Source organism: Myxine glutinosa, chromosome 1, assembly GCF_964187855.1.
Source record: "Myxine glutinosa chromosome 1, kmMyxGlut1.1, whole genome shotgun sequence".
Classification (NCBI taxonomy): domain Eukaryota; kingdom Metazoa; phylum Chordata; class Myxini; order Myxiniformes; family Myxinidae; genus Myxine; species Myxine glutinosa.
Window position 1 is genome coordinate 153,818,966 of NC_136261.1, and position 60,948 is coordinate 153,879,913.

Sequence of the window (60,948 nt, forward strand, 5' to 3'; positions counted from 1 at the left end):
CGCGGCAAAATTTGGTGCCGCTGTAACCACGTGCGCGAGGCGCCATTTTGTGCCTCTTCAACCACGTGCGCGAGAGCGCCATTTTGTGCGCCTGATACACCCTCAACCACCTCATTGCTCTCCTCCTCCCTTGCTTCCCCTAAGTCCTGGGTTACCCCTAACCCGTCTATCTCCCCCACCGACATCCGATCGCCTTGATTGTCCATGGCGCGATCTCAAAATTCGGGTTTTATAAAACAACAAAATTTCGACAGCTCGCAATTTTGACCAAATTTTTTTCTAGACGTTTTAAAAATTTGGTTCGGGCCTCGTATCCCACTCCTAGACACCAATTGTTACGGGTCGCGGACAAGATGTTACTTTGGGCCGAGCGGATGGTCAACCGCGACCGTTACAGGATCCCCGATTAGCCGACTCCCCCAACGTTGACCAAATCGCGCCACAGATATTCAATATGGAAACCTCTAAAGCGACCGAAAGAGAAGGAAGAGAGAAGAAGACAGAGTTCGGAGGAATAACAGCATTTATTATACACACAAGCAAAAAGAAGGAGCGATCAAGTTATTTACAATCAATGGATGGAAGAAGCAGTCACACAGTGAATCGTTAGCTTATCTATGCAGTTTACTTAACCCCAGGACAACGATTAAGACAGATGACGTTCACACTTACACGGGGGAAATTGCAGGCAGGAATGGCGGAGGTGGGTTGCTGGAGAGGGAGGCAGGGTCAGGTCCCTGCAACCGGCAGGGCTGGAGGTAGCAGCTCCCACTCTTCGCGTTTTTGGCGGGAAAACCCTCGGCCGCGTCGACGCTGCTGATGCTGTGGACATCACGCGCTGGCTCGGTCACACCTGCTCCTCTCCTTCTGGTGGAGCCGTCTCCCTCCTCTCAGCGCGTCTCTCCAAAGCTTGTTTCATCTCCAAGTACCTCTCCTTTTTGGAACGTCTCTCATCCCTCATCTCACAGCTCATCTCTCATCTCACCTCTCATCTCATCTCACCTCTCATCTCATCTCACCTCTCATCTCATCTGCCGAAGCAGTCCCTTCCAGTCGCTTTTATTACTCGGGTCGGAATCAAGCCGCCGGCTGCGAGGGCACGCCTACCGGGTCACTCATCGCGGTGCTGGTTGGCTGTTAGGGCTGTCCGATTCCCCCTTTGATCATGACGACGTGCCACGCCCATGAGTTGGCGGCTCCTACCCCCCTCTTCTCCGAGATTAGCACATGGGCAATGGCGGCTTGCGGGATTGAACACCACTCGCACCGCTTTTGAAAGGAACTTTGGAGAGCGGAGATGATTGGGGAAATTGAAAGGGCCTACGCTTATTTCGTTCGATGCAATGCAGAGTCAATCTAGTGGGAAACACATATTTAGCCTACATAGAATAAGGAAATAAGCTATTTAAAAAGATATATCGTGGCCTGTGTGTAAGTTTCATGGAATTAACTAGGGGGACGTCTTTCGATCTTATTTACTCTACGAGGGCCAGTTAAAACACAGCAAACCAGTTCTCACATTCTTTACACTTTCCAAATTCGTTACAATATATATATATATATATTATATATATATATATATATATATATATATATATATATATATATATATATATATATATATATATATATATATATATATATATGTTGTGTGTGGGTGAGTTTCTTGAAGGATGAAGTGGGCCAAATCGTTGTGGACCCAGATGGAAATAAAGGAAGATGGAAGAGATATATGGAAATGCTGTTGAATGCAGAGAGTGAATGCGACGGCAACATCGAGAGTAACCCAGTTTTAAGACCGGCAGAGAAGATAACTGAGAAGGAAGTTGAGGCAGTGATAAAAGCAATGAAGAGTGGAAAAGCAGGAGGGCTGACGGGAGTTCTGGGAGATATGTTGAAGGCAGCAGGAAGTTGGGGGTGTGAAGAGAATGACAGAGATCTGTAATATGGTGGTGAAAGAAGGCCGCATTCCAGTGGATTGGGAACTGAGTACCCTCGTCCCTCCATACAAGGGGAAAGGTGACCCTCTGGACTGTGGCTCGTATCGAGCGATAAGGTTATTGGAGCATGGAATGAAGGTATTGGAAAGGGTGTTGGAGAGGATGATAAGGAAGAAAGTGAAGATTGATGAAATGCAGTTTGGATTTATGCCAGGAAGAGGAACGACAGATGCGCTTTTTATTGCGAGGCAGTTGCAGAAGTACATGGAGAAGAGGAAGAAGTTGTTTCTTGGGTTTGTTGATCTGGAGAAACATTCGATGGGGTTCCACGCGAAGACGTGGCATGGGCATTGAGGAAGTTAGGAGTGGAGGAATGTTTGATCAGAGTAGTGATGGCAATGTACGAGAGAGAGCGCGCACAGCCGTAAGGACAAAGGACGGGAACAGTGGTGAGTTTGAGGTGAAGGTGGTCAGGCGTCGGTACTAAGTCCACTACTATTTGTAGCTGTGATGGAGGTGCTGGCTCGGAATGCAAAGGAGGGTTTACTGGGGGAGTTGTTGTATGCAGATGATCTAGTGTTGATTGCGGAAAGTATGGATGGACTGAAGGAGATGAACAAGTGGAAGGAATGTATGGAGACAAAAGGTCTGAAGGTGAATATCGGAAAAACGAAGGTGCTGGCAAGTGGTAAAGAATGTGGTGAGGTGCAAAGAACTGGGAAGTGGCCGTGTGCTGTATGCAGGAAGGGTGTCAGAGTGAACTGCATTCAATGTACAATGTGCGCTGAGTGGGTTCATCAAAAATGTAGTGGTCTGAGAGGGTCATTAACCAGTGTGGCAGCTACATTCAAGTGTAAGGTGTGCACAGCGGGAGCTGCAAATGGAGGAAATGTTGAGTTGGATCTTGGAGACGCCGTGAAGCTGGAAGGTGTGAAAACATTTTGCTACCTAGGAGACATCCTGAATGGAGAAGGTGGATCAGACTCTGCAACAGTTGTTCGAGTGAGATGTGCATGGAAGAAGTTTAGGGAACTGAGTGGCGTGCTGACGAGGAGGGGAGTGTCGTTGAAGCTGAAGGGAAAGGTGTATGCTGCATGTGTGACAAGTGTTATGATTTATGGGAGCGAGAGATGGGTAATGAACGTAGAGCAGCAACGAATGCTGGAAAGGGTGGAAATGTGAATGGTTTGATGGTTTGGTCATGTGTTGAGGAAGGATGAAAGTGACTGGTTGAGAAGAGTGATGAAAATGAATGTTGAAAGAAGTAGAGGACGGGGAAGACCGAGAAAGACTTGGCTAAAGGTGGTGGAAGAAGAAATGCGGGCAATGGGGTTAACAAGTGGAGATGCAGACAATAGGGCAAAATGGAGAAGATTGTCATGGGGACCGCAAGGCTAACCCCCGCTCTTGCAGGGAAAATGGCCTTAAAATGACTGTGTTGTTTGTTGTTGTGTGTGTGTGTGCATATATATGTTGGAACCCATCTGTGGATCGGTCCCATCGGCCGATGGGTCTGACCCGTTTGCGGATCCGCAAATGGGTCGCCCATCGGCCGATGGGCAACCCATCTGTGGATGCACGAGAATTGACAATGCAGACCCATCGGCCGATGGGTCTGCGCCATCTGCGGATGTGTTGTTCACCTTGAAGGAATGTGTATGCATCAATGGTGGATGAGTATGTTTATTTGAACCTAAAAATAAGCAATTGATGTCATAAATGTTTATAAAGCAGTCCGTGACATGTGGTTTGTTTAAGATAATGTCGCTCCATTTAAAAACGCTGGTCTACTTCGCTGTTGGCACTGGCAGACTCAGCTCTCCATTGTTTATATAGCAATTCCTGGCATGCCTTAATCACCCCAAAGCTAAAGATGAAGGTGTGGCTTCGTAATCGGGGCATTGTCAATTATATAAACACAATAACGCATTATGTGATTCTATGAGGCCCTCAGTGTTTATGTAAAACGTCTTGTGTCTGGCGTGTGAATAGACATGGTATAAATATGGCCTGGGTCACGTTTTCAATCATTCCCATCATTGCATTCAACATGGATACAATACGACAACGTCAAGTTTGTGATGAACTTGTTGCAAAAGTTATCGGCAGTAAACGCTCACCGGTTATTACGGACGAAAAGTACGACAAAATTGTTAGTCATCTAAGTAATCCTAGTGATCCAGTTGGCGCACACTTCAGACACTGGGTGAAATCTAAACAGTTTCAAGTCATGGATCTGCCGGTTCTTGGAGTAACAAACGCTCTTGTTCTCCCTGGTAAACCCGAAAAAGCTGGCGATAATATCAACAAATTCCGAAAGCTGTACCTGATTGAAGAGCACCATTCTGTCAACACATTCCTTCAAGGTGAACAACACATCCGCAGATGGCGCAGACCCATCGGCCGATGGGTCTGCATTGTCATTTCTCGTGCATCCACAGCCGATGGGCGACCCATCTGCAGATCCGCAAACGGGTCAGACCCATCGGCCGATGGGACCGATCCACAGATGGGTTCCAACATATATACTGTATATATATATATATATATGCTGTATATATATATATATATATATATATATATATATATATATATATATATATATATATATATATATATATATATATATATATATATATATATATACATGTATATATATATATATATATATATATATATATATATATATATATATATATATATATATATACAGTGAAACCTTGACTTACGAGTTTAATTCGTTCTGTGACCGAGCTCGTAACTCAATTTGCTCGTTTCTCAAATTAAATTTCCCCATTAAAATGAATTGAAATGCTATTAATCCGTTCCAGCCCGCCAAAAACCACACCAATTTTTTTTTTTAATATACAGTATATATACAAATATCTCGCGCTTTATATTTCACCTGTATGCAGCATACAAGTTGGCAGGATGGCCTGGACTGGAGGTACGCACACTTGACTCTAAACTGTCCAGCCTGGGTTTGAATCCCGACCCAGCTATAACCTGTCATGGGTGAATCACAGGCAGGGTGATTCATCAATGTGTGTACCGCTAAACTGGGCGCCCCGTTTGCGTCCCATTAGTTGTTGGATGTTAAGGATCTCACCGTGTTTTCCACAAAGAGAAGGCGAGCTATCGCCGGCACTCTGAACAAGTTGTGGCCTGGCATGCTCTTCTCCTCTGCCGTTATATACGTCCTCCTCGGCATCTTTTTCCAGAAGAGCCCTGTCTCGTCACAGTTGAAGATTTGCTGGGGGATGTATCGTTCGGCTTCTATCAGTTCGGCAAAAGTTATAATAAAATCTTCAGCTGCCTTCACATCCGAGCTTGCTGCCTCACCATGCCTGACGACAGAGTGAATGCCGGTCCTCTTCTTAAAATTATCAAACCATCCCCGACTGGCTTTGAATGACTCTTCCGATGCCTCGTCCGTTGATGTTCCCGCCGTCTGCTGCACCAAATCCCCGTAAATGTCTCGTGCCTTCTCACAGATGATGCTCTCGGTCACGGTATCTCCTGCGAGCTGCTTCTCCGTCAACCACACAAACAACAACTTCTCCATCTCTTCATGGACAGAGGTCCGGAGCTTTGAAATAATCTTAACGCCCTTGGTTGGCGTTATAGCCTTTATCGACTCCTTCTGCTTCAAAATCGTACATATCGTAGAAGTACTACGATCGTACTGCCTCGCCAAGTCGACAACACGCACACCTCGCTCATGTTTTTCGACGATTGCGTGTTTTATATCCAAGCACATCATCCTCTTCTTCTTCTCAGTACTGCCCTTGGCACTCAATTTCTTAGGACCCATGGTTAAAACTAAGAAATTTTCCAAAATAACCAAAATGCGAAAACAAAGCAGCAGCGATATACGGCAGAGATGCTTGCACGGCAAGATAACCACGTGACCAGAACCCACCTGGTGGCGGGTGGCGTAAGCTCGTAACTCAGATCTCGGCTCGCATCTCAAAGCAAAAAACCGCCCGAGCGACGGCTCGTATCTCGGAAAACTCGTAAGTTGGTGCACTCGTAAGTCAAGGTTTCACTGTATATATATATATATATATATATATATATATATATATATATATATATATATATATACATACAGACTTGGCATTTAATATGGAATATTTTTTTTGTGGGGTTGAACTTACTTTTCAAGATGTCTTAGAACCAAAAGTTCATTGGAATTATGTTGAAATTATTCTAGATTTTGTTAATGTGACCTTTAAAAGAAACAAAAACCACATTTGACATTTCGAAACAAATAAATTGATCCTTGAAAGTGATGTAAACTGATATCGAACTCAATTCATGGACAGTACTGTGTTAAACTTCTGTACGTTTTCCAGAAGTATCTCTTTATTTTGCACATTCGCCAAAAAAATTTTTAACAAAAACAAAAGTTAAATTACGACTGGGATTATGGACAGTAAAATTACAGTTCAGTACTTCGTGTAACCCCCACGAGCATTCGGGAGAGCACGTACACGTTGAGGCATGCTGTTCACGAGATTTGCCAAGGTTTGGACAGGAATCGCTTGCCATGCAGCGACAATAGCCTGCTGCAATTCACGCACAGAAGTCGGCTGCTAGTCCAAGTGGTCGATTTGACGCATTAATTCTGCCCACAAGTTCTCTATCGGATTCATATCCGGGGACATTGCAGGCCACTCCATATGCTCTCCACCATGGTCAGCAAGAAAGTGCTGGATCATGCGAGCACGATGAGGCCGTGCATTGTCATCTTGGAAGACAAAGTTTCCTCGAAAGGCTGCACGAGCAAATGGAAGCAATGTTTCTTCCAGAATGGCCCTGTACTTGAACTGGTTCAGGTTTCCATTCAGAACAACCAGGTCAGTTTTGCCCCCTGCATGAAAAGCAGCCCAAACGGTCACCCCACCACCTCCAGCTTGGACTCTTGGCACTATACAATCTTTGTTGCAGGCTTCATGCACTTGTCTGCACACTCGGACGCGGCCATCTTGACGATAGACCAGAAATCTAGACTCGTCACTGAAGATCACGTGATTCCAGTGTCCTGGCTGCCATTGACGGTGCTCTCTGCCCCACTGCAATCGGCGCTGGCAGTGTTGTCTGGTCAGGCGTGGCTTTCTCAGGGGACGCCTGGCATGATAGCCTGCTTGAACCTGTCATTGGTTGACTAGCCTTCTCGATACAGGCACATTTGTCAGTTGCTGCCACTCAGCCCTAAGCTGATTAGCTGAATTGGTACGGCCATTGCGGACTAACCGGTGCAGCTGGCGATCATCCCTCCTTGTGGTTCTGCGGGGACGTCCTGGCCTCGGTATTGGAGTCGGGACACCCCTCTGAGCATTTCATTTCAGGATCTTTGACACCTGACCTTGAGTGATGCCATACTGCCGAGCAATAGCAAGCTCTTTCATGCCGTAATTTCGTAAAGCCACCACTCCATGACAAACAGCATTGTCGAGTTGACGGACCATCTCCAGAGGAAACGGCAATAACTTTTGGAGACGTGCAGCAGTTGTTTTCCACTAATACAGAACGCAACAACCCTTGTATACCCGACTGTGAAGCCAATCGTCAAATGCACCTGTCCGTACATTTTGCCACGCCACCTGTGATATAATCCTGTTGTTGACTTCTTGCTGCGACAGACAATCAGTGACATGGTTCTTTTAATAAATAAATCACCAAAGTGTAAAAGAAACTCACCAGATTGATATACTGAGTTAAGAAAGTAAACCCAAGTCAAGGAAAAAAAAATATTCCATATTAAATGCCAAGTCTGTATCTATATATATATATATATATATATATATATATATATATATATATATATATATATATATATATATATATATATATATATATATATATATATATAAGCTCCATTGAATTAAGATCAGTTTATAGCACATCAGTGTTTTTTCAAGATTACTTAGATGATCTGAAAATCAATTATATTCTTCTTTGATTTGTCGCTTGAATTTTGAAAAAAACCAACGTTTAATGTTTTAATTAACTTGATGATTGGAACACGTTATTGGAGGTTTAAATTTCACCTACTGGCAGGGAACACAAAATAAAAAGGCACCATCAACTATAGTAAACGCCAAAGGGGTAGAACATACATAAGGAAATTTTGATAGTTGGTGGGTGCGACTTTCCTTATTCTTGAGTGTTATCTCAAGAATAAGCCCTGGGCTGGGCTGGCAGAATGGCCCAGATGTACGCACTACTCACCTGGAAGATGCCTAGCTTGGGTTCGAACCTCGCCCTGGTTACTTCCTCCACCGAAGGTGGATGGAGGTTATGTTTTCACCCCTGTGGGTCTGTCTGTCTGTTTGTGAACAAGAAATCTCAAAAAGTTGTTGACGGATTTAGACGAAATTTGGCAGAAAGTTAGCATAAGTGAAAAAGACGAGATTATTATATTTTGGTGAAGATCCGGATTCGGATCCACGTAGTAGAACTTTTTACGTGATTCTTAACCATTGGGAGATCGGGCCATAAACGATAGGTACATAGCAGGAGATCTCAAAAAGTTGTGGGCGGATTTGGACAAAACTTGGTGGACAGATTGTGTGTGTGACAAGACCGAATCGATTCGATTTTTTTGAAGATCTGAATGTGGATTCGGATACGAGAATTATTAAATTTTGTAAGTGATTCTTCACCATTGAGAGAGATTGGACGAAAAGCGAAATATATCGTATTTTAAAAAGTTGTGGACGAGTTATGACAAAACTTGGTGGACGAGCTGATTAGGTGAGAAGAACAAGCCGATTCGATTTTGGTTCAGGTCCGAATCCAGATTCGGCCTATCGGAGGGATATAAACCATAAACTCTTCAGCCTGGCAGAGGTTAGAGGTATGCACTCTACCGAGTGCTGCTCTAGTTATAAACTGTCATCCCGGTGTTTTACAGGCAGGACGAGTCATCAATGTGTGTGCCCTCCCTTGGTTGGACGTTAACAGGGCATCACCTCTGTCGGAATTAGTTGGTGGACCTTGGAGATCCCACGGTGTCCTTCAAGAAGAGTTATCGAGTGATATCATCTGCACTATTAACAAATTCCTGCTCTCCTGCTGGGAAGGCAAGTGTTTGTAGGATTGATTACACTTGCATTTTCTTTTCAGAGACAAAGAGAGATTACATAAAGTCGAGATATAAAATGTTTCAAGGACAAATGGTGGGGAATCTTTTTATCGCTGTGCTAACAGGAGTTGGCTGCCGCTATAAAGAGTTGGTGTCTCAAGGCCAATCAGACAAAGTGTTCAAGGATGATTTAAGTGTTTGTCTTCACATGTGTCTTCACAGGTCCTTACATGGCTGCTCGGTTACATTGGTTGCTCCTTCCCACTCTGCTGAGAATGGTCAACTCTCATGAAGATGGTGGGCTTAAATCTGTTTCGCTTTTACCTCCTCGCTTATCTTTCTCCTGTGTTGTGAAGAGGAATTTTGGTTTATAACAGTGCATGTTGTACAAGTTTGCGTGGGTTTATCGAGACGCGTGGAAAAGAAAGACGCAGGGGACTAAGGGTGTTATATAGTATACTGACCTCGAGACAAAAGAGAACAATGCTATATTGGACTGGCAGATGGATGAATGAACAATAAGCCTCCAGGTATTGTAATTGAGTATATGACTCGGTGTATATTTACCATTGGAATGGTAAATATCACAAGAAGATTTTTCAGGATGTTGGTAGGAGGCATTTGATGGTTGTGGACATCCATCTTGCAGCACTAGAGAGAGGAACAAGAGGAGAAGGAGTAGACTGACACCGTTGAGGCCATTGTGTAGAGGAACACAAAAGGAAGAGACAATACATTATTTATTTTTTCGAAAGATCTCTGTTGTCTTTGTCACAGATTATTTTACGAGTGATGTTGGACGGTGGAATGATTGTGTGTGAAAGTTGACACTTGTATACTTATGATTCGATATGGATGAATTGTTTATCCTATTTAATATATGTTGACCCTAATCCCTAATTCCAAGGTTGATGATTTGTGTCATAACCAATTAATTGCACGTATTGTTAAGGTTAATGATGCCAAATATTATTGGTGTACAGTGGTTGGTGGTGCCCGGAACTAAGGGTCAATTATACTTGTACTTCATAGTGCCCCCACAGGCACTGGCAGTCACGAATTTATATGGGGGCATATGAAGGAGTTTTAAGCTGCCCTAGCAGGCTCAGCAGCAGAGGTGATCTCCTCTACTCTTTCCAAAGAACACCGTGGGATGGATTGGCTTACATTATAAAAAGGGTTAAATTAAAACAACATTGATCTCTATACTAACTGGATTGGAGAGGATGCTCATTTTCGGAAGTCATTTCTCCACCATCTCTGCTCTCGTATGAGTAATGAATGGGATTGTTAGTACAATGAGTTCCCATGAGTTCAAAGTAACAAAGGTGAATGACACTGATGAAATGTGATTCCACTTCTCCTTTTAATCACGACCGTCCCGGTTTTTACAACCATAAGCAGCACGTGATGGCATTTCGTAAATACTGTAACGATAGTTTTTGACGCGGGAATGGAGTGAAGTGGGAAAGGAGAAAATCAAGTAGGAATGTGGAATTTTCGTAGGAAATATGCATCATGATTCATGAAGCAAGTATTTTTACTGACGCAAACGAGATTTGCTGTGTTGTGGGAGAAGCAATATGGCGGATTGTGCGCTTCCGGTGGCTTCAGGACCGCCTGACCAATTAACTTCGGCACCCTATCCAGTTCTTATAGAGATCAGTGGATTCCAATCCAAGTCGTCGAAAGGAAAATAGAGAGGGACAAGGAATATTGTTAAAGAACTATAGCTTGTCACGTGATCCTCGCCATCGCTAATTGGGCTGTACTGCACTAAACAACTGGATCTGATCGACACGTAATTACGTCATTACCACATATATGTCCAACAATTATAACCCTTCCTTTCCTTCGGCCTATCATGGGCGATCTCGGTATTACAGAATGCAAAACCTCGTCTGTTCAAAGATTCATGAAACAATTCGATAATACAAGAGATTTACACAGCCAGTAGACCCATAATTACTAACATGGATAATTATTTACTGTGTGCGGAGGTGATTAATAATTACAGAAATATTACACTGATGGAAGGACTTTGTAAACGTTGACATGATACATTAAAACGAAACACATCGTTTAAAATGTAAAGCGTGGTTCTTTGTTGTGCAGAGGTGCACCCCAGCTTTCTCTCGGGTGCTTTTCCAAGTATTTTCGGCTTCTTTTTGATGCTTGGTGAACCATTTTAGGTAACAATCGTTATCACACACACAATATAAATTCACATGCCCTGACGATCATTGTTTTTAGGAGTTTCTGTGCATGCGCACCTCGCATTTTGAGGCAGATTATGCCATTTTGAAAGTCACGTATTGCAAATGATTATGTTTGTTGTGAGCAATTTTGCCTGTTACTTTTCTCTCTCTAATCCTTTTGAAATGCCTTTTTACATTATCCCCAGCTCATTTTGGCTGTGTGCTTGGTGTGAGTAACCCTTGGGGGAGCATCGTGCCTGTTTGCCAAGATCATCCAGCAGAGGGTGCAAGTGGGAAACACTGGGCTGACCTCGTCTGCCACACACTGGGATATAACAGGTTCTGAAAGTAACAATATACTGAAAGTATAACTGTGTTATGCTGCTTGCTTTACACATACACAACATATATATATATATATATATATATATATATATATATATATATATATATATATATATATATATATATACACAAATACACAGACTTGGCATTTAATATGGAATAAAAATTTTTTTTCTTGACTTGGGTTTACTTTCTGAACTCGGTATATCAATCTGGTGAGTTTCTTTTACGCTTCGGTGATTTATTTGTTAAAAGAACCATGTCACTGATTGTCTGTCGCAGCAAGAAGTCAATAACAGGATTATATCACAGGTAGCGTGACAAAATGTACGGACAGGTACATTTGACGATTGGCTTCACAATCGGGTATATAAGGGTTGTTGCGTTCTCTATTAGTGGAAAACAACTGCTGCACATCTACAAAGGTTATTGCCACTTCCCCTGGAGATGGTCCGTCAACTCGACAATGCTGTTTGTCATTTAGTGGTGGCTTTACGAAATTCCGGCATGAAACAGCATGCTATTACCTGGCAGTATGGCATCACTCAAGGTCAGGTGTCAAAGATCCTGAAACGAAATGCTCAGCGGGGTGTCCCTACTCCAATACCGAGGCCAGGACGTCCCCACAGAATCACAAGGAGGGATGATCACCAGCTGCACCGGTTAGTCCGCAATGGCTGTACCAAGTCAGCTAATCGGCTTAGGGCTGAGTGGCAGCAACTGACAAATGTGCCTGTATCCAGAAGGCTAGTCAACCAACGACTGGTTCAAGCAGGCTATCGTGCCAGGCGTCCCCTGAGAAAGTCACGTCTGACCAGACAACACCGCCAGCGCCGATTGCAGTGGGCCAGAGAGCACCGTCAATGGCAGCCAGGACACTGGAATCATGTGATCTTCAGTGACGAGTCTAGATTTCTGGTCTATCGTTAAGATGGCCGCGTCCGAGTGCGCAGACAAGTGCATGAAGCCTACAACGAAGATTGTATAGTGCCAAGAGTCCAAGCTGGAGGTGGTGGGGTGACCGTTTGGGCTGCTTTTCATGCAGGGGACAAAACTGACCTGGTTGTTCTGAATGGAAACCTGAACCAGTTCAAGCGCAGGGCCATTCTGGAAGAAACATTGCTTCCATTTGTTCGTGCGGCCTTTTGAGGAAACTTTGTCTTCCAAGATGACAATGCACGGCCTCATCGTGCTCGCATGATCCAACACTTTCTTTCTGGCCGTGGTGTAGAGCATATGGAGTGGCCTGCTATGTCCCCGGATATGAATCCGATAGAGAGCTTGTGGGCAGAATTAACGTGTCAAATCGCCAACTTGGACCAGCAGCCTGCCTCTGTGCATGAATTGCAGCAGGCTATTGTAACTGCATGGCAAGCGATTCCTGTCCAAACCTGGGCAAATCTCGTGAACAGCATGCCTCGACGTGTACGTGCTCTCCTGAATGCTCGGTGGGGTTACACGAAGTACTAAACTGTAATTTTACTGTCCGTAATCCCAGTTATAATTTAGCTTTTGTTTTTGTTGAAATTTTTTTTGGCTAATGTGCAAAATAAAGAGAATGATACTTCTGGAAAACGTACAGAAGTTTAACACAGTACTGTCCGTGAATTGAGTTCGATATCAGTTTACATCACTTTCAAGGATCAATTTATTTGCTTCGAAATGTCAAATGTGGTTTTTGTTTCTTTTAAAGGTCACATTAACAAAATCGAGAATAATTTCAACATAATTCCAATGAACTTTTGGTTCGATGTCATCTTGAAAAGTAAGTTCACCCCGACAAAAAAAATATTCCATATTAAATGCCAAGTCTGTATGTATATATATATATATATATATATATATATATATATATATATATATATATATATATATATATATATATATCTAAACCAGACGAGACAGCTCAGATGCATGTGCGTATCTCTTGGCCATTCTACCAGCCCAAAAGGGAAATGACATTTTGGTAGCTTTCCATTATGTCCCTCTTTGCCACATACACTTATGAAGACCCGAAATTAACGTTGCAACAAAGAGAATGGGGAAGGGTGAAGTTTAGCTCTGAGTTTATCTGAAATTCATGCTCAACAAGAAGGAAGTTGTCATCCACAGGGCCTGGCCTACGCCCTACACACACATTCTCTACAGCTTCTCGGATTAAAGACCGTTCTCGGTAGCGTCCTCCCAGTGCCGCTCACTCACACTTCTTACTTTGGTAAGGAGGGATGGGGGTGTGAGGGCTACGTATCAAAGGTGTATGCTAGGGGAACCTCTTTGTACAATACTGCTGCACTCCTTTTATATATTCTAGTTCAGTTTGAGTCTCCTTTTATTCTGCGGTTCTTTTCGCCATTCTTTTCAATACCACATCTGGTACAGGCATCCTTGTCATTTATTCCATGTAAATGTGCTGAACCTTGACTGTTGTCCTGGCAACACAATGCTCTGTTGTGCAGCAAGCTTTTTGAATAGAGTGGTCTATTTTTGCTATATTAGTCACACTGCATTTGTTCCCATGAGATCTCAGTTCGAGAAAGCCATGATATACATGAAGTATTTTCAGATGAAAAGGGGATGAAAAATTGCACCAAAAGATAACATTGCACCAAAAGATCACAGAAAGCAATACTTACTTTCCTCCAAATCATACCTGAGATCCTCCAGTGGTGTGATTCACAAAGAACGAGTTTGTAAAGGATGATACATAAATATAGGTGTTGTTTGTCTTAGCCTGGTGTTGGCTTAGCGGTTAGGGTGCCGGCTTGGGATTCTAGGATCCTGGGTTGGAATCCCGGTCGATCGCTGAATTAACGCCAGGGGAGTTGACTCAGCCTGCTCATCCTTCCGAGGTCGGCAAATTGAGTAGCAGCTTGCTGGGATGAATGATCCCGGTGTGTACCCCGATTCAGAATAGGCACACCGTATCCCTGCGCATCGAAGAGCGTGACCAAGGGTTGGCGTCAGGAAGGGCATCCGGCCATAAAAACATTGCCTCAAACAGGGAACCATGATTGTCATGGGGCCCGCAAGGCTAACCCCCGCTCTAGCGGGGAAAATGCCCTTAAACCGATCATTCATTCATATATATTTTGTGCAGTGCCAGGTAAGGGTTTTTTAAAATATATTTTTCATACATGGGCTAAACCAACGATAAAGCTCGTAATAGAGCTGACACACACACACACACACACACACACACACACACACACAAACACAGACATGCTGATGAGACATACACTAATACAACCACTGAGCTCCTGGGAAGTGCTGTCACTAACGTCACTTCCCGGGATACTCTGGGTACCAGTGACGTCATAACAATGGCACCGCTTTTCTCACCGTATTTAGCGGGGCATTTCCTCAAAAGGAATTTCCTCCTCCTCATGGATGCCAACCAATGGGGAGTGTCTGTGCTCTACTTTTTCAAGCAAGGAAGCAGCAAGTACCATTTTAAAGTCTTTCGTATGACTTGAACCGGTCCAAACCAGATTGGTGTTTTTTTTAGGAGACACCATCTCCTTACTTTACTGGATGGCCTTTGGTTCCTGATGGGAGCTCATCCGCCCTTTGCCAGGTGTTCTTTTTGGTCCTGGCATGGTGTCACAGTCACCCTCCCCACTAGCAAAGCCAAGGAGAGGTGTCGGTTTAGTTGACGACAACCTGACCACGGGTTACATGTTACCAGTGGAAGTCCCAAAAGATTGACCTGACCAAAAGCCAGTTGCAGCAAAAGGGGCACAAATCAAGGTGTTTTTCCTTGATGGGCAAATGACCACCTATTACTTTATTCTGTCAAGCTAAGTCTCAGAAAATGACTGCACATAAGACCATACCCTCAGGAAAATATCACTTGGAAGCATTTTCCATCCCCCTTCCATTTAAGCTGGATATCTTACGTTCTTTCTTATTTGCCCACCTGTGTCTGCATTGTTTTACTGATGAGCAAGCAGGATGAGAGGTGGAGGGGCAGGTTGGAGATGGCTGTGCGTGATAAGTAGTTTTACAACTCGAAGTGATTACAAAGCCTCTTTGGACAGAAAGAATTCTTGAAAAGAGAAGTCACCTCTGCTTTTAACACGAGAGGCAGATGTTCAAATGATTGGGTGTGTGGTAAAAGATGCAAGCAACGTCTGTCAGATGAAAGAGTGCTTTTGTGACACAGAATGATGTCTCCTGACAAGGCATAGTACCTGGGGGTTGGTGAATGCCAGCTGTCTCACTCCCATACCAAGACGTTTTGCCCACCTGTCCAGAGAATGCCTTCACAAGGGTCTTCCTTTAAAATACTGCATCATCTTCAAGTGAGTTTCATTTTTGATTCTCTCATCAAATAAACATCAATCATCAATAAAATCACTTGATACACAAGAATTGTAACTTTCTAGATTCCATAATATGGTGTTGAGTGAAATTGTGAGTTTACGGATTTTTTCATGTCTTCTTGAACTGTATCTCATTCTCCATATCATTTGTACAAGATGATCCAAACATTCAGAGTAAACATTTGAAATGTTTATCCAATAAGTCAAATGTACAAAGCAAGCTTTTGGAATGTATATTTGGTGAGCCAAAGTACAGAGAAAACATAGGAAAGGTTTATTTTGTGCAGACTGAAGGAAAGGATGAGTGGAAGAGGTTGGAATATTTCCCTTCAATATTGACACATTCCTGGTATCTGTAGGGACAGTGCAAACATGAGTACAAAGGTCTTTGTTAGTGGAACAAAATTGTGTTTAATTTTGAAGGTTATAAATGTCATAGGATTTACTTTTTTATAAACTACAGATTTTACATAGCCATAATTATAATACTATTGTATATGTAAACTAAAACGACACTCGGTAGAGCGCATTCCTCTGCCAGGCTGAACAGTTTGTTTTGTATCCCACTGATAGGCCGGATCTTCACCAAAATCACATCGGCTTGTTCTTGTCACCTACCTAACCCATCCACAAAGTTTTGTCATAACTCATCCACAACGTTTTGAGATATCATGCTATATATCTTTGGCAATATCACAGTGTTTTTTTTGTTTTTTTGGGGTTTAAAAAAAAAAATACAGAATCGAGGCTCGTGTAAGAGCTAACACATTGAACATGAAAACATACATGGACACATAAAGCATAAGATAAAGGGAGGGGGAGACAAGAGACAAGAAGGGAGGGGGAGACAAGACTTTATACCGTGTACCAGGAGACAAGAGGGGGAGAGAGAGGGAAGCATACAAGCACAACAACAGTAGAGAACAGGGACGTCGGTAGATCTGTGGGAGGGAGAGGGCTGAGGGAGGAGGGAGGGGTACACGGTATAAAGCAAATTAACACCACTAGGAATTACAGGAAAGAAGTTGGAGATTGAAAGAGGCGGATTTGGGGTGTATTGAAGGGGCTAGGTGAAGGGGCCGCGTGAAGCCGAGCTAGGTGTGAGACAGGAGTACCAACCAAAAGGGGAGAGCAGTATTCCATTGTGAAGAATCACTTTTAAAATTCCAGTATCCAGATCCAGATCTTCACCAAAATCGAATCAAGGTTTTGGATGGAGAAGATAAGAGATGGTGGTGAACACCTGTTCAGTGGTTGAAGATGTGGGGGGAGGAGAGGGATTGAAGAGGGTGTGGGAGTTTGTTCCAGAGGTGGGAGAAAAGACGAATGAAGGCGTGAAGGTGAGCAGAGAGTCTTGATTTTGTCAATTTCACCAGAAGAGGGTTATAGGCAGAGCTTGTGCGACCTGTTGGAATATTTGGGGGACAGAGCACAGATAGAGCTGGGGGAGCAAGGCCGGAGAGGAGTCGAGGGAAGACAGAAAGACCACCTACCTATCTGCGGTGAGAGAGAGAAAGGCCCTCAGAATCAGCTTCATCGCGGGAGATTCCAATGATGCTGAATGCTTTGGTTTCAACCGCGTGAAGCCGAGCTAGGTGTGAGACAGGAGTACCAACCAAAAGGGGAGAGCAGTATTCCATTGTGAAGAATCACTTTTAAAATTCCAGTATCCAGATCCAGATCTTCACCAAAATCGAATCAATTCGTCCTTGTCCCACACCAAACCTGTCCACCAAGCTTCATCCAAATCCGTCTAACGTTTCGAGATATCCTGCTCACAGACAGACAGTTGTGAAAACATAACCTCTGTCCACCTCCGGTGGTGAAGGTAATCAATGAAATAAAAGGATATACAAGAAACTTTGCACAGGAGTAGACCAATCAGCCAATCATGCCTATACCAATCCCTGAAACCATTACCCATCCAAACTCAAGCTACTTACAGGTCCTAGCAATATTCCTGCACACTTCTATCTATCCGATGATTACAGGTCTATCTATCCGATTCAGCTTCTATCCGATGCATCAAATTCAAATTTAGGTGTCTACGTACCATCAGGCCATCCTGCCGCCCAGTAATTATTGTGCAAGTCTCGGTTGGCTCCTGTGCTTTATTTTTTTTTTCCCCCTTTTTAAGAATGGCCCCAACTGCCCTCACCAAAAGTATTGTTGCGGATATGAGATTGGCCTCCATCCATATCCGCTTGTAAATATTCCCCTATTTCCTCCATACTTCCCAACTATCCCCAATCCCCCATTCCCTAGTCCCATTTCCTGTAAACAACACTCTGTAGACCCGACCTTCCCCTATTTCCCCCATTAAATGTCGCATCCAGATCCACCGCATCTCACGTAGACAACTATAGGACATCTTGCTAGTTATTCTTAGTCTATGTCAGTTAAGGACTCGTTTCCATTAATTCTGACTCTTCGTTGCACCAGAATGTGATTGTATGGCACCGTTAGGAAGTTAGGACCTCCCAATACCTCCCCGCAGCTCTTCCTCACGGTTCAACAACAACAACAACAACAGCGGCGGCGGCGCGGGGAGTGGGCGTCCTCACTCCGGCTTGGTTGGTAGGGGGTGTTGAAAGGGCACCAAGCCTTTCCAACGAGCCGCCATCGAGCATGTGCTCGACGGGGTTACCACGTAGGGGCTCGCTGTCAGCTCCTCGTCAAGGGCGGAGCCCGGTAACCCCCCGCACCCAATAGAAGCGGCGGACCGATGCCATCTGGGGCGAAGCCAACGAGCCGAGGGCGTGTCACTCCCCGCTGAGCATGCGCAGGAAGAGGGAGGTGACGTCAGATGCGCCCTCAGCTTGGACAGAGAAGGACGCCACCTCCGAGCGCTGCAATACCTCCCCGCATCTCTGGACCGGACCGTGTTTGATTCTGCCCCTGAGCCAAGGTGCACCTTGTGCTATCGACTGCCTGTCCTTCCCTGCCATCAATCCCTGTGTAAGTCAGTCTTGTTCCGTTTGTCTGTGGTCTGTCGGGGATAAGATAAGATTGTGTCTAAGTGCCTATCTCTTCTGTGCTTTACCTCATACCTTGTAATCTACCCCTTTTCTCCCCCACCAATTATATCCTCCTCCGGAGGTCTTGAGAACTGTACCCCTTGCGTCGTTTCATTTATCCCAGTCGTTGTGTCCTTTCCATCATTGATTTAGCGTAGCGCGATTTGGCCAACGTTCGAGTGTAATCGGGTAAACTGTGCGAACACGGCGGCCATTCCGCTCGGCCCATCACAACATCTTAAGTCGTGTCCGTAACAATTGGTGTCGGGAAGTGGGATTGGACCCGAAGCGCGCTTCACGCGCTCGAAATTATTAACGGCGAAATTTGATTTTGTTTTACAAAAAAAAAACCCGAATTTTGAAAGTCGCGCTATGGCAGATCAAGACGGCTGGGTTCCGGTAGAGGAGAGTGAGGCAGGGTCGATCCAGGACCAAATTGAGGGACATGAGGAGAGCGAAGCAGTGAGGGCGGCAGGTTCGCAAAATGGCGTCCTCGCGCACGAGGTTGCGGGCGCGCAAAATGGCGCCTCGCACATGGCTACGGCGGCCGCACCCGCTGCACAAGTGGGAGGGATGGCCCAAATGCAGGCCCTCATGGAGCAATTTATGGTACAAATGCAGGCGTCCCTCAACCTGCAGAAGGACGATATGAGGGCTAATGGTGAGCAAATGAGGGCTGATAGTGAGCGATTGGGTGAGCGATTGGAGGGCCAAATGGGGGTAATGAGGGACGAATTGAGGGCTGATAGTGAGCGATTAGAGGGCCAAATGGGGGTAATGAGGGACGAAGCGAGGGGTACCGGTGAGGGGTTAGACAATGGGATAAAAGAGGTAAAGAATGGGTTAATGGGGGTAGAAAACAGAATGGCCGCTCAAGAGAATCAAATGGAAGGGATGCAAAAGGGGTTAGAGGGGTTAGAAAACAGTATGGAAGGCAAATTGAGGGACATGAGGGACCAAGCAGAAAGGGAAGTTTAAAAAATGGGGCAGCAGATAGAGGGGGTCAGAATGGGGGTAGAAACTAAATTGGATGCTCACAGGGAGGAAATGGAGCAGATGAGGGTGGCATCTGGGCAGGAGATGCAAGTGATGGGAGAGGAGATCAGAAGAGGTGTGAGTGAGGAGTGTCGGAGGAGTGCGCGAGGAGGTGAGGCACTGTAAGGAGCGCATGGAGAAGGAGGTGAGAAAGGGGACTGTAAAATTGCAAGGTGGTATAGAGGAGTTGACGCTGGGAGTAGAACAACTGACAGTGGGACAAAAGGAGTTGGGGGACCAGGTAAAGAAGAACACAGCGGTAATAGAGGGTTTAAAATCAACACAGAAGGAGATGAAAAAGGACGTAGGGGTAATTAAAAAAGAGTGTCAGACGGTACATGAGGACCTGACGAGGAAAATGAACAAGGTGGTAGAGGTGATGGAGGTTAAAGAGCGGGAGGTGCGGGAGCACATAGAAAAAAATAAGGTGGAGGTTCCCTCTGATAAAACTTCCTGGCTGGTGGTAGTCCCAAATAAATTTAAGACCGATATATTGCAACAGGTGCATGGTACCCGCCCCGGCGGCCATTTGGGCAGGACAAAGACGACATCGCAGGTACGCCGGAGGTTTTATTGGGTGAATATGGGGCGCGACATACAGGACTGGTGTCGGAGATGCGACGCCTGTACTGCCAAAAAGGGACCAGCACGGAGGATGAGGGCCCCCCTTCAATTACACCAGGTGGGGGCCCCCCTAGAGCGGGTGGCCATGGATATACTAGGCCCACTACCCCGCACCCGCCTAGGTAATAAGTACATCCTCGTTGTGATGGACTACTTCACCAAGTGGCCGGAGGCCTACGCCCTCCCCAACCAAGAAGCAGGGGTGGTAGCGCAGGCCTTCGTGGAAGGATTTGTGTGCCGGCATGGGATTCCACAGGAGTTGCACACCGACTAGGGACGAAATTTTGAGAGCAAATTGCTAAAAGATGTGTGCAGTCTCCTGTCAATTCGGAAAACAAGAACAACGCCTTTAAGACCTCAATCTGACGGGATGGTGGAGAGATTCAACCGAACTCTAATCCAACAACTGGCACTGTTCACCGCCACCCGTCAGGATGACTGGGACGAACATCTCCCTTATTTGCTCATGGCCTACCGAACCAGCCAGCACGGGGCCACCGCATGCAGTCCAGCGTTGCTTATGTATGGGCGGGAGTTACGGGCTCCCGCCGACTTGCTATGCGGTCCCGTGCCAGACACAGTGGTTAACCCGCCGAGGGAGGGGTACGCACGTCACCTAGAGGAAGGCATGGAGCTAGTCCATGCCTTTGCCCGCCGCCAACTCCATCTGGCGGGGGAAAAGATGAAGCGCAGGTAGGACCACCGGAGCCAGGGGAGTCAGTACACTCCGGGGATGAAGATTTGGTTCTTCAATCCCCGGAGGAGGAAGGGTAGGTGCCCGAAACTCACCTCTCCCTGGCAAGGCCCTGGGGTCGTCCTGTCGCAAGTCTGTGACGTGGTAGTAAAAATCAAAATGGGGCCACGAGCCCTCCCTCGGATCGTCCACGCCGACCGGATAAGGCCTTACACCGGCGAGCAGGCGCCCCCGTGGATTGCCTCGGCTTTAGATGCCAAGGCGGGACCCAGTACCTCTGAATAAGGGGGGCTTATTAGTGCCAGAGGACTGGGGGATTGATGAGCGATGGGCCCAGTGGGTAACGGTGGCATCCCTGCCACCCTTCCCATGATAGTGGGGCAAATGCGCACTAGATTATGGGGTTTATGGCAGTGAAAACTAGCCCGGGTGGGTTAGGTTATATTGTTAGGGATCTAGCGAAGATGACATTAGGTGACGTTAAGGTTAGTTAGTGACTGATACCTGTAGTGGGGACGCAGGTAGAGTAGTATGGATGATAATGACGAGGGAGCGCAATAGTTTAAAGGGACGACTGGGAAGCGCAAGTTTCAGAGGGGAGTAGTTAGATGAGATGATGCTGTGTGAGAACTGGACAGGTGTGTGGAGCAGTGAGGGAGTAGTGAGTGTTGTGGATCAGCGCGAATGCACTTGGGGGAGAGAAGGGTGCAGGCGGCACCAAGTATGAGAGCACAGGTGTGCAAGTACAGGTGTGTGGAATACATGGAGCAGGGAATGAGTGGTGTGGAGAGAGTTGGAGTAAGTGGTACGGAGTGGTGTGCATGGTGTGAAGGTGTGGATGGGGGAAGAGTGGACCCCTTTCACGAGTACCCGGGGCGGGTAGTGTAAGTGTTAGGTAGAGGGTATAGGTAAATTGTGGTTGGATATTGGCATTTGTGGTGCGGTTGCAGAATGGTATTGTGGATGGGTGCATTAGTGTTGTGGAAATGGCTGGGCGTGTAGCCTGTTAGTGTGTGTAGTTGGTTTGGGCATTCCACCACTGTGAGGATGTCGGCCAGGTGAGGCCGCAGGTGGGCTCTGGGAGCCGTTAGTGTCAGTGGGTGCCTGAGGATCCCGGGTGTGGATCGGGCAGCCCGTGCCAGAGAGGGCACTGAGGGGGTGAGAGTGCGAGAGGGCCTTCCCCAGTTAGTTAGGTTAGGGTGAGGAGCAGGTAAGCTCGGGTGGCAACTACAGTGGTGGAGGTGTGCAGGTGGGTAGACCTGCTGGGAGAGCTACACGTCACAGCCCAGAAATTGTGCGAGGGCACCGGGAGATGAATCGGGGGAGTGAGACCCCAAATTGAGAAGCACCACTGTTTGGTCAATGGGAATTGGTTTTTAGAACCCATAGTGTAAGTTGGCCAATGGATTGGCAGGGAAAGACCCCGGGTAATGTAAAGTTGTTAAAGTCATTTAGGAAATAGTTAGGATTGAGGAACCTGTCGCACCATACGCAGCCACTTACCTGTGGTGATGATGACTCCACACCTGTGTTCCTTTGTTCTGTGTTGCAGGAAATGAGAATTGCTGTGTGGATTTGTGAGACGCATCACGACGTGGATGAGACATTGGGGTGATTCCATCTCTCCCTCCTTAGGAGGGACTGATGATGAATTGGAGATGGCAAATTTTGATGTTGAGTTGGAGATGGCAAATTTTGATGAGAGTTGGAAATGGCAAATTTGATTGGTTAGGAGGGAGAGAAGACGAATTTGGTTTATGGGAGGAACGGGGAAGACAGTAGGGACGTTTGTTGATGTGTAAAGTAGATGTTTATGGGTAGTGTTGTGTTTTGTGGATACAGTAAGGGGTAAGGGAGGGGCAATGTAGGTTACCTGGTGGGGGGGGGGGGGGCGTACGGTAGGAACGTACCTGTCTCACCTGGTTCCCATGTGCCCCCAGTGTGCATTACCTTGTATTGCGTGCACTTTTGCGCCCTTACCACCTTACTCACTTGTCTTCTTTTTTGTCTCCCACCTCCGAGGATCTGGCTTTGGGGCAGAGAGAGAGGAGAGAGAGGTGCTGGCTCCGCAGTTGTGGGCCTGTACTTTCGCTGCTTGCTGCCTGGATCGATACACCATATGGACCGCAATTTTGGTGGCCGCCCACAATGGACCGCAGTTCTTTTGCGGGCAAGCACCACCCGTTGATGGACCTCTGGGTCAACGTGGCACCTATGCCATACAGGTGAACCACTTTTAGTTGGCCCCCCTGACGGCCACAATTTAGAAATGGACGCGGTTGGCGCCTTTCTTTATTTTTAAAGAAGCCAGAAGGCCAAGTGCACTCCAGGAAGGCAAGACCAGCGGCAGAACATCGGCCGGCTGCGACACCACCGGTGACTATGAACACTTTATTGGTGCACCGGATGGTGCTGACTGTGTGTATGGGGTGGTGCTTTTGGTGCTTGGACAGGGTGCTCTGCACATTATTAAAGGCCGTAGGGCCACAGGGCACTCGTGGGTTGGTGTATCGATGCTGGCATGCGTGCTCTCTCTATGCATAACATCTGCATGTGTTCCTCAAAGAACAGGTCCTGGATCGTAGTGTAAATATCAGTCTTGTGTAAATAATGCTCCCTACCGGCTGTATGTTTAGTTTGAGGATTCTTTCCGCGATTCGGTTATCCTGTGGGTGTGTTTCTGTGAGGAGAAGGGTGCAACGTCGTAGGGGGACATATTTACTCATTTGTGAACATCTGTAAAACTGTCGCACTCAGGGTTGAGTTAATAGTAGAGAGAACTACATCTGAGTGCCATACTAACGTAGGTAAAAATTTATCGGGTCGGGACGCCCCGAGGTAGAGAAGGGTGCAATGTTGCGGATATGAGATTGGCCTCCATCCATATCCGCTTGTAAATATTCCCCTATTTCCTCCATACTTCCCAACTATCCCCAATCCCCCATTCCCTAGTCCCATTTCCTGTAAACAACACTCTGTAGACCCGACCTTCCCCTATTTCCCCCATTAAATGTCGCATCCAGGTCCACCGCATCTCACGTAGACAACTATAGGACATCTTGCTAGTTATTCTTAGTCTATGTCAGTTAAGGACTCGTTTCCATTAATTCTGACTCTTCGTTGCACCAGAATGTGATTGTATGGCACCGTTAGGAAGTTAGGACCTCCCAATACCTCCCCGCAGCTCTTCCTCACGGTTCAACAACAACAACAACAACAGCGGCGGCGGCGCGGGGAGTGGGCGTCCTCACTCCGGCTTGGTTGGTAGGGGGTGTTGAAAGGGCACCAAGCCTTTCCAACGAGCCGCCATCGAGCATGTGCTCGACGGGGTTACCACGTAGGGGCTCGCTGTCAGCTCCTCATCAAGGGCGGAGCCCGGTAACCCCCCGCACCCAATAGAAGCGGCGGACCGATGCCATCTGGGGCGGAGCCAACGAGCCGAGGGCGTGTCACTCCCCGCTGAGCATGCGCAGGAAGAGGGAGGTGACGTCAGATGCGCCCTCAGCTTGGACAGAGAAGGACGCCACCTCCGAGCGCTGCAATACCTCCCCGCATCTCTGGACCGGACCGTGTTTGATTCTGCCCCTGAGCCAAGGTGCACCTTGTGCTATCGACTGCCTGTCCTTCCCTGCCATCAATCCCTGTGTAAGTCAGTCTTGTTCCGTTTGTCTGTGGTCTGTCGGGGATAAGATAAGATTGTGTCTAAGTGCCTATCTCTTCTGTGCTTTACCTCATACCTTGTAATCTACCCCTTTTCTCCCCCACCAATTATATCCTCCTCCGGAGGTCTTGAGAACTGTACCCCTTGCGTCGTTTCATTTATCCCAGTCGTTGTGTCCTTTCCATCATTGATTTAGCGTAGCGCGATTTGGCCAACGTTCGAGTGTAATCGGGTAAACTGTGCGAACACGGCGGCCATTCCGCTCGGCCCATCACAACATCTTAAGTCGTGTCCGTAACAGTATATAACATCCCCGTATGACATCCCCAACCGATTCTTCCCACTTTCTCGTTGGGTCGAACATTTTCGGCCCAAGTCTTCCATCCTGTGTCACACCAGCACTTACTGCAGGATGCGTAACTAACAGGGGAGGGGGAGCCTGCCCCACAACCACGCTGAATCAAATTCAGCCATAACAGCTCAATGATGAGAATGTTAACTTCTAAGTTGTCCCATCAGTCCAATCCTGAAATATAAAGTAAAAGTTTTTGCTATTATAATCATTGCTATTTGGTTCATAACATGTGCTTTTCCATCTGTTTTTCATGCAGTGACGAATGTGAAAGTGCGCAAATTCTCAAGTTGCAATGCCAGCGTAGGTACTGTATATATATACACATATATATCTACCATATAAAACACAATCTCAGTTTGTGTGTTTGTACAGATGTCTGTCCCACTTTATAAGAGTAGGTTTTAAAGGCCAATTTTTTAAAACACGAATGTGTGTTCACCACGGTCTATATTTGAGGATAAAACAAACTCGAAAAACATTTTCATTAAAAGAGTAATTATGTCTCTTCTATTGGAATTGTAGACGGTGGCTTGCAAACCGAGCCTCAAGGGTGGTGTACAGAAGCGTTTTAAAAAACAATAAATACAAGGTACAGGCAGGTGAAATTTGCTGCACGTGATGTGCGTGCAACGTATGCAGAGTAAACCGAGTGTTCATTTATGTCCATAGGATGTATAATAAATAAAGAAGATATAAGCAAACTAGGCCGAGGCTTCAGAATTTGGCATGCTCATGAGGCTGTACCGTCGATTAAGCTGTTCCAACCTGTCATATTTAACGGAGTTTTTTTTTTTACTAGTAAATATATAATAAACAATATTATTTTAAAATGTACAGATAATGCAACTTGGCAATGGAAAGATTCATCCATATGAACCGCCTGGTGATTACTGACATTATTTGGCACATTCATGTGGTGTTGCCCAGGAATACAAGCATTCACTGATGGGTGAACCCCATCATTTTCAAGGCGAATTTCAAATGCACCGACACCATGTCCTGTAGTTTTTATTCTGGTATTTAAAATTAATCTTGGTAGACAGAATCCACTTAAATAAATAATGGGTAAATCATATCATTTGAGGAGTGTGATGTCCATCTCAGCACCAATCATGGGGCAATATTGTCTCGAGCTGGAGTTCAGGCCCTGTACCAGAAGCCCAATTGACATTTATGAAGGAATGATGAGACGTATCCCTGAAGGTCCAAAATATCCTTTTTGCCATGAAGCAATCTCAAGAGGTAGTATAGACCTGGCAACCTTGACCATTAAATTACTTTATGTAAATTCAAACCACATGGCCGCTCGTCGTTGCTAAAACTCCGGCAGTTCGAGTTTAGGTCTTGTGGAAGAAATTGCGGTCGCAATCCTGCCGTGTTCATTTGGCCCCCGAATACATCCGGGGGCAACGGGGTCACCAGTTTAGCGGTTGCCGAAGACGACAAGAAGAGGCCATTTCGTTGGGTACAAAAGGTTGTTTATTGTACAGAAATCTCCAGCAACTGCTCTCGAACGGAAGTCGTAACGGCTTATATAAAACCAAGAACCCTCTTCGGAGGGCGTGGCTCCAACAGCCGAGCGTGCGTCACGACGACACAACCAAAAGCCCGTGTGCATGGGTTAGTCCAAACCCATCGTAATGGTAACCGTCACATGCGGATAAGTTAACCGCGACAAGTGAATAAGGTAACCGCGACATGTGAATAAGGTAACCACTACACGTTAACAATAAATAAATGAATGAATGAATGATCGTTTTAAGGCCATTTTTCCCCGCTAGAGCGGGGGTTAGCCTTGCGGGCCCCATGACAATCATGGTTCCCTGTTTGAGGCAATGTTCAATTGGAAGAAATTGGAAAATTTGTATTTTTAAAGATTTTAAATTGGAAGAAAGAGTCAGCACGTTTCTGGAAAAAAAAACGGATTTTAAAAAACTTTTGCAGACGTTTTATACAATCACTTATTCCCCCAAGGTTATAACATGTGAATGTGTGAATATGTAAATATTGACTGCTGCAAGTTGGTACAGATGATATGGTTGCAAAAGCATGTACAATTTATTTTATTTTATTATATTATTCTATTTTACAATTATTATTCCCTGCTCCTCCTCCCTAATGTTCCAATTACACATCCTTCCTTTAAATGTAATATAATAAATAAATCAAACAACAGAACTCGAAACCTGATTTAAAAAAAAAATCATTCATTGCCTAAAGCAAATACATAAAGCAAATTGTAGAAAATAAAAATCTCGCATCTCCATTATCCATATGTAATCAATATATCTAATCGCACGCACAATCTCTGCCCCCCAGCTCGTCACAGAATAGGGTATTCACGGGTGAGTCCCAATCGTCAGACACTAGTTTGTGAGGGGCCTCGAGATCCACACTCCAATGATCTTAGATGAATCGCCTTGCATTCACACAAGTGAATCACTCCAGTGTGCGACCGATTTAAAAGCCATTGCCACCAATTCATGTGTTTTGTTCTAAAAAGCTTACATGTATGACACCAAACATAACAAACAACATTCTTCACCTAATAGTTTTTCTGTTTGTTTAAGCATGTGGTTTGCCGTGGGGACCAGCATCACGTGTGGTTGGAGGATCTGAAGCTAGGCCTGGCCGCTGGCCTTGGCTCCTTAGCCTGCATTGGGCTGGCAGTCATCGTTGTGGTGGATCTCTTCTCACTGAAAATTGGATTCTTACTGCTGCTCACTGCTTCAAACGGTGACTATACACAGACATCACCATTTTATTACCGTACTGCTTGTTGTGGAAAACCATTCAGGTCCGCACAACTTTTAGTCCAACGGTTTGGTTTAATTGCATTTAGATCATCACATCATTCCTGTAAGTAGAAATACACAATAAGCATACGATGCGACATCTCATAAAGCCATTCATATCAGTCAATGCAAGCAAGCTAGATATTCTATAAAGGCGTACCATTAACGAGGCTACCGATGTAACATGTCACAAGGGAGAAGTCTCGGAGCACTGACACGGCAACGGGTCTTATAGTCACGCCCCTAGTGGGGACAACAATGACAGCGAGCAGCGAGCATCCCCACCCGGGTTCAGTACGGATACGATTTCACTACATTCACCCCCCCGTCAGAATTATACGGCCGCGTGGCTAAAAGCGAGTGAGCGTCAGCATGGGCGCGGAGTATTAGTCGGCCCAACCGTAGCGGGCCGGGCGGCGAATTTCTCTGCCAGCACGCGTTCGAAATTCCCCGGGTACGGCGTCTCGTAACCCTGTATCCCCGGTGTCAGAGGCGTCAACAGGGTCGGGTGATGAAGGGGGTAACGCCAAGTCGTCGGACCCGGGCAGTCTCGACGGGGGGAGGGTCGGTGGACTGTCGGCGATGGGAGCGTCGGGAGAGGTCATAGTCTCATAGACGGGTTCGACTGGTTCGTCCGATTCCCTACTAAGGTCGTCGACCCCGCAAGGGGCAAGATGACGAACGGAGACAGTAGTCTCACGACCATCAGACGTCATCACACGAGCATGCTCAGGATTAGCCTGGAGAATCTGCACTTTGTCCACAAGGGGGTCGTACTTGCTCGCGCGAACTGCCCGTTTAAGGTAGGCCGGCCCGGGCCCAGCGAGCCAACTGGGCAAAGACCGTATACACCCCGAGCTCCTGGGGTGGTGGAAAAGACGCTCGTGGGGAGTTTGGTTAGTTGCCGTACTCAGGAGTGCCCGGATTGAGTTCAACGCCGCAGGTAGCGACCAAGCCCATTTATCGAGGCCCCGGCCGTGGGTCCGGAGATGGAGCATGACGGCCCTCCAGATAATCCCGTTGAAGCGTTCGATCTGCCCATTAGCCTGGGGTCTATACGGCGTGGTGTAACTAGACGCAACGTTGTTTTGGAGCAGATAGCCGCGCACCTCCTGAGACAAGAAGACTGCACCCCGGTCGGTATGGACATAGGCCGGGTAACCGAACATTGAGAACAAGTTCTGTAAGCAACGCATCACCGTGGCAGCAGTCATGTCCGCGCACATATAAGCAAAGGGGAATCGTGAGTACTCATCAACGATAGTGAGCAGATAGCGAGAGCCGCTCGACACCGGCAAAGGGCCCTTGAAATCCATCGCCAAGCGTTCCCACGGGCGTGTAGCCTTCACCAGAGTCCCCATAGGGGGGTTATAGAAACGCGGTTTGATTTCCGCGCAGATAGCGCAGTCGCGACAGATACGGCGGATATCGTCAATCGAGTAAGGGAGATTCCCACTCCGCACGAAATGAGCGAAACGCGTTACGCCGGGATGGCCCGCAGTAGCATGCAGCACCCGTAGGCCCTCCAACGAGGTGATACCAGCACATGTAGTGGGGCGCGATAAGGCATCGGCGGCCTGGTTATCCTTCCCTGGGCGATATTTGATGGTGTAACAGAAGTCGGCGAGTTCGATACGCCAGCGAGTGATTTTCTCGTTCTTAATGCGCTGGGCGTGTAAGGTGTCGTACATGAACGCAACGCTTTGCTGGTCCGTGATGATTTGGAAGCTCCGCCCGAGTAGGTACGGGCGCCATCGCCGAATAGACTCGACGATCGCATACGCTTCCTTTTCAACGGACGAGTGCCGCCGCTCAGCGGAGGTAAGAGTCCGTGAAAAGAAAGCCACGGGACGTCCCCCTTGGGAGAGGGTCGCCGCGATGGCCTGATCCGAGGCGTCACTTTCGAGGACGAACGAGCCGCTCTCGTCAATGGTTGCTACGGCGGCTCGGGCGATGTCGGTCTTAAGTCCTTCAAAGGCCGTCAATGCGGCCGAACTCAGGGGAAAGGTGTCGCAGGCCACAAGGGGGCGAAGTTTCGCGGAGAAATTTTGCACCCATTTGGAGTAATGGGCGAACAGCCCAAGGGCGCGTTTCAGGGAAGCCCGATCGCAGGGAGGGGCCATGTCGAGCAAAGGTCGCAGACGTTCCTTATCCGGAGAGACAGAGCCATGGGTCACGGTGTACCCCAGAAGATCTATGGTGCGTAGGGAGTATCGGCACTTATCCTCGTTCATAGTTAAGTGATACCGTTGCGCGACCTCAAGGAAGCGCTTCAGATTAGCGTCATGGTGCCCTTGGTCATATCCACAAACCGTAAGGTTATCGAGGTAGACGAAAACATCGGTTAAGTGCTCCCGCGCAACGAGGTCATCCATGGCCCTCTGGAAACAAGCGACCCCGTTCGTCACCCCAAAGGGCAATCGTGTAAATTGGTACAACCGCTGCCCCGACTCGAAAGCGGTATAGATACGATCCGCCCTAGAGATAGGGATCTGGTGGTACGCACTACGGAGATCGAGAGTACTATAGACCGAATACTGGGACACCTGTTGCACTAGCGCGTCCATCCCCGGAAGGGGGTAGGCATCCAGCTGTGTAAAGCGGTTAATCGTTTGGGAATAGTCGATTACCATGCGTTTGCGGTGGGCCTCACTGCGCACCACTAAGACCTGAGCACGCCACGGTGACCTACTAGGTTCTATGATGCCGTCTTTCAAGAGCTGTGTCGTTTCGTCCGCAATGAATTGCATGTCCGCGCGGGAGTAGCGTCTCGATTTTACCGCGACAGGGGTACAGTCGGAGGTTAGATTGGGGAACAGCGAAAGCGGACGGACGTCCATTTGCGCTAGGGCGCACACCGTTAGCGCGTCGTCCGCCCCCACAACAAGAGTGTCAGGCCCACCGAACTCCATTACCAGACGTCCATGCAGCTTAAGAAAATCGTGTCCTAGCAGAATATCAGCACATAATGCGGGTAAAACCATAAGGTGTACATCAGGGAAAACCCGTCCCTTTAGCACTAGTTACAATCGGCATTCCCCTTTTGTGCTAAGCCGGAGTCCCTGGGATGCCATGAAGATCCGTCGTGTAGACCGCCCGATCCGCCATCCATGCCTGAGCACAAGTCGCTGGTCGATAAAACTATCCGTAGATCCGGTGTCCACCAAGGCCTGAACACAATGGCCCTCAACCATAAGGGGAATAAGGGCTTGAGCCAGGCCAGACGAGGCAGCTGGGAGCGGGACTGAGCCCCCCGAATGGGTCGGACCAGCCTCGCGGGTGGATCCTACACCAGCTGCAGTTTTGCGATCGTGGCCGGAGTCTGCGTTGACCATGGGGAATCCATTATCGTCATCAGAGGACTTTCCCCAGCATTCCGGTGTTTCGCGATTCAAAATCCGATGAGAAAAGGCCTCAGTAGTATTTGACATCGCCTTTTGACACTCCTGGCAGATAAAGGCTTCCGTTGTAGCCGAAATCGCCTTTTTCGTTTGGTCGCTTTGACAAAAGGCTTCCGTAGTATTCGAAATCGCCTTTTTCGTTTGGTCGCTTTGACAAAAGGCGTCCGTAGTAGTATTCGAAATCGCCTTTTTCGTTTGGTCGCTTTGACAAGAGGCTTCCGTAGTATTCGAAAGCTGTTTCTTCCCTTGCGTGGCTCGAGGTTTGGCCAAGGACGCGGCCTTTGTCCCCGATGGAGAATGAGACGGTGGTGGCTTTCCGGTGGCGCCAGTCAAGGTTGTCTGAGCGCCCAGCGGGCCGCAGCGAGGGGCCCTCCCCTTCGAAGACGGGTAAGGCGCTGGGCTCGTGGGTTCTGCGGCAATTCTGCGGCAACTTAATGCAATTAAGTGTTGTGGAAAACCATTCAGGTCCGCACAACTTTTAGTCCAACGGTTTGGTTTAATTGCATTTAGATCATCACATCATTCCTGTAAGTAGAAATACACAATAAGCATACGATGCGACATCTCATAAAGCCATTCATATCAGTCAATGCAAGCAAGCTAGATATTCTATAAAGGCGTACCATTAACGAGGCTACCGATGTAACATGTCACAAGGGAGAAGTCTCGGAGCACTGACACGGCAACGGGTCTTATAGTCACGCCCCTGGTGGGGACAACAATGACAGCGAGCAGCGAGCATCCCCACCCGGGTTCAGTACGGATACGATTTCACTACACTGCTATACTTCAAGTAAAAGGGAGATACACAGCAGGCAATGGTTGTAGAAGGCAAAGTGTATAGAACCACCTTTAGAGGCCATTTTTCCCCGCAGAGCAAGGGTTGGTCCTTTTTCGGGCACCTTGGTCCCCTTTTTGAAGCAATGTTTTATGGCCCAGATGCCCTTCCTGCCACCAACCCTCTTGCGACGCACAGGGAATTACCAGTGAACTGGTGCTCAATTTGCCGACCTCGGAAGGATGACAGGCTGAGTCAACCCCTGGCGTTAATTCAGCGATCGACTGGGATTCGAACCCATGATCCGAGGATCCCAAGCCGGCACCCTAACCGCTAAGCCCAAACAACTTGGCAATGGAATGGAATAAAAAGTGTATCTTTGCTGGATATAGCTAGCCTGCTGTGGAGTAAAGGAGCAATATGATTGCATCTGGAGGCCTGGTCTCACCTCTCGAGTTATAAATAGTGTTCCTCACAAAACAAAACGAAGCAAAAACCGTGTGAGAGAATCTATAATAATAATAAAAGACAATATATGTCAGTCAGTTAGTCAGTCAGTGTGGGTGTCTCCTCCATAACTACAAAACCATGAAATCTAGCAATCCCAAACTTTGCATGCATACTCATCAACCTCCAAAGGAGTGCTGGAATGAAAACTGTGTTTGGGTGCGTTTAAACACCCTTTTTGAAGATCATTTATGGGATGCACATCACAAAAAAACAAAAGCCTTACGAAAATGGCGGTGCGCCATCTTGGTCATCCCTCTGTCACATTGCTGAGTTCTTAAGCCGCCATTTTGTTTCGGCCTATTCAAACGTGCCTTGCCTTGGAAACCCGATCTACTATCACAGACTAATTAAAATATTTAATCAAAATCTGGGTTCGCGTTTGAGAATTGGATTTGCAGGACTAAATAATGCCGAAATCTGTAAATTTTAAGAAACCACCCGATTCCTATAACTAAGCTTTTGGGGGCCTACCCTTCCTCCTTCTCCATATTGTCAAAGCATTAAACTTAACTTTTCTACTGCTCCAACAAGTATATTGAATGATGAAAAGATTAAGGAATATGCCCAAAGTGTAACTTTGAGTGCAACGAAAATAATTAATCAGTGGGATCACTGTGAAGGCTTGCACAGCCGCACCTGGGTACTCTGTGGGGGAAATCTCTGGAGTTAGGAAGGCAACATAAATCAAATCAAAGGTCGAATTAAAAGAACGATTTAAATAATGGTAGGATTATAATAAGTAAAGCACTGAGATAAGTGAACTGCAAGCGCTAATCATCAAAGGCCTTATCTTCACAAGTAGGTATCGCTCTGCAAGCCAGCCGTTGCTTATCAACCATTTCATTGGAGTGTTTGTTTCAGTGCTTAAGCCACATGGCATGCACTCTACAAGCTTATGGTAATGGAACACCCCTTCTCCCTCCTCCTGCTCTGCCACTTCCTCCTCCCCCCTCTCACCATTCCTCCTGCTCCCCGCTCACCCTTCCTCCTGCTCCCTGCTCACCCTTCCTCCTGCTCCCCATTCGCCCTTCCTCCTGCTCCCCGCTCACCCTTCCTCCTGCTCCCCGCTCACCCTTCATCCTGCTCCCCGCTCACCCTTCCTCCAAATCCCCTCAAACTCTGTTCCTGATCTCCACTAACCCCTCTTCCTGCTACCCACTCACCCCTCCCCCTGATACCTGCTCACCCCTCCTCTTGCTACCTTCTCACCCCTCCTTCTGATCCCCGCTCACCCCTCCTACTGCTCCCCACTCACCCTTCCTCCTGCTCCCCGCTCACCCTTCCTCCTGCGCCCCGCTCACCCTTCCTCCTGCTCCCCGCTCACCCTTCCTCCTGCTCCCCGCTCACCCTTCCTCCTGCTCCCTGCTCACCCCTTCCTCCTGCTCCCCGCTCACCCTTCCTCCTGCTCCCCGCTCACCCTTCCTCCTGCTCCCCGCTCACCCTTCCTCCTGCGCCCTGCTCACCCTTCCTCCTGCTCCCCGCTCACCCTTCCTCCTGATCCTCGCTCACCCCTCATACTGCTCCCCACTCACCCATCCTCCTGCTCCTGATCCCTGCAACCCGTCCTCTTGCTCCTGATCCTCGCACACCCGTCCTCTTGCTCCTGATCCTCACACACCCCTCCTCCTGCTCCCTGCTCACCCCTCCTCATACTCCCCGCTTATGCCTCCTCCTGATCCCCTGCTCACCCTCCTCATTCCTTCTCACTCTCCTCCTGCTCCCCTCTCATCCTGATCGCTGCTCATCCCTTGTCCTATTTCCTACTCACTCCTCCATTGTCCTGCTCCATTATACTCTCCCCTCCCCCATCCCTCTGCTCCCCCCTCCCAATCTCCCTGCCACCCTCTTCTCCCCTCCTCTCCTCTCTCCCCACCCACTCCTTGTTATAATGTTTCCATCTGTAAGGGATGTTACATTCCCTATCTGAAGGAGAATGGTGGGTTATTAATGTAACCTAGATTCTCCAAGATAGGGTTAAAAAAGCTTTCCAAAGTATTGTCACTTTGAAGATCATATAAGGCTTCAATGATGTATCTGACGGCTGACTCGGAATGAAAAATAGTACACACAGCTCATGCCACATATTGCAAAGGGGTGGTCCTTCTAACGTTGTGGTCTATATCAGTGCATATAAGAGAGATCTTAATATTAAAAAAAAAAATCCTATTCAAAGGCATGTAACATGTTATATTCCCTTGTTAAAAGAATGCCAATTGTCTTTCGAGGACCAAGGTTACATTTTCACCAACTATTTTCTTTGTCTGTTATATTTTCAGGCATAATGATGTACGGCTGTGGTCTGTCATGGCAGGAACTTTGTCCAGGCGGTCTGGAAACCCTCGATTTAAGGTTTCGCGAATCCTATGCCACCCCTTATATCGCCCAAGTAGTAAAGATTTTGACTTGGCACTAGTTCAACTTGCACAACCACTCAATATGACTGGTGGGTTTTCTTCTCTTCTCCCTCCTACAAATACATTGTTAAGTCATAAAGGTTTTCAATTACTGCAAATTCACTAGTCACTAGAACCAATCAGAAAGAACCAAAACGACATTTACACTTCTTTCAGAAAGTATTCACACCCCTTGACCTTTTCACATTTTTTGGTGTTCCAGCTGAAATTTAATATGGCTCAAATTGAGATTTTATGCTCACTGACCTACACAAAATAACAAAAAAAAAAAAAATGAAATACAGAAATATTTAATTTACATAACATAAGTATTCAACCCCTCAATCAATACAGTACTTCGTAGAAGGGCATTCGGCAGCGATTCAAGCTGTGAGTCTTCTCCGGTATGTATCGGCTTTGCACATCTGGATTTGGGAAGTTCCTCCCATTTCTCCTTGCAGATTTGCTCAAGCTCTGTCAAGTTGGATGGGGAGTGTCGGTGAACAGCAATCTTCAAGTCTTTCCACAGATTCTCAATGGGATTCAAGTCTGGGTTTTGGGTGGGCCACTCAAGGACTTTCACATTCTTGTTCTCACGCCATTCAAGTGTTGCTTTGGCTGTATGCTTCAGGTCATTGCCCTGTTGGAACGCAAGTCTTTGCCACAGTCTCAGGTCTTTTACACTCTGAAGCAGTTTCTCCTCTAGGATATTCCTGTATTTGCCTCCATTTGTTGTTCCCTTTATGCTTGCAAGTCTCCCAGTCCCTGCCGCTGAAAAGCATCCCCATAGCATGATGCTGCCACCACCATGCTTCACGGCAGTGATGGTGTTAGATGGGTGATGAGCTGTGCTTGGTTTCTGCCAGACGTCGTGCTTTGCATTCAGGCCAAAGAGTTAAATTTTCATATCATCAGCCCACAGAATATTTAGCCTCATGCTCTCAGAGTCTTTCATGTGCCTTTTTGCAAACTCCAGGCGTGCCGTCATGTGCCTTTTTTTCAGAAGTGGCTTCCATCTGACCTCACTCCCATAAAGTCTATATTTGTGAAGTGCTGCAGAGAATGTTGGTCTTCTGGCAGGTTCTCCCATCCCAGCCAAGGACCTCTGTAATTCTGTCAGTGTGTTCATTGGGTTCTTGGTCACCTCCCTGACCAAGGTCCTTCTTGGCTGGTTGCTCAAGTCTGGGTGGTTCCATATTCTTTCCATTTCCTAATAATGGAGCTCATTGTGCTCTTGGGAACATTCAACACTCTAGAAATTGTGTTATACCCTTCCCAAGATCTACAGTATGCCTCCTCACAATTCTATTTCAGAGTTCTACACACATTTCCTTGGACTTCATAGTAGAGTTTCTGCTGTGAAGTGCACTGCCAACTGTTGGACCTTGCATAGAAAGGTGTGTTTCTCTCTAAATCATGTCCAATCAATTGAATTGGCCACAGGTAGACTCCCATCAAGTTGTCGAGATGTCCCAAGGATGATCAAAGGAAATTGGATGTACCTGAGCTCAATTTGGATTATCATAGCAAAGAGGCTGAATACTAATTGGCTGAAGACATTTCAGCTTTTCGTTTTTAACTATTTTGTAAAGATTTCTAAATAAAAATTCCACTTTGACATTATGGGGTATTATGTGTAGATCAGTGACCAAAAAAATCTCAATTTAATCCATTTTAAAATCAGGCTGTAACACAACAATATGTGAAAAAAGACAAGGGGTGTGAATACTTTCCGAAGGCATTGTATGCTGGTGGACTTGTACACAAATAAGTTAATCTCATCAACACGTTAGAGCAATTGGTGCTCTGCTGCTTTCATCACCCTGTCTACTTTCTGTCCAATAGTCTCTGTGTTAGACAAATCTCATATATATATATATATATATATATATATATATATATACATACATATATTGTTAAAGATGAGTTCATCTTCAATGCACTTTCACACACTTACAAACACTCACATTTGGGGTCTGCCTTGCAGGCACGTAAGACATCGGCCATTATAAAGCTTGCAGCGTTAGTGTGAGAAATCTCTGAGGATATCCCGGAGACGCAATAGCTCAGTGGGCTGTCACCGCGTAAGTGATGAGGTTCGTGGGTTTGAGTCCCGGGTTGAGTCAGAATTTTTTCACACTAGCCCCACGCAGGAATTTACTTCCTATTTATTAAATATATATTGCTTTGAGAGAGATCCAAAATAATTATTATGGAGTTATTTTCTTATTACTTGCAAAATCGAAGATTTTTCAAGTATATTGGTCGGTTGCGTTTGTGGTTCTGTCTGTCTGTTTGTCTGTTTGTCACCGGCCTACAGGTCACAATTCTAAACCGATCGTCACAAAACTTCACCAAGTTGTATGGGTCGTCCCAATTGAGAAGCCTATTGTTTTTGGGGTCAAAAGGTCAAAAGGTCAACATAGGCCAAAGGTCACCAACTTTGCCAAATTTCTAAAATCCTCAATTTTCATCCAATTGACTTGAAATTTGAAGATGACTTGCATATCTGGTCACTGAATTCAACCACAAATTATATTTTAGGTGAACATAGGCCAAAAGGTCAACATAGGCCAAAAGGTCAACATAGGCTGAATTTCTAAAATCACCAATTTGCATTTGATTGACTTGAAATTCTAAGAGGATTTACATATATGGTCACTGAATTCAACCACCAACTATTTTTGAGGTCAACATAGGCCAAAAGGTCAACATAGGCCAAGTGTTTAAAATCCTCAATTTTCATCAGATTGACTTGAAAATTGAACAGCATTTGCACACAGTCACTAAATAGGGAAACTAACTATTTTTGAGGTCAAAAGGTCAAAGGTCAACTCAAGGTCAACCTTCCAAAATCATCATTTTTAATCTGAAAAATCGTCACTTTTCTTCCTATTGACCCGAGCTTTGATCAAGATTGTCAATTTTTATCTTGATGAAATGGACAATTTGCTGTATCAATGGAATTTTTTTTATTGGGGGTGGAGGGCGGATTTTGCAAGTATCGTGCTCCGCATGACGTCTTCTTGTTTAGTTATTGGGAAGACACTTTAGAAATAATGCAAGCAAGGATTTGGAAATATATTTGGGCAGGAATACCGAATGCAAATTGATGAAAGAAATAGTGAAAGGAAGGATTTTAATTTATGCACAAATCTTTCTCGGAGGGCATCAAATGTTTTCCATTTAATTTGCATCAAATGCTCAAAACATCAAATGTTCTCAAATGGGAAATAAATGCATTTTAACACAAAATCTGCTGCATCCAGCAGACAGAAATTTTCAATGAAAACAAGCACACATGCGGATCAGGTACTTCTTTAAAAAAGAAAAAAAGAAAAAAAAACCATACAAATATATATTCTTCTTCCAACTTGTGCATAATAAAAACCTTGGGATTTTTACAAAACAATTCCCTACTTCAACCCATAATGATTATCAACATGACCAAATGATACAGCAAATCGATTTGCATTTACAACAAGAGAGAGCATTTAACTCTGTGAAGCCTTGTACACACACACACATACACACACACACACACCTCTAAAAGGAAACAAATTGTAAGAACAAAAATCTGGTTAGTTTTCAGGTTTACAGCATTTGCTCAGTGTATGCGAACACCATCAATGCTAGGAATCATCGTACAAGCTATGAAGCAAAAACAAAGCTCTTGCATTTTTCAGAATTGAAATACCTTTAAAAAAAAATCAAGAATAGGACCAATAAATATCAATATCTTCTGACCCATCACTTCTGCCCCAACAAAATTGTCACCCCAAATTTACAATTATTGTAATTGGTCTTATTGATCCAATGTGGGGCTGACAGGATGGCCTAAATGTACGCACACTCACCTTTAAGCTGTTTAGCCTGTGTTTGAATCTCGACTCAGGTAGTGCCTTCAGAAAGCATTCACACCCATTGACTTTTTCACATTTTGTTGTGTTACAGCCTGAATTTAAAATGGATTAAATTGAAAATTTTTGTCACTGATCTACACATAATACCTCATAATGTCAAAGCAGAATTCTTTTCTTTAGAAATTTTCACAAAATAATTAAATATGAAAAGCTGAAATGTCTTGAGTCAATAAGTATTCAACCCCTTTGCTATGACACTCCAAATTGAGCTCAGGTGCATCCAATTTCCTTTGATCGTCCTTGAGACGTCTCTACAACCTGATTGCAGTTCACCTGTGGCAAATTCAATTGATTGGACATTATTTAGAAAGAAACACACCTTTCCATATTAGGTCCTACAGTTGACAGTGCATGTCAGATCCGAAATTCTACCAACTTCAAGTCCTTCAAGGAGAGTAGGCGAGTCATCGCCAGCACCGTTTCCAAATTCCTTCTTTGACTTCCTGAGTCGGAGTAGCGACCTGATCAGGATTGTCGCCTAGTAACTGTTTCAACAGCACTAATGCTCTGCAGAGGGCATGGTACATGATAATGATGATGATGATGATCTGATGTCAACATGACCATGTCAACATGACCATGTCAACATGGTTAGTAGTTAATGTTGACACCAATCCATTTGTCTCAATTGCTCTAACCTCTGAAACCCAGATGCCATGGCTCCAGTGTGCTTACCTCCACCAGGCTGGGTGCTACAACCCGGCATGAAGTGCTGGATCAGTGGTTGGGGGACGGAGAGCGAGGCATGTGAGTGGTGAGAGGAAAATGGATGGGATTGGGGCGAATTGGGGAGGATAGTCAGTTAAACAGAGACACAATGATGTCGAGTGTTGTTAGTGCTTGGGATGTTAACAATCTCCAGTGCATCGCTGCATTCTGCTGTTGACACTTTATCAAAAAATTCCAGCTTGATGTGTGCCATCCCATTTAGTAAAAAGGCAGAACATTTTTCATAAGATAATTTATCAAATGTATATCAGATATCATATTGAATGATTTGAGCAATTATTGATGAATGAGGGTTAGGATTACTTTTTATGATTGCTAATCTATCCATAGAGGACTTTGATGAAAGGAATGTTCAAGAACAGCCAATGGACCATGTGTGTGTATGTAAACACTCCGTTGATGCCAACTAAACAATCCCTCCATTATTACCTCCCCCACTGAAGGTGGATTAGATGGAGGGCATGTTTTCAACCCTGTTTGTTTGTCTGTCTATTTCACTGTGAGCAGGATATCTCAAAAAGTTGTGGATGGATTCCATCGAACCTTGGTCGACAGATTGGGTCTGTGACAAGGAAGGATTGATTAGATTTGGTTCAGGTCCAAATTCAGATCCGATCTATCAGTGGGATACAAAACGTAAACTGATCACCTTGGCAGAAGCATGCGCTCTACCAAGTCCCGTTCCAATCTGAATTTGTTTTCAGCTCAAGTTAACAATTCCCGCCAAGTTATTGTCCAGAGAATATTTTGTTTTGGTCTCAAAAATTATATGGTACAGCATCATTGCTCGGAGAGTGGCTGTTGCTGACGCAGTGACGCAGTGACGCAGCTGACGCAGACGCAGTGACGCCCTGTTTTCAATAAGATACATATATATATATATAATTTTTATCAGTACTCATTTTACTGACCTCAGAAGGATGACAGGCTGAGTCAACCCACCTGGTGTTATTTAACCACATGACAGCAGCTCAAACTCAAGACCCTAATATCTTAAGCCAGCCACGTTAACTCTTAGCCACACCAGGTTTGATTCTAAGATATAATTAATTGACACATGTAGGAAAACTAGAACGGCACTCAATAAAAAGCATACCTCCGCCTGGTTGGCCATATCACTCAATGGTGAAGAATCACTTAAAAAATTAAATAATTATCATATCCGAATCCATATTCAGATCTTCACCAAAATCGAATCGATTCTTCCTTGTCACACACACAACCTGTCCAACAAGTTTTGTCCAAATCCATCCATAACTTTTTGAGATATCCTGCTATGTATCGTTTTTGGCCCTATATCTTCCAATGGTGAAGAATCACTTAAAAAATTAAATAATTCTCATATCCGAATCCATATTCAGATCTTCACCAAAATCGAATCGTCCATGTCAGACACCCGACCGGTCCACCAAGTTTCGTCCGAATCCGTCCACAACTTTTTGAGATATCCTGCTACGTATCGTTTTTGGCCCGATCTCCCAATGGTGAAGAATCACTTTAAAATTATAGTAGCCGAATCCGGATCTTCACCAAAATCTAATCATTTAGTCTTTCTTACATACGCTACACCTCTGCCAAATTTCGTCCGAATCCATCCACAACTTTTTGAGATATTTTGTTCACAAACAAACAAACAAACAAACAGACAGGGGTGAAAACATAACCTCCATCCACCTTTGGTGGCGGAGGTAATTACATGCCCAGACCAGGAATCAAACGCAGGTCTTCTAGTAAACCATACCAGTGCTCTGCCATCTGGGCTATCATTCATTATTTATAATCCTGTTCATTTATATAATGTGTTTTTATGTCCCCAGTGCTGTTTATAAATAGCCGGCATGGATTTGTCCCCTCATTGGAGGAAAATCCTCTCATGAGCAGGCTGTTGGTGCTCCTATGGTTGGCAGTGAGTGCCCCGGAAGCAGTGACGGAAAGAGAGTGGCAATTATATGTGTGGGAAAATTACATGCTTGGTCAGGGTTGCCCAGATAGCTATTTAGTTGTATATATATATATATATATGTATATATATATATATGTATAATATATATATATATATAGATATATATATATATATATATATATATATATATATATATATATATATCTATATATATATATATATATATTTATATATAATTATAAAATTGAAATCTTGCGTGTTTGTGTGTAACATTCGATCGGTCCGGGGGCGTGGCTTACCCCTTTGAGAGAGTAGTAATATCCACCATTTTATTACCTCGCATAGCTTTGAGGCCTGTTTTGTAGGCCCGTGGTGTCTTGCTCTCTCTCTCAGTTTTATTTCAAATCAAATTCGATATATCATTTCATTTTTCACAGTCGCTAACATAGTTTTAGACTCGGTTGAAAAAAAACGGGAAGAAAATCCGATGAAAGTTTCCGTTTATAGAACGAAATGAATTCTGAAAGGCTTGTATCTTCAAGGCCATTGAGTCTGTCTCACGCCTTTATCTTCAATCTAAGTCGCCATCTGATTTCATTTTTATCGATGGTTTTAGACTCGGTAAAAGAAATAATTGAGAACATTCACGCACACACGGGAAATTGCAGAGATATATTTTAAAAATCACGCCACGTTGATATACGAAAATACACCGCCTAAAATAACAGGCATACAGTATATATCTTCGTTATTTCATTCAACATTATTACCCGGAAGTAAAATATGTTTCAGGAAATTACCGAGAAATATTTCTTCGATTTTTTTTATTATTTATATGCGCATACACTTTAAATAGGTTTATTTGAAATCTTTAATTTTCACAATGTAATTTATTTGTCATTTGATGATCGGCAAAACGATAGCACAAACACAATACTATTTGCAGGAAGAATGTCGTATCAACCCTCCGACGGCGCTATGGACGCGGACAACGAATCACACCTCACGTCTATGGACGCGAATAGCAACATCCGCACGAATCAGTCATCAATGATTTTCATTGACGTGCCTGGAGGCACAGGGAAGACGTTTCTTATTAACCTGATTCTCTCTAAAGTGAGAGCGAGTGGAGAAGTTGCCCTTGCGGTGGCCTCATCTGGCATAGCTGCTACTCTCATGCCTGGTGGAAGAACAGCGCACTCAAGGTTCCAAATCCCTCTGACACCGAGGGAAGGTGGCGTATGCAACATCGATAAAAATTCCACTATCGCAGACCTCTTTCGAAGTACAAAAACTCATCGTGTGGGATGAGTGTCCTATGATCAGGAGAGAGAGTTTTGAGGCTGTGGATCGCACGTTGCGTGATGTATGTGACAAAGACGAGCCTTTTGGAGGGATCTTGACGATATGCTGTGGTGATTTCCGTCAACTTCTGCCCGTGGTGAAAAGAGGGTGTGATGCTGACGTTGAGAATGCGTGCATAAAGAAGTCCTACTTATGGCAGAGCTTTGGAATGTTTCACTTGAGAACTAATATGCGACTGACCGACGGAAGTGGGCAGTTTTCAAGATTTTTGCTCGACATCGGCGAGGATAGAATCGAGAAAAATGCGGATGATGAGATAGATTTGCCAGAGGATATACTGCTGACAGCGAGTGGGCTCGATGAGTGCATCGATACCATATATCCATCATTCGCCAATCCGATGGAGGTTTTTTCAGCAAGGTCTATATTAGTGCCCCTCAACGATATGATGCGAAACATCAATTCAAGATGCATCACAAGGTTCCCTGGTGCTAGCAAGGAGTATGCTGCGTTCAACAGTGTGACTGAGGGTACTGATGCGACGCACTTCCCAACGGAATTCCTAGATTCCGTTGAAGTCTCGGGATTGCCGCCGCAAAACCTCGAGCTCAAAAAAGGATCCCCTATCATTTTGATGCGGAACTTGGACCCTCCGAAACTTTGCAACGGGACGCGCATGATTGTTGAGGACATGCTTCGAAATATTATAGTTGCGAGGATCATAAGTTCAACGTTTGAAGGCGAAACTGTAATGCTCCCTCGGATCCGACTAAATCTGTCGGAAGCTGAGGATATCCCTTTGCAGCGCTGCCAGTTCCCCATACAATCCTGCTTCGCAATGACGATCCATAAGGCGCAAGGGCAAACTATGGAGAATGTGCTGGTCTACCTGGAGAAACCTATCTTCCAGCATGGTCAGCTGTATGTGGCGCTCAGTCGAGGGAAGAGGAAAGAGAACGTGCGAGTTTATGTAAATGGAGGATCGTCGACAAAGAACATCGTCATCAGAAGTGTCCTCTGACAACAAAATCGTGGTAGTCCACGGGTCGCGTGTTTTTTCTAAAAAAAAACAAAACAAAAAAAACGTGATCGGAGATAAGGGCCGAAATCACGTGTCACAGGTAAGTGATTTAGAACGCTGGAGAGGTGAGCCTTATGGCTTGCTGGCCCAAATAATCTCCCTGATGATGTCCAGCGTTCGCTTTAGTTCTATTCTCATATCTATTGAAACTGACATTGACCCAACGGGTCATGGGTCGTCTAGTATATATCTATCTATCTATCTATATATATATATATATATATATATATATATATATATATATATGTATATATATATATATTGTTACGGTCCGCGGATTGGATGTTATTTACCGAGCGGAGGTAACCGCGGCCAAACAGTTGTTCCCCGTTTCTTCCCGACTCACCCGATTCACCCAGACGTTGGCCAAATCGCGCTATGCGAAATCAATGATAGAAAGGACACGACGACTGGGAAAAATGAAACGACGCAAGGGGGGTACAGTTCTCAAGACCTCCGGAGGAGGGTATAATTACAGTGATGGAGAAAAGGGGATAGATTACAAGGCAGAGTGAGGTAAAGACACAGAAGAGATGGGCACTTAAATACAGTCTTATCAATTCCCAGACAGACCACGGACAAACGAACAAGGTAGACTCACACGGGGATTGATGGCAGGAATGGACAGGTAGGTCGCTGGCACAAGGTGCACCTTGGCTCGGGGACAGGATAAAGCACGGTTCAACGATGCAGGGAGGTCTCACAGCACTCGGAGGTGGTCTTGCTTGCTCCAAGCTCAGCGCGCATCTGACGTCACCTCTCTCTCACTGCGCATGCTCAGCGGGGAGTGACACGCCCTCGGCTGGTTGGTTCCGCCCCAACTGGGGCCGGTCCGCCGCTTCCATTGGGTGCGGGGGTTACCGGGCTCCGCCCTTGATGAGGAGCCGACAGGGAGCCATGTTCTACCCCTGTTTGGTAACCCCGTCGAGCACATGTCCGATGGCGGCTCGTTGGGAAGGCCTGGTGTCCTCCCACCACTCCCACCAAGCTGGAGTGAGGACGCGCACTCCCTGCGCTCGTTGTTGTTGTTGTTGTTGTTGTTGTTGAAGAGAACTGTGAGGAAGAGCTGCGGGGAGGTATTGGGAGGTCCTAAACTTCCTAACGGTGCCATACAATCACATTCTGGTGCAACGAAGGGTCAGAATTAATGGAAACGAAACCTTAACTGACATAGACTAAGAATAACTAGCAAGATGTCCTATCGTTGTCTACCTGAGATGCGGTGGACCTGGATGCGACATTTAATGTGGGAAATAGGGGGAGGTCGGGTCTACAGAGTGTTGTTTACAGAAAATGGGACTAGGGAATGGGGGATTGGGGAGAGTTGGGAAGTATTGAGGAAATAGGGGAATATTTACAAGCGGATATGGATGGATGCAAATCCCATATCCGCAACAATATATATATATATATATATATATATATATATATATATATATGTATATTGTTGCGGATCTCCCGAAGCCCGTTCCCGTTACAAAGGGGGGATTAAACCCCTTTTTCCCCCCTGGGTCTTCGTGTCCACGAGGCCGAATCGCCACTTCCGGAGCAAGCGTGAAAAGGGTATCCGGTCAACGTCGCACGTACCTTTAACCCACGCTGCCACGAAAGCGGGGACCGAACCTCGCACAAGCCACGCTTAATCGAGTACGCCTGAGCAGTATGCGTGTCATGTGACTCATGCCGTTACTTTTATGGAACCCGATTCGAGCGGTTCTAGTCGTACCATTGGAGGCCAATGGATGGAAGGGGCAGGAACCGTCAAATAAGAGGAATAACACAATTTATTTACAATGTACAATGATTCGCAGAAGGAAAGGGGACACAGAGCAGAAGCTTAACCAATTTAACTTAAACCCAGACACAGGGCCCACTCACGCACACGGGGAGAAGAAGAGAAGAAGTCCGCGCGCCAAACGCGCTTTGACGTCGGTCGCTCCGGGGCAGCTCGCCAGGCGTAGCTCTCTGGCAGTCACGGCACGTATGCAGGAGAAGGCAGGCAGGAGGAGATCCCCGTCTGTGGCCCGGCACGGGTCGTCTTCTTGAGCATGGTTAATACAGCGCAGAGCGCAGGACACAGGGCACGGGGAAAATTCGTGTACAATCACGATAACCGGCAATTCAATGCACTCGTTCTGCGGTGCGTTCTCAAGCTCAACTCAACTCCACTCACTCTCACAGGGGCTCCGACTCAACTGAACTGACGCGCAACTCTCTTGAACTCAACTCGTGACTCAAACTCTACTGAACTCAGAACTTGAACTCATGTGGGGGGGCTCGGAGCAGGATTTTATGGCTCCGCCCCAGCTCTACTCGAATGTTCCAAACCCCACCTCTCATCGTCGTGGTTAGCCACACCCCTCGAGCCCTGATTGGCGGCTCGTTGCTTACCGGCCACTCCCTCCTGCAGTGCCTCCCTTCGGCCTCGCCAGACTTGTTCAGGCCTGCCACGTGGCATGCTAGCGCCAAAAGATCACCCTACTCACGGGCCTGCTCAACGCAAAACTAACACAGGAAAGGACTACCCTTACATTCACTAAGAAATAACTGAACTATCGCGAGGCTACATGTTGTGGTGCGTCTACCTACGAGAGGGATTATCCTTTATTCCAAAACCACAACACTACACCCCTCTCTCATCAGACTCGTCCCGAGTCGAACCCACCAATGGAATGACCGGTAGAGCCTGACATGCAAAATTAATATTACATTTAGATGTGACACATAGGTGTGGTTCCCCCTAGCATTTACTCTGACCCATGTGTGCGACAGTTTTAGCACTAGATATGTCCCTCCTATTGCGTTGAGCAGCTATCAAACAGTTTCACACTCACAACTACCCGAGTATTTCCGGAATTTCAAACTAAACACATAGCCGGTGGGCAGCATTCTTATATTTACAAGCACGTATATTTACAATTCTATGACCCAGGACCTGTTCTTTTTGGAAGAGAAGATTGGAGGGGAGAGAAAACGCAACAAAACACTCATAATCGTGGCACTTGCTTCTTGCATCTTGCTTCTTGCTTCTTCCGTGTGCGTCTAACAAACCATCTGGCCCGCTGACCGGCATACAGGCCATTTGAAGCATCAGGGCCATCTAAACTTGCAGAACTTCTCGTCCCTAGCACACAATAATAAACAAAAATGCTTTTATTTGTTTTCCTTTGGCCAGCAGGGCCGTTCTCATGTGGTCCAACTGTGTGGCATCAATGCCACTCAACCAAGTGGTCCGAAGGTGCAAGATGATTTTGCAGCAAGATGTTGCACAGCAGAGGAGCAAGGCCACAAGGCTTGTGGTCCATGAGTGTAACAAGGTGCAGCAAAGTGGTTTGGCAGCAAAGTGCTGCACAAGTCGGCTGCACTGGTGCAACAAGGGTGCAGCAAAAGGACATGGCAGCCAGGTGCTCCACAGTTCGGCTGCACAGGTGCGACAGTGACATGGCAGCAAGGTGCAGAAGGGATGCTGCACAGGTCGATGGTGCTGCACAGTCCGGCCTCCAAAATGGTCCTGGGGTGGGGGGGAGAGACAAAGCACAAAAAGCAAGCGGAAAAGATGCAATGGCACACAGAAAAACAAGGTGGTGCGGCGCAAGGGACGTGGAAGAGCGAGCAAAGCAGGCTCGTCCCTAACCATCTGTACCCCCCACTGTTGGCGACACTACCCTAGCCCCCCTTGTATTTACAATCCATCACTACGTCTTGTCTCCCATATCCCCCTCTATTCCAAAGTTGTCTCCAAATCCCTCCCAGGAAGGAAGGGATGGAACAAACACAATGTCTTATTACGTCCTGATGTGTCTTACTTTCCAAACGGCTTACAGAGCCCTGGCGTGGAGCTCGTCCTCCTCGGTGAATGGCTGTGGATGGTGCGAAGGGATTTCTCATCCTAACTACTCTAGTAACGTCAACTCATTTAAACTACCCGGGGTCGTACCCTGCCAATCGGCCTCTTTAAACTATGTGGTTCTAAGAACCCGAATTCCCATTGCCCACACTGTGGTGCCATCCTGAATTTGGGTCTCACTCCCGCAAATTTTCACTCGTGCCCTCGCACAATTTTGGGGCTGGGTCATGTGGCTCCACTAGCAGGTCTACCTACCTGCGCACCTACGCCACTGAAGCCACCACCCGAGCTTACCTGCTCCTTGCGACTATCTAATCGGGGAAGGCCCTCCCTGGCTCTTACCCCCTCTGTGCCCACCTTGGCATCGGGCAACCCGGGTCCTCTCCTGGGATCCTCGGGCCCCACTCACACTACAACTAACCGGCTCCCAGAGCCTACCTGCGGCCTCACCTGACCGACAAACTACCAGTGGCGGTGTGCCCCAATAACCATACGCACTAAGTAAGCCACACGCCCAGCCATTCCACAGACTACTGCACCCAACAAAGCACTACTTGCTAATACCTGCACCACAGGCGTCAATATCCATACAATTTACCTATGCCCTCTACCTGGCTTTACACTACCCCCCCCCCCCCCCCCAGGCTTTCGCGAATGGGTTCCACTCTCCCCCATTCGATCCTTCGCACCATGCATTCCACACCTTTTATTCCACACCAAGCATTCCACACCTTTTATTCTGCACACCAAATATCTTGGACACCATTTTTCCTCACAAACCTCAACACAATTCCATTTATCTCTACAACACAACTTCTCACACACACAGCATCATCTATCTACATAATTTCCCCTAAGACTCATGCTTCCCCGTCGTCCCTTTACACGATGCACTCCCTTTTCTTTCTCAACCACCTAAACTCGCTACGTCCCCTCTATAGTTCAGGTGTCACTACTTAAATATTGTGTCCCTACAGTCTTCTAAGTCCCTAACAATTATCCAAGCCCTCCCTCGGCTAGCTTTTGTGCCCCATTGAGGCAACCATTGCTGGCACCCCCATGTGCCTATCACTGCCATCCCCCTAAACTAGTGCTCATGCCCCCCCCCACCCCCTGTGTGAGGAATGGTGACACTACCATTGCCCCACGTGGGGGACACTACTCTCCCCAGTCCTCCAAACTACGAGCTCCTCCGTGTGGGTGTACATCGTCACAGCTCGGCCTCGAAGGGCCGAGCGGTCCATGCGGGTGGTTGGTCGCCTGTATGTGGTGTCTGTCCGGCATTTATGATCCAAGGGGGGAGGGATGGATGGACCCAGGTGCCGGGCTCCATCCCTGCGCGGGGCCCCGCGCGCCCACGCACGATGACCCAGCCGGCCAAGGTCGGAACACCGCACCCGATAGGGTGCGTGGCTCCGAAAACTCCTACCTCCCCTTGAACCTCGCCGATCACCTTTGCCGCCACGGCACCAACCATACAGTGCGGGGGCCGGTACGAATCGTGCACGCCGGTCCTTGTGAGACCGATGCAGCACGGATTCCCTCCGGTCCCTGCTGCACACAACTCACCGGGGGCTCACGTCTGCTACCCGTGCCGCTAGGCGCTACCCCGGTCGGTGTCGATGCTTGAGCCGCGTCCTCACCACTCGCGACCCACTCCGCACTCGCACACCCAGGCGCACACGCGCCTCCCACACACTCCGTCACACACTCTTCCCGCACACAGTCCAGTGTGCATTCTCCCTCACACTGTTATTGCACACTCTGGTGCACACCCGTCTCTCACACACTCCTGTGCACACTCGGCCATCACACACTCTTTTTCCACACCCCCAGGTGCGCACTCTCCCGTTACACACTCCCTAACCGCACAACCAGGCGCACACACGCCCCTCACACACTCCTTTGTGCACTCTTCTTTTACACACTCAGGTGTGCACTCTCGCTCACCCTCCGTTACACACTCTGGTGTGCACTCCTGCACACACTCTGTAACACACTGGTGTGCACTCCTGCACACACTCTGTAACACAATCTGGTGTGCACTCCTGCACACACTCTGTAACACGCTCTGGTGTGCACTCCTGCACACACTCTGTAACATGCTCTGGTGTGCACTCCTGCACACACTCTGTAACACGCTCTGGTGTGCACTCCTGCACACACTCTGTAACACACTCTGGTGTGCACTCCTGCACACACACTGTAACACACTCTCTCTCTCACTCGCGCTCCACGCACGCCCTCTCATACCGCACAATGGGCATTTCGCAAATTGTACCAGTCGCCCTCGTACACCGCACAATGGGCCCATCGCGAATGCCCGGGTCTCGCCTCTGTCCCAAGTGCGCCGAGAACCCGTCCGCGCCAAACACATTCGCACCATTTTCGCAACTCACCTCTGGGACCTCCTTCCCCAGCTTCTTCGCCAGCACCTGCAAACTTTTAATTTCGTTAGTAAGCACGGCATCACGGTGCAAATACAGACTCTGCGCGGGTTCCATCACCTCCTCCCGCGATTTATTCACTTTCTCTCCCGTCTCTTCAGCCCCAATTATTTATTTTTCTTCGCCGATCGTCGGTGCCCATGAAATTTTCTTTTCCAACTCGACCTTCGCCGGCGCCCCCAAAATTTTCTTTTCCAATGCGACGATCGTCGGCTCTACAATTCCCTCTCGCGTCACTACCCTCATAGCCCCGGTCAATTTGGCTGTCCTTCGCTCTACCTCGCTCCCCACGCGTTCTCCGCACCGCTTCACCTCATCGCGTACCACCACGAACTTCCCGCTCAATCTGCACCCAATGTCCTCCCCTGCCTTTTTCATGTCCTTTTCCGACTCTGCCCTCATCTTTTCCATTTCACCACCCATTTTGTTTTCCAACCCCTCCATGTTGCACCTTGCTTCGTCCCTCATTTCTTTCAATTCCTGGGTGGATTTGTCACTCTGGGTATCCAATGTCTCCTTCAATTCGCCCTTCATTTTATCCATGTTATCCTCTGTCTTGATCATATAGGCCCTCATTTGTGCCATAAATAATTGCAAGTCCCCTGACACCATGGGCTCGGCTTCCACCACCACGTGCGAGGCGCTGCCATTTTCTTTACCAACTGCCGCACCCTCATCTGCTTCCTCCACTACCAACTGTCCCTATTGGTCCTGGGTCATTAATTCCTCTACTTCTCCCACCCCCACCGGCATCTGACCATCTTGGCCAGCCATGGTACGAATTGAATTTGGTTCTTAAAACTAAATTTCGTCCACTCGTAATTTTTGAGTGCGTGAAGCGCACTCTAGGTACAATTATCCCACTCCTAGACACCAATTTGTTGCGGCCAATTTGTACAAATTGGTGTCCAAATTTTTTTTCAGGGTTCAGATCCCACTCCTGACTACCAATTTGTTGCGGATCTCCCGAAGATTGCCGAACAAGCTTTAACTCCGAGGCGTTCAGGCAAAATATAGCGGAGAATACTCATGGGCGGGAGAGACCGAAGAGCGCTTACCTTCACGGATCCCACCGGCTGTCCTCAAACCTGCAATAATTAATTCAACCGACACAGGTTTAAAATGTTCAAGAAAATGCCAGCTTTATTAACCAAAATGCCGGTAACAAAGAAAATGCACGATAAATGAAACTATCTTATTATAATAGAGCAAACGTATATGGTTATGTCGTTATGTCGTTATGTCGCTATGTTTATATGCGACAAAAACACCTTCTTCTTCTTCAAATAAAATTACCACCCTTTTAATTAACCCTCTTAATTGCGTTAAAACTGCTGAGACCCCTTATAGTGGACCAGCCAAGTCACACAAAAAATCTTTGGGTGGCATTTCCTGTTAAAAGCAGGCATCCATGCTGAATCAATTGCTTGGGGGATGTGGAAAAAAATGTGGGTAGATGCCACCCTGGATTTTGACCTTGAAGGTCATTTTCAAGGTCAAATGTACCAAAAAAGGGTAAAAACAGGTATTTTCTCTGTTATTTTTTGTACAGCATTTTCTGTTGCATGTCCAAGCAGGCATCCATACTAAATCAATTGCCTGTGGGATGGCTAAAAATATGAGGGTGGATGTCACCCTGGATTTTGACCTTGAAGATCATTTTCAAGGTCAAATTGAACAAAGAATAATGTTTAAAATAGGCATTTTCTCACTAACTATACTAATAGGTGAATACACAAGTGTCTTTGGGCATGATTTGATGTGCTTGATATCCTGCAAATGTTTAAGTGTTCACTGGCCTGCAGGATTGCAGCAGTCAATGGCGTCACAACCACAGGCAGTGGTGCACTTGAGGTCCTGTCTGTAACAGCTGCAACGAGCAGTTCTGCACTTTGATTTGCATCCACAGGTGACAAGTTGGATGCAGGCACCTGGAACAGATGGCAGCCTGGTCCAGATTACCTGCAGATTACCAGACTCCAGCTTCCATCCTGGTGTTTCACTTGGAGAGGGGACTATGATGTTCTCCTGGTCTGCCTGTAACCATATCTTGGCCTGGTAGTTAGCACGAGCTCTGTGTAGCTCCAGGGCATCTTTCGTTGGGGGCAGCATTTCAAGGCCCTTCTTGCCTTTAGCAAACAGATGTAGCCGAGCGTGATCAATGGTGGGTTGCTCTGCAGTGCCATACAGGTGGCAAACGAACCGCTCAACGTTCTCCAGGGTTCCATCACGCCCAACCCCACTGACAAGATTTGGCTGTTTCTGGAAGGTTTTCCAGCATGATTGTTTCCCATGGCCTGTGAAGGATGATGACGTATCGCACCCAGTGAGAGCATGGAAGCTGACCAGGTTCTCCTTCAAATGCTGTGGAAGCTTCTCCGATATGGTGTGCAGTGGATAACACTTCCGCTTCTTAGCAGTGCCTGAAACCATCCATACCTGGCATGCCTTCGGCGTCAGGAAGTGCACCAAGAGTACCATGACATCAGTGTCTCTGCAGATCACCAGCACTCTTTCATAGCCTGCAGCAACTGCCTCGCATCCATGCAGGATCAGCCTTGTGTCTGCTTCTTCGTGGTTTCCATGGAGTCTGACGTCATCTCTCCTGGTTGATCTTGCATCTTTGACATCAGCAAAACCGCCTCCTACGACCAGCTCGTGTCTTTGTGGCAGCTCCTTCGCACTTTTCATGAGGGATTCTGAAAGAAAGCGTGCAAGGCTGGCCTTGTTCTCATCCAATGCAACAAACTGGTTCCAGACCTGCGGGAGTGGGACTTGCAGACCATTAATGATCTTCTGTATGGGCTTCTTCTTCCCAAGTCTCTTGGCTCTTGTAGCTGCCTTTGTAGAGTGGACTCCAATGTAGCGGTCAAACACAATGTCGACCCTTGTTGTGTGCTGACCAAAGTGCCTCGTCACTGACTGCTGGAAGACGGCAGCATAGTCACCAAATGTGTGGCACCCATGAGGCTTTCCCATCGCTTGGATGAGGGCATGGCCATCGATCAGGACGCATGCCTTCATGTCAGCATCTGGAATTTCGGAAAGAATTTCCATTGTAGCTGACAGAATATTAATCAGCTCTGCCTTTGGTGTGGAGTTCACCACGCCCCCTGGCTTAGCCAATGCCAGCAGCACTGGAGAAAGCTCATGCCTCAGAACCTCTAGCATCTAACCGGCCAGCATTTATGGCATTCAGCAGCCGCTGCATCAGCTTTCGGTCAGCTTTGATGGTCGACTGCACACTCTGCCTTGTGGACACGTTTGCTTTGTATAGGTACGCAAACGTCTTCGAGTTGTTCTTCTTGAGGACATCATGAAACTTGCCTGTTTCATCAATCAGCCGTTGCTTGACATTGTTGATCACCATCTGCTTCCCTCTGTCTTGTGCGGTCAACAGGGTTGCATCCAACCACTTATTTGTTCCCAACCTTCAGGCAATTGATGCAATGCAGATGCCTGTTTATACATTCAACAGAAAGTTATTGTAATATAAAATATAGGCTCGAAAATACCCATTTTTAGCACTTTTTGGTCGATTTGACCTTGAAAAGTACCTTCAAGGTCAACATTGAGGGTGGAGTCGACTCGCATATTCTTCTACATCCTACGGGCAATTGATCTAATAAGGTTATAAATTTCTAAGTGCAACAGAAACTGTTATGAAAAATAGGCTAACGATATACCCATTTTTGCATGTTTTAGGTCCATTTGACCTTGAAAATGACCTTCAAGGTCAAAATCCAGGGTGGCATCCACCCACATAATTTTCCACACACCCCAACTAAGTGATCCAGCATGGATACCTGCTTTTAACAGAAAATGCCATCCAAAGTTTTTTTAGAGCACTTTTTCATAAATAGCTGGTCTACTATTAGACCTTTGACGCCCCTTTAATTCCCCCAAGACCCTTCAGACCACCAAGACCCCCGAAGACCAAAAATACCCCAAAGACCCCAATGACCCAAAACACCCCAAAGACCCAAAATACCCTTCAAGGCCCTGATGCTCAAAAAGACCCTGAATACCCAAAAACCCAAAAGACCCCGAAGACCCAGAAGACCCAAAACACCCCGAAGACCCAAAACACCCCAAAGACCCAAAACACCCAGAAGACCCGAAACACCCAGAAGACCCAAAACATCCCGAAGACCCAAAATATCCCGAAGACCCAAAACACCCTGAAGACCCAAAACACCCCGAAGACACCAAAGACCCTGAAGACCCAAATGGCCCTGAAGACCCAAAGCACCATGAAGACCCAAAAGACACCGAAATGGTCAAAGATGCCTACCCCTCTGAAACGGCATGTGGTGAGGCGCTCGGGGCGCACTGAGTCACGCTGGTATTCCTAATTTGAGCGCTCCCACACAGACCCAAATACAGACAAAAGATAAAATAACTGGAAAATAAATAGGTGTGATTTAGTGGGCACTTAGCTCAAATCGGCTGGTGTATCTCGTCAGGAATCATCCAAAATCGTCTGAGGCCTTGGCATCTTTGCGCACGAAACGCGCTTGTTGGCGCGAAGTAGGCCTCCCACGTGGCCCGCTCACTCCTGGCTCCGTGCGCGAAACGAACGGCCTTGGCGTGCAGCTCACTCCTCCAGCCGTGCTTGTCCTCACGATCTCTGCACAGAAACCGCTGCTCTCCGTCCGCAGTTCCGCCTCCTCATGACCACTAGCAAGATGTCCGAACATGACCGTTCGCGATGAAGCTTCCTTGCGCAAGAGAAATAGCAACCGTTCACCACCAGATCCCAAAACGAGAAGAGCCAAAATGACGTGGATGCCGAGATAAAATGTCGATGCTGAGAGAGACAGAATGTCGATGCTGAGAGAGACAAAATGTCAATGCTGAGAGAGAGAGAGCTTTTCGGCAACCATTCACCAACAAAGTCCGGACCCAAGAGAGAAAATGTCCGCCGCTCTAAATATTTTGTACTTGAGGCTCTGACGGCATCCCACGACGTCTCCGTCTCCACTCCTATCAGCGAGCCTCATCCTAACAGTCCTTGTGCCAATCAAATCCCTGCCAATAACTGCTCCTCAGGGCGTGGCTCATGACCCTGCCTGTGCGCTCACCAAGTCGGTGTTATCAGCGGCAGTGCTCATTTGTTCCAAATCATTGAGAATGGAAAATGTAAGACTTCAACTCCTCCAACATCCATGTGGGATGATTTCAACCACTCCCTGTGGTGTACATTGAAGTCTCCTAAATAGAGGAATTCTGCTTGAGGGTGTTCGGATGTCATAGGCTCATGGCAGGAATTAAGATAGTCAAAGAAAGCTACAAAGTTTGTAGAGTTGGGAGAGCAGTAAATGAAACAGAGAAAACTCGTGATGGTCAGGAGACAAATCTTCAGCCAGATGACATCAAAGTTTGGAGATTCAAAGTCCACAAGGCATACAGCAGGAGTGTTGACGTTGGAGTATATAGATACACGCTCTTCCTTCGATGTGGAATTGTGAGTGAAGGTTGTAGTTCAAAATGTCAAAGGACTTAATAAGATCATCATGTGACAATTGGGTCTTGGAGACGAGCAAGATATTAGGAGAGGTACTTGCTAGATGATGTTCAACAGAGGAAAGATTCGAAGAAAGAACACAAATGTTGGTGAAATTAATTGAAAAAGAGACACGATTCAAAAGGCAAGGGTCTTGGTTAGGGGGGTCAGCGGGGTTGGGGAGGGAGTCGGGAAACCAATACTGCTTATATATGAGCCCCCCTCCCCAACCCCCTCTCGTTGGCAGCAGAGAGGCAGGTCACCGGAGATTCTTCAGACCCAATAATGCCGGGAACTAGAGGCCATTCATTTTTCAGACTTTATCATATTTAATTGGAGATTTCTGAGGAAATGAGAGGAAAGAGAAATAAAAGAGAGAATGTAAAGGTGAGGAGTCAAAATGAGTAAGAAAAGTGTATGATGTTTGTTTGTGAGAAAGAAAGATTGAAGCTAGCCTGGTAACGATAGTTTGAGTGAGACAGAAAGTAAATCCAGCAACACTGACACGGAGAATGTAAGATAGTTCCGGGCACAACTTTAACGCTCCTAAGTCAGAACAGTTGTACTACCCTGGGTGGTTGCTGTCTACAACCTACGACCTAAAAAACTGGTCCAAGCGGATGGGTGTCTTTTAGGAGACACCATCTCCTTATTGGATGGCCGTTGGCTCCCGAAGGGAGCTCATCTGCCCTTTAACAGGTATAGCGATGTTTACCGTGACGTCATGTACCCGATCACATGACCGCGCTCTTTGTTTTGGTTGGCAAAACACCAACCATGCTGGCCGTCTCTAAGTGGTGAAGTTTTACGATCATTGACGTGACACCATTTCAAGGACAATGCCTGTGAGCTGCTGTGTTGTTAATTGCACAAATAGATTTGAAAAGAACTCGGGAATAAGTTTCTATAGAATTCCAGAGCCACTCTCCATGTACGGTCTCGAAGCTATAAGTCTTTATTGTTTAAAGAAGAAGAAACCCACTATTTTGTCCTTCCAGGACGTGATCACGATAACGCGATCTCCCGCGGTCATTTAAACCTCAAATAAAATTCCAATTGCAGATTTGTCAATAGATGAGGTATATTAACAAACGAATGAAACAGATTTGGTCAAATTCTGACTTTTTTTTAACTTGATCGCATTCGACACAAAGTTGTGAGCAACTAAAGAAGAAGAAACGCACCATTTTGTCCTGCCGGGACATGATCACTATCACACGATCTCCCGCGGTCATTTCAACCTCAATTGAAGATTTGTCAATAGGTGAGGTATATTAACAAACGAATGAAACAGATTTGGTCAAATTCTGACTTATTTTAACTAGATCGCATTTCACACAAAGTTGTGAGAAACTAAAGAAAAAGAAGAATCGTTTGGCTTCTCAGATAAAATAAATAATTCTGTCTGCAATTTCAGGTTAATTTCCTTTTTAAAATGGCTTTTTCTGCAATCGGTGCATGGATTGACATGTGTGGATGTGTGTGTGGGTGTGGGTGTGGGGGGGGGGGAGGGGGTTTGGTGTGTGTGTGTGTGTGTGTGTGTGTGTGTGTGTGTGTATCGGGGTTTGTATCCAAGGGGGTTGTGTCAAAGCATGTCCAATGAAAGTGGGGTTGTATCAAAAGTGGGGTTGTATCAAAAGAGGGGTTGTATCAAAAGTGGGTGCGAGTAAACCGGTCATCACTGCCAGCAGTTTTAAAGTGGCAGTTCTAGTGGCAGAGTGGCAGTGGCAGTTCTTCCTTCTTCCCCACACACACCCAGGCCTCATGAGGTTTGTTGTTGAGACGCTGTGATGGTATGACTTTGCCTTTGATAAAGCAGAATGGTACATCATTCCCGATCACATGATACCACAGTGGCTTCACATGACCACTTAAAAAAAAATTGTATGCCTCTAGTGACCTGATTGCCTTCAGTGACTCCCTTGTGTAGATACCCGGTGTGTCGATCAAGTACGTGTACACGTCGCCGTAGTTCAAATCTGGCCAGCAAGATGGATTGTTTTGCCATCCTTTCAATGCAAATGGATCCGGAAGAATATCCTCACCATTCCTATAACTCAACTTCGATTTGTACCGAGATTTTGCAACAGTGTCAAGACTATTAAAATACTCCGAAACGATCACATGTGTGTCGAGCGACGCCATTGTGCAAAACGAAAACACTGCGCTTTTGCCAACCAGGCTGCTGCGCATGCGCGGATATGGTGGGTTTGTTTATAAACAGTGAACATAGCTATTGTTTTTAGTCCTGCAGGTTGTCACATTCACCCTCCCCACTGGCAAGCCAATGAGGGTAATCGGTTTAGTCGCCAACTACCCGACCATGCGGCAGGTAGCACTAGGTTACATGTTACCAGTGGCAGTCAAGGGACTGACCTGACTCAAAAACCTTATCAATTAATGCTTTACCGGGTGAGGGGTAAAGTGACTTTCAGGCCACCCTGTAGAGAGCACCTCATTGTTTTATTGAGTTAGGTAGGGTTGGCATTGGACATTCCTCGGTGATGTTGTATTTCTGTCCTCTTTACGATTAAACTCACTCGTCTGCTCCGAACTATGTCTTCTGGTCATGCCTCTCCACCTCTAACTCTTCTTGCAACCACTTCAGGAGACCCTTGCACCCGGGACTCCTATCAAGGCAGCCTTGCTTGCAAAAACATAAAATTCAAAGTCTGGAAGCTTCTGGGAAAATCTATTCAATCTTTAGCACAGAATCATTCTGCATTTCATGTATTTATCAGATCAATCACTTTCCTTTGTGGAACTAGGATAGTTTCATATCGTTTGACGTTGAAAGTTTTTTTCAGGTGAATAAAAACAAGTGTTCATAAAAAGGAATGAGGTTATCTTCAATGAGGATTGGCTTCTGCTCTTCCTATTTACCTTTCCCTGTCATTTAGCCCTTGTGCTTCCTTGGCGAGCGAGGGAGGCCATGGTGCAAGTGGTGCACTATAGCCATTGCCGTAGAGAGAAAATATACAGAAGGCACCTCACTGACAGGATGTTCTGTGCTGGACAGCCTCGTGGAGGTGTGGACTCTTGCCAGGTGAGTGATGATTGTAGCGGGGAATTACTGGATTTATACTGGCAGCCTGTGCCGATACAAGACAACAGATGTTCATCCTTTGGTGTTTAATGTTCCAGGGTGACAGTGGTGGGCCATTAGTGTGCCAGGAAGCTGATGGGGTGTGGCGAGTGATTGGGGTGACAAGCTGGGGACATGGCTGTGGTCGACCAGAGTACCCTGGGGTCTACAGCCGAATAGACAAAATGCTCAACTGGTTACACCATGCTATGGATGTACGTCTTTGATTCTCCTCTTCCTGCCATTACCACTCTTCGGGCTCATTTGATTTGCAGAAAGCTTCACTTTTTAAAAGAAGTGAGGCTGACCTGGTCAAGAGCATTGGTTATCATTACCTCTGCACCACATACATATATTCCCTTTAAAATAAATATTTGAATTGTTGAAGTGAATAAACTTCATCCCAAATTATCACTCACAAAGAAAAGACCAAATTATCACTCACCAATGGTTTATCGAGATAACATTATTAGTCTTCGTTGGACTTCGTCCAAAACGGGGCTTATGGATTGGGTCTTGTCCATCCGTTCGTCCGCAACCATATAATCTGAGATGTATGGACTGATTTTGATCATACTTGGCACAAAGCCAATACATGATGGTTATACATATGCACATCATTTTGTTTCGCGATGCGATCAAAGATGGCCGACTGGCGACCATTTTAGTTGTGAAAAAAACCTGTGACATTGAACACGTCCTCAACCATTTCTCGGACATACATTTCCCGATCTTCTTCAAACTTGGCACACACATAATGAATGATGGCTTACTTATGCACGTCATTTTTTCCAGGTCAGATCGAAGATAGCCGAGTGGCGGCCATTTTGTTACTTAAAACGTGTCCCAATTATTTCTCCAGATGCATGGGCCGATTTTGTCCAAACTTGCAACAAAGACAATAGATGAACAGAAGATTTTGTTTTGTAATCTGACCAAAGATGGCCGACTGACGGCCTTTAACTCCGTACAGCAAAATTACTCAAACCACGGGGGCTATGGCATTTTATGTCTTTTTCTTCTTGTTTATCTTTACCTCATTAACTTTGTCCATTCATAAATTACATACATTACGGTATTATATTGGCAGAGGTTATATCAATCCATAAATCATACCATACTTAATGCCAGTTATTGAGCACCCATGAAAAGTTGGTGGTTTTGTAATTTACCTCTTAGACTGGGCACAACTCCATCCGAGAAAATTACACTACTCACAATAAGTTAGGGATATTGTGGGAGTGAGTTTATTTTTTATTTTTTATAGGGGTGAGGGTTATGGTATTGAAATCAAGAATGCTGTGTTTTTTCACACTCATTAATAACCATAGAATTAGGACCAACAACTTTTTTCAACATAATTAATAATAATAATAATAAGCTAAGCTAAACGCTCTTTCACCTTCCTCATTCTCATCCACCCTCTCTGAAAAAATGTCCACTTCTCCCTTCATTGACCTCCACACCCCTTCCGACCTCACTGACTACTACAACCACACTCTCTCCTCCTGCCTTGACCAGCTTGCGCCTGTAAAAACCAAAACAGTTTCTTTCACCCATTCTGCTCCCTGGTTTACCCCTGAACTCCACCTGATGAAAACTCGTGCTCGCCAACTTGAAAGACTCCGCAATAAAACGGGTCTCACAGTTCACTCCCAAGCCTACAAGGACCACATACAACACTACAAAGATGCCCTCTCCCGCGCCCGCTCTGCCTACTACTCTCAAATTATCCACTCTGGCTCCGGAAACCCAAAAGCACTCTTCTCGACAATAAACAAACTCCTCCGCCCCCTGAACACCACCACCCAGTCATTCACAGTAGACAACTGCATCTCCTTCCTCTCTTTCTTCCAACGCAAAATTGACAACATCTACAACAGCTTGACCACCGCCGCACCCGCTCCCCCTCCAACCACCTGCCCCCCCTTGTCCTGCCATCCCCTGTCTCGGTTCTCCCC

At 46.3% G+C, this 60,948-nt stretch overlaps 1 protein-coding gene across 1 annotated transcript; it reads left to right on the top strand.

Annotated features, from left to right (window-relative positions):
• The first annotated feature begins 8,151 nt into the window (after positions 1-8,151).
• LOC137430552 (transmembrane protease serine 4-like) lies at positions 8,152-59,214 on the top strand. Its single transcript, XM_078771116.1, has 6 exons — positions 8,152-8,233; positions 9,256-9,330; positions 27,879-28,020; positions 35,045-35,211; positions 58,803-58,948; positions 59,047-59,214. Exons 1-6 carry the CDS (start codon positions 8,152-8,154, stop codon positions 59,212-59,214), a joined length of 780 nt encoding a protein of 259 aa, XP_078627242.1.
• The last annotated feature ends 1,734 nt before the right edge of the window (positions 59,215-60,948 follow it).

Bases quoted from the DNA above. Each gene is read 5' to 3' on its own strand.
- LOC137430552 (XM_078771116.1), top strand. From the start codon at position 8,152: ATGGCCCAGATGTACGCACTACTCACCTGGAAGATGCCTAGCTTGGGT. The intron at 8,234-9,255 runs GTGGATGGAGGT...GTGTCTTCACAG, and splicing joins GGTTACTTCCTCCACCGAAG to GTCCTTACATGGCTGCTCGG. The intron at 9,331-27,878 runs GTGGGCTTAAAT...CGTGGGGACCAG, and splicing joins GGTCAACTCTCATGAAGATG to CATCACGTGTGGTTGGAGGA.